The sequence below is a fragment of the Nycticebus coucang genome, chromosome 10 (genome assembly GCF_027406575.1).
Source record: "Nycticebus coucang isolate mNycCou1 chromosome 10, mNycCou1.pri, whole genome shotgun sequence".
Lineage (NCBI taxonomy): Eukaryota > Metazoa > Chordata > Mammalia > Primates > Lorisidae > Nycticebus > Nycticebus coucang.
The window spans coordinates 113,398,656-113,451,634 of NC_069789.1; the positions used below are offsets into that span (position 1 = coordinate 113,398,656).

Sequence of the window (52,979 nt, forward strand, 5' to 3'; positions counted from 1 at the left end):
CATCTCTGAATACTACCAGAAACTCTATGCTCAGAAATTTGACAATGTGAAGGAAATGGCTCAATATTTGGAATCACACCCTCTCCCTAGACTTAGCCAGGAAGAAATAGAGCTCCTGAACAGACCAATTTTAAGCACTGAGTTTAAAGAAACAATAAAAAATCTTCCAACCAAAAACGCCCTGGTCCAGATGGCTTCACACCAGAATTCTATCAAACCTTCAAGGAAGAGCTTATTCCTGTATTGCAGAAATTATTCCAAAAAATTGAGGAAGAAGTAATTTTCCCCAACACATTCTATGAAGCAAACATCACCCTGATACCAAAACCAGGAAAAGACCCAAACAAAAAGGAGAATTTCAGACCAATCTCACTCATGAATATAGATGCAAAAATTCTCAACAAAATTCTAGCCAATAGATTACAGCTTATCATCAAAAAAGTCATACATCATGATCAAGTAGGTTTCATCCCAGGGATGCAAGGCTGGTTTAACATACTCTATCCACCATATTAACAGAGGCAAAAATAAAGATCATATGATCCTCTCAATACATGCAGAAAAAGCATTTGATAAAATCCAGCATCCTTTTCTAATTAGAACACTGAAGAGTATAGGCATAGGTGGCACATTTCTGAAACTGATTGAAGCTATATATAACAAACCCACAGCTAATATTTTACTAAATGGAGTAAAATTGAAAGCTTTCCCTCTTAGAACTGGAACCAGACAAGGTTGTCCTCTGTCACCTTTACTATTCAACATAGTGCTGGAAGTTCTAGCCAATACAACTAGGCAAGACAAGGAAATAAAGGGAATCCAAATGGGAGCAGAGGAGGTCAAACTCTCCCTCTTTGCTGATGACGTGATCTTATACTTTCAGAATCCCAAAGACTCAACCACAAGACTCCTAGAAGTCATCATTACTCCTAGAAGTAATGTTTCAGGATATAAAATCAGCATCCACAAGTCAATAGCCTTTGTATACGCCAATAACAGTGAAGATGAGAAGCTAATTAAGGACACAACTCCCTTCACCATAGTTTCAAAGAAAATGAAATACCTAGGAATATACCTAATGAAGAAGCTGAAGGACCTCTATAAAGAAAATTATGAAATCCTCAGAAAGAAAATAGCAGAGGATTTTAGCAAATGGAAGAACACACCATGCTCATGGATGGGTAGAATCAACATTGTTAAAATGTCTATACTTCCCAAAGCAATCTACGTATTCAATGCCATTCCTATCAAAATACCAACATCGTACTTTCAAGATCTGGAAAAAATGATTCTGTGTTTTGTATGGAACCAGAAAAAAAACCATATAGCCAAGGCAGTTCTTAGTAATAAAAATAAAGCTGGGGGCATCAGCATACCAGATTGTAGTCTGTACTACAAAGCCATAGTGGTCAAGACAGCATGGTACTGGCACAAAAATAGAGACATAGACCCTTGGAATCAAATAGAAAATCAAGAAATGAAACTAACATCTTACAACCACCTAATCTTCGATAAACTAAACAAGAACGTATCTTGGGGGAAAGACTCCCTATTCAATAAATGGTGTTGGGAGAACTGGATATCCACATGTAAAAGACTGAAACTGGACCCACACCTTTCCCCACTCACAAAAATTGATTCAAGATGGATAAAGGACTTAAATTTAAGGCATGAAACAATAAAAATCCTCAAAGAAAGCATAGGGAATACACTGGAAGATATTGGCCTGGGGAAAGACTTCATGAAGAAGACTGCCATGGCAATTGCAACAACAACAAAAATAAACAAATGGGACTTCATTAAACTGAAAAGCTTCTGTACAGCCAAGGAGACAACAACCAAAGCAAAGAGACAACCTACACAATGGGAAAGGATATTTGCATATTTTGAATCAGACAAAAGCTTGATAACTAGGATCTATAGAGAACTCAAATTAGTCCACATGAAAAAAGCCAACAATCCCATATATCAATGGGCAAGATACATGAATAGAACCTTCTCTAAAGAAGACAGATGAATGGCTAACAAACGTATGAAAAAGTGTTCATCATCCCTATCTATCAGAGAAATGCAAATCAAAACCACCCTGAGATACCATCTAACCCCAGCGAGAATGGCCCACATCACAAAATCTCAAAACTGCAGATGCTGGCGTGGATGTGGAGAGAAAGGAACACTTTTACATTGCTGGTGGGACTGCAAACTAGTACAACCTTTCTGGAAGGAAGTATGGAGAAACCTCAAAGCACTCAAGCTAGACCTCCCATTTGATCCTGCAATCCCATTACTGGGCATCTACCCAGAAGCTCAAAAATCCTTGTATCATAAGGACACTTGTACTAGACTGTTTATTGCAGCTCAATTTACAATCGCCAAAATGTGGAAACAGCCTAAATGCCCACCAACCCAGGAATGAATTAACAAGCTGTGGTATATGTATACCATGGAATACTATTCAGCTATTTAAAAAAATGGAGACTTTACATCCTTCATATTAACCTGGATGGAAGTGGAAGACATTATTCTTAGTAAAGCATCACAAGAATGGAGAAGCCTGAATCCTATGTACTCAATTTTGATATGAGGACAATTAATGACAATTAAGGTCGTGGGGGGGGGGGAAGCAGAGAGAGGGAAGGAGGGAGAGGGGTGGGGCCTTGGTGTGTGTAACACCTTCTGGGGTAAGACATGATTGCAAGAGGGACTTTACCTAACAAATGCAATCAGTGTAACCTCACTTATTGTACCCTCAATGAATCCCCAACAACAACAACAAAAAAAAAAAAAAAATGGAAAAAAAAAAAGAATGGAAGACAAAGTATCCAATGTACTCAGTCCTACTATGAAACTAATTTATGGCTTTCATATGAAAGGTATAACCCAATTATCACCTAGGAATATGTGGACAGGGGAGATGGATGGGAGGGGAGGGAGGGGGATCGGCAGAGGAAGGGTGATTGGTGGGACTACACCTACAGTGCATCTTACAAGGGTACATGTAAAACTTACTAAATGTAGAATATAAATGTCTTAACACAATAACTAAGAAAATGCCAGGAAGGCTATGTTAACCAGTGTGATGAAAATATGTCAAATGGTATATAAAACCAGTGTATGGTGCCCCATGATTGCATTAATGTACACAGCTATGATTTAATAATAAATAAATATTTTAAAAAAGAATAGATTTGCTTTTGCTTTAAATCAAGTCTCTACTCCACACGGGCTTCTCCACATGCCAGGTATATTCACATGATGCTATTGCTCTGTCTTGTAAATGTGATATTAAGTGTAGATTCCCAGACAAATAGGATCATGTGCTATTTATTAAAGAATCTTGGGCGAGGACCAGGAGGTTTCCTGTGTCGTGAAAAATTAACCTTTCACAACATGAGGTCCTTAACTACTAGGAGGTGATCTCAGGTCTGTTCAAATGTCATGCCCTCAAGGAATGTCTTTGCCTTGAAAATTGGCTCCTAGACAGTCTAACAGTGTGGCTTAGGCTGGGGGCTTTGGTCCACACAGCGACAGACCAGCCTGTAGAGAAGCTGGAGACTAAAACTTGGCCAGGAAGGTATACTACGTATGCCACTGGAGCTGCAAGAAACACTCTGGGAGCCAAGGCTTTGGTGAGTTTTCCTGGTGAATAACATCTGGAATACTCTCACATTAATGCTGGGAAAGTAACACACTAGGACATCACCCAGAGATGACAACTGGAACCTCAACATTTGGTACTTTTCTTGGCCTCTGCCCTATAAAGTCCATCCCTTCTCTGATTTTAATCTGTATCCTTTCTGTATAATAACATACTGAAATGAGTACAGTGAGTTCTCTTTGCCCTTCTGGAGAATTATTGGAACTAGCTTGGTTTGGGGAAGCTCCAAACCGGTGGCTGTTGTCAGAATCCTCCTTGGTCTTGTGTAAGTGGTGTCCTTCTATGTTTCTAAAAACCCTGACAGTGGGAAGGGACAGTGCACCTTGATCAAACTTTCATTTTTGTCTTGCAAAATCCAAAAACTTGATTTTGACCGCTAAATTTTATATTTCCTCGTTAATTACATAACCAATAAGTGTTCCTTATTTCTATTAGCAAAAAATGCAGATAAGTCTGGTAACCATTCAGTGGTGTTGCACTGAGAAGGCAGCATGAGCTTATACAGTAGTTTAGAGAATGACTCTGCCAGTTTCACCATCTGATGCTGATGCTTTTATTTGTGAGAAACCATTATAAATAACTTTCTTCTAGAAATAATGTTCCGTTTAGACTTCTGTCATTGCTAGGGTCCATACTGGCAAAGTGCTTACTCCTACCATATTTTCATATCATTTCCAAATTATTTGTATTTAATTGCACTGACTAGTCCAATGACACTGACTACCTATTATTGATATCATGTTCTTCCTTTCACCTCGTTAGATGTCCTTCTCAGGAACTGTCATTCTGTTTATTGGCTGAATACTTGACAATGGTACAGCTAAGGGATCTGAACATTAAGAATTAACTTGATTTTGGATAGAAGTCTGGAGAGTGGGGACTCCAGTGAGACACACATACCCATCTGCAAGTCCATCATGGACCTGAATATTTCCTGCTCCTTCCACATGAGACCCTATGTGCCTTTCGGGATCATGAAGAAGCAAGACATTCCCAAACACTTCAACAGTTATTTTGAAGGTACTCACAAGAAACTTCTAATTGATTTTGCTAATTAGAAATTGTGAGAAAAGTTTTCAGGATTGTTCTTGGGTCCCCAAGCCTGCACTGTCATTGCCACAAAAGGTGAAACGATAATTATATTTCTGAGGGGAGATGAGGTCACGTAATCACAAACCTTTATTTCAAGGTCCAGCTGCCTCCTTCCCTCATTTACTGGCTTTCGTGTCCTTCACACAGGGCCCATCACCCTGACGAAGGGAAGAAGTCAGGTGAGTCTCTTCTATTTCAATGTGAGGTGCACAGCCTATAAGAAAAGGAAGTCTTTTCCTTTTCCTTTAAAATACAAAAGATGAAATCTATAGAAAATGAATTCTTGTGCAATATATAAATTCAAATTATAAGAAAATGTATCTGGAGTGTGGTATTGATGTTAGAATTTCGCTTAACTAGAAGAGTTAAATGGAAGTGCCTATGCCCTGAAAAGGGATTCCTTTAGGGTAGAAACAGAGTGGCAAAGCTAGACAAGGAGGAGGAATAATTCCTTAGTCATGAGCTAAGTGTGTAAATAGAGATGGGTCCTAGACCCTATTCCAGTCCCTGACGGCTTCTAGTATAATTTAATGAAATACTCACTGAGGATAATTGTTACTGAACCATTCATTTTGAAAGTGCTTAAAGATTGTAGTAATGAAATAAATATGATATTCTCATTACCTTACATGAATCACAAAAATCTGTAGTATTATCATAGATGTGTTTATAATGCATCCATGCTTATAATAAAGATTAGAATAGGCCTATAAAAATTAGTTCTGTGCATAAATCAAGATCTAAATTTGTTTCTGGAATGTAAAATAGTTTTCAGTTAAAAGGGTTTATGATCTGCTTAATGAACAAAGCAAATGTGTCTCTGCTGAAACAGTAGTGGTGAGTTTGTATTTCCTCTTGCAGTTAGGAACACATTTGAGGGAAATGTAACTTTAGAATTATGAATATTAGGCAACATTTGTCAGGATATATCTTTTGTCAGTTCTTCTAGTTAAATGAAATTCTAACATCAATACCACACACAAGATACATTTTCTTATAATGTGAATTTATATATTGCACAAGAATTCATTTTCTACAGATTTCATCTTTTATATTTTAATATTCTTTACAAATCTACTTTGCTACTCACAGTTACACTTACCCTAGGCATTATAAGCCTGATATAGATAAGCCTGATATTAGTAACAACTTTGCTTTATTCTACCCTAGTATATCACATATTGCTGTTTCATATTTCAAAAGCTAAGAACAAATATTTATCCATAATTGCTAAATAATTTCTTTGGTAGACACCACCATTTTCTTTTCTCTATTATTTTTTTGGAGACAGAGTCTCATTTTGCCACCATTGGTAGAGTGCCATGGCATCATAGCTCACAGCAACCTCAAACTCTTGGGCTCAAGCTAGTCTCTTGCCTCAGCCTTCCAAGTAGCTGGGACTACAGGCACTGGCCACAACACCCAGCTGTTTTTAAAGACGCAATCTCACTCTGGCTCAGGCTGCTCTCCAACCTGGGAGCTCAGGCAATCCACTTGCCTCTGCCTCCCAGAGGGCTAGGATTACAGGTGTGAGCCACCATGCCCGGCCTGGCACCACCATATTTTTATTCTTGTAATAACAGCTAGTGAATCTTTCTGCTGCCAAACTAAAACTGAGTCAGTCTTTCATTCATTAAATCCAGCTTGGACACGGGGCAATTTCTTATAGGGTTAAACTGTAGTAACACACGGCACTTTATTAGGATCTGTGAGGTTTTGTTCATATTTGATATTGGCTTATATAGTAAAATTTTGCAGCAAAATGAAAACTTAGTTACAACAAAATTTATAGGATAAATTACCAATAAAGTAAAACAAAGGGGCAAGTTATAAAAACAAACAAAATATAGGTGTGGATTATTTGAAAACATAACTGATGTAACTTGTTAGTTCTTTATTTAGAATATTGGATTTCATTAGAGTGATGGATTTACTCAAATATTTTGGGTTTTATTTTTATTTTATTTTATTTTATTTTAGGCAGAGTCTCAACTCAGTCTTCCTGGGTTTGATGCCATGGCATCACAGTTCACAGCAACCTCAAACTTTTGGGGTCAAGAGATCCTCTTGCCTCAGCCTCCTTAGTAACTGGGACTACAGGAACCCACCACAATTCCCTGCTATATTTAGAGACAGGGTCTCACTCTTGCTCAGGCTGATCTTGAACTCCTGTGCTCAAGCAATGCACCTGCCTCAGCCTCCCGGAATGCTAGGATTACAGGCATGAGCCACCATGCCTGGCCTCTACTTACTCAAATATTTTGGGGGGGTTGTTTGTTTGTTTTGTTTTGTTTTGTTGATACAGAGTCTCACTATGTCCAACCTTGGTAGAATGCCAAGGCGTCACAGCTCACAGCAACCTCAAACTCTTGGGTTTAAGTGATTCTCTTGCCTCAGCCTCCCAAGTAGCTGGGACTACAGGCACCTGCCACAACGCCCATCTGTGTTTTTTATTGCAGTTGTCATTGTTGTTTAGCTGGCCCCAGCCAGGTTCTAACCCTCCAGCCTTGGTGCATGTGGCTGATGCTATAACCACTGTGCTACAGGCACCAGGCCTACTCAAATATTTTGGATGTGAATTTTATTTCTCTCCTCACAGAGATATTGGGGTATGCCCGCAGGCATCATCTCTGTCTTGAGTGTCTCCAGCCATCCTGATAAGCTCCTAGAACTCCAGGTGGGTAGAACTGAAAATAAAAGCTCTGAAATGTATTAAGGTTTTCATTTGCCTCAGCCAGATCCTGTAATGTCAGTAAGGATAATTTTTTCCACATATGTGGTTGTCAAATGGAGCAGAAAACTATGAGGAAGGAAAACAAATTTAGGATAATGCTCTACTGAATTTCATGAAAATATTACAACTCACAATATGCAGCACTGTTCTTATTCCCTGGTGCTTAGAGTTTGGTCTCATGAACTGTACCTGTGGCTATGTTAAATTTCATCCTGTACAGGCACAAGCAACAGGTTAAACACATTCAAAGGAACAAACTTTTCCCCAGTCACTATTTCAACTTTATTTTTGTGGTGAAATGTAGTGTTTTAATTAAAGAAATGTGCACAAGTTGGGCAGCACCTGTGGCTCAAAGGAGTAGGGCGCTGGCCCCATATGCCAGAGGTGGCAGGTTCAAACCCAGCCCCAGCCAAAAAAAAAAAGAAGAAGAAAGAAAAGAAATGTACACAAGTGATAAGTGCATAGCTCAGTAAAATTTCTGAAACAAAATACACTTCTGTGTGCAACACCTAGCTCAAGAAACAGTATTGGCTGGGTGCAGTAACTCATGCCTGTAATCCTAGCACTCTGAGAGGTGGAGGCAGGAGAATCGCATTATGTCAGGAATTCGAGATCCGCCTTAGCAAAAGTGAAACCTAGATTCTACAAAAAATAGAAAAATTAGCTGGACACACTTGTAGTCCCAGCTACTAAGGAGGGCTGAGGCAGGAAAATTGTTTGAGTCCAGGAGTTTGAAGTTGCAGTGAGCTATGATGGCTCCACTGCACTCCAGCTGTAGCCTGGTTGACAGAGCTAGACTTTGTCTCAAAAAAAAAAAAAAAAAAAAGGAAAACAATCCCCCACCCCAGGATATTATCAGCCCCCTAGAAGTCTCTCATGTTCCCTCTCTGTCACTGCCCCCAAGAGTATGGTTCTGTTGGGCATATTTATAGGAGTAGATTGTTAGGACATATGCTTACTTCCATTCTAACATTCAAGACGTTGAATGTTAGATCATGTTTGCCTAGTTTGTAATTTATTTATTGAGACAGAGTCTCACTTAGCTGCCCTGTGGTTGAGTGCCATGGTGTTATTGCTCACATCAACCTCAAACTCTTGGGCTCAAGCAGTTCTCTTGCCTCAGCCTCCCAAGTAGCTGGGATTACAGGCACCCCCCACAATGCCTGGCTCTTTTTAGAGACAGGGTCTCACTCTTGCTGAGGCTGGTCTTGAACTTCTGAGCTCAAGAAATCTGCCTGCTTGATTGGCCTCCCAGAGTGCTAAGATTATAGGCATACTGGTTTGTACTTTTAATAAATGTAATTATATAGTAAGAATTATTTTACGTTTCCCTTTTTCCAGTCTACATAATGTTCATGAATGTATTGTTGGTATTCATTAGCTTTGCTGTATAGGCTTACATTATGTGACTATCAAACAATTAATTGAGTCGTTCTACTGTTAATTGGTTCATATGTTGTCTGAAGTTTGACCTCGTTATGACTAGTGCTGGTATATAAATTCTGGAATGTATATAGGACAGTAAACTCCCATTATCTGGAACCCCAGCAACTGGCACTCAAGCAACTTGCATTCGACCTGGCCAAACAAAATCAGAGTTTAAACCTGGTACTGTGGGGTCAGTAAACCAATGCTTCCTGCATCACACGTGCAGCTCCCATGTGTGCTGTGTAACAGTTTTAAATGTTAATGTGTGTGACATGAAGTTAAAAAAATATGGTAGTAACATTGAGAAGTGTACTGACTGCCATTTAACTAAAATTGTACTGTACACTGCATTTACAAACCTGTGTAATAATCAGGAAAACTGTTACAGTAAGTGAAGTCCTTTATTTGTCTTGGTTTGCTTTTCATTAGTGTATTTCAAAATTAATATCAAGTCAAGGCAGTGTTCGTAGCTCAGTGGGTAGGGCACCAGCCACATACACCGAGGCTAGCAGGTTTGAACTCAGCCTGGACCAGCTAAAACAGCAATGACAACTGCAACAAATAAAAAATAAAATAGCCGGGCATTGTGGCGGGTGCCTGTAGTCCCAGCTACTTGGGAGGCTGAGGCAAGAGAATTGCTTAGGCCTAAGAGTTTGAGGTTGCTGTGAGCTGTGATGCCACAGCACTCTATCCAGGGTGACAGCTTGAGACTCTGTCAAGTCAAGTCAATATAGAGTTTATGGTATGGTATGGTATGGTATGATATAGTACAGGGTATAAAATTAGGCCAATTTTTAATAGCAACTCTCACTGGAAAGTACATATTTCCAGAAGTTACCAATACCTTCACTTTGTGGGGCAAAGGCAAGTAGACTGCTTGAACTTAGGAGTTTGCGATTAGCCTGAGTAAGATTGAGACCCCATCACTAAAAAAATAATGGGGGGTTATGATGAGCATCTGTAATCCTAGCTACTTGGGAGGATGAGGCAAGATAATTGCTTGAGCCCAAGGCTTTTTTTTTGTTTTTTTTGTTTTTTGAGACAGTCTCACTATGTTGCCTTCAGTAGAGTGCCTTAGTGTCACAGATCACAGCAACCTCAAACTCTTGGGCTTAAGCAATTCTCTTGCCTCAGCCTCCCCAGTAGCTGGGACTACAGGTGCCCACCACAACACCCAGCTATTTTTTTGTTATAGTTGTCATTGTGGTTTAGCTGGCCTAGGCCGGGTTCAAACCCACCACCCTTGATGTATGTGGCTGGCACTGTAACCTATGTGCTACAGATGCCGAGCCGAGCCCAAGAGTTTGAGGTTGCTGTAAGCTATGACGCCATGGCACTCTACTCAGGGCACCAGAGTGAGACTGTGTCTCAAAAAAAAGAAACGTTACCAATCGTCATGGGTGCAAGATGACAGGAAGATTATTGTATTTTCTACCATTTTTATTTTAGATTTCAAGTTGTGGTACAAGGATAGCAGGTAGTAGAGTTATTTAAATTTTCATGGTTACTAGGACATTGAACATTTTTTCCAGATTTATTATTCATTGAATGACATATGTTTTTTGAAGTTTCTGTTGGAATGTTGTGCCTGTATTTTATTCTATTGTGTGATCAGTGTTCCTCGTGCTGCATACATCTGTCTCTTTTTCTTCCACCTCTAGAGACTGTGTGTGCACATCTTTTAATGAGAGCCAGCTCTTAATTTAATGATCCAATTTGTCACTTCATTCAAATAGTTAATGTGGTATTTTGCCGTTTAAGAAACATTTTATTATTCGAAGGCCACAAAAATATTCCTTTTATAAAAATTTTGTTATTTATCAGGAAAATTTAAATCAACAATCCATCCAGAATTGATTTGTTGTATGGTACAGATAGTGACAGAAGTGTTTTTATTTTCTTCTAATTAGCAAAATCAGTTTATTCTGAAAACGTTGGATTGTGCTATTTCCTTTCACTTTTTATTGCTTCCCCCAGATTAACACCACTTATCATTAGTGCTGACTTCCATGAAATATACCGGGAATCCTCTGCATCTCTATGTGCATCTTGGTATCTTTGGCAATGAATCACACAATGAAAATTAATCTTGATGTCAAAAATTTTCAATGAAGCTTTTTGCTCATAGGAATGATTGTTGCCACAATTTAAAGGAAAATATGCCAAATGATAGAATAGCTTCCAGAGATTTGGCAATGGGAATAATTTTCTTATCACAGAGTACCCTTGGAATCCTGGGCAATTTCTCTCTTCTGTACCATTATCTCTCCCTTTCCAACACTAAAGGCAGGCTGAAGTCCACAGATTTGATTCTCAAGCACCTGATTATAGCCAATTCCTTGGTCATTCTCTCTACAGGAGTTCCGCAGACATTGGCAGTTTTGGGGTTGAAACATTTCTTCGATGATTTTGGATGCAAGCTTCTTTTGTATGTTCAGAGAGTGGGAAGGGGTATGTCCATTGGCACTACCTGCCTCTTGAGTGTCTTCCAGACCATCATGATCAGCCCCATTAACTCCAGGTGGAAGGATCTTAAAATAAAATCCCCAAAGTACATTGGCTACATCATTCACTACTGCTGGATTCTGTATATTGTGGCAAATTTCATTTTTCCTGTGTATGCAGTTGTCAAATGGAACAGTAAGAACATCACACAGAAAAGAGATTTTGGATACTGTTCTAGTATAGGTCATGACAAAATAGTAGACTTACTATATTTCTCATTATCTGTATTTCCTGAAGTTTTGTTTTCTGTGCTCACAATCTTGTCTAGTGGCTCCCTCATTTTCATTCTGTACAGGCACAAGCAACGGGTTCAACACCTTCACAGAACTAACATGTCCTATAAACGTTCTCCTGAGTGGAGAGCCACCAAAAGCATCCTTGTCCTCGTGAGCACTTTTGTGTCTTTTCACACCCTCTCCTCCATCTTTTATGCTTGTATTGGTGTGTTTTATAATCTCAGTTGGTGGTCAGTGAATTCTGGTGCCCTAATGTCTGTGTGTTTTCCCACTGTCAGCTCCTTTGTTCTCATGAGTCGTGACTCTACCGTATTCAGACTCTGCTTTTTCTGGGTGAGAAATAGAAAATTCTCTAATCTAATTTAAAAAATGTAAACTATGTTTTCACCCAAAGATTATTACTTTAGCTCTCATCATCCTAGAAATGTTAATACAGAAATTTATGGCAAAGGCACATGTTTTTCTTAGGCAAACCCTAATGGATATTGGGGTCCTCAGCTGGTTAATTATGGTATCTGCATGGGAAGGTAAGTAAAGCAGGCTGCCCTTATCCTGATGCATAGTACCTTGGTTATAGTATTGTTTTTCTTTTACATAGAGTCTCACTCCGTCACCCTGGGTAGGGTGTCATAGCATCATTATAGCCCACAGCAACCTCAAACTCCTGGGCTCAAATGATCCTCTTGCCTTAGCCTCCCAAGTAGCTGTGACTACAGGCACCCACCATGCTGCCCAACTAGTTGTATTTTTTTTTTTTTTTATTTTCAGTAGAGACAGGGTCTCACTCTTGCTCAGGCTGGTCTCAAACTCCTGAGCTCAGGAGAGGCACCCACTTCAGCCTCCCAGAGTGCTAGAATTACAGGTAAGAGCCACTGAGCCTGGCTGGTTATATGTAGCCTTAATCAAATGTTTCTTAATGCAAATTAAATGAATGTGATTCTGGTTTCTCTGAACTAGGAAACAGATTTCCTTTCCTTATCTTATTGCATGAAGACTTCCATTACATTGTTAGAAAAGAGTGGTGGTAATGGACATCCATGCCACTGAACTGTATACTTTAAGAGTTAATTTTATGGTAGATGAATTACATGCCAATAAAACAAAATCATCTAATAGCTGTACATTGAACTGAAAAAGAATTCCGATCTTCAGACCCTGTCCTATAAGGCCTTGGAGATCTGAGTTCTAGTACCCATAGCAATAACAGAGGCATAAGGTACGGATTATTATGGCAATGATAATGAAAGAAGAGAGACTGGAGAGAATTCTAAGGTAAAATGAACTTACCGTTTTCTTCAGTTCTTAGTATTAATTAATTGTATGGGGTATTAAAATCTCTACCTGGTTAAACCTTACTGGATTTCAGTTCCTCATGTTGTATTGTCCTAGTTCTTTTGTTGAACTAAAGATATAAAGGGATCTTTATTCATCTTTACAGAGCACTACTATGTGCCTGTTATTGTCCTGGGTGTGTTCTCATGTCACACATTTTTTTTTTTTTTTTGAGACAGATTCTCCCTTTGACGCCCTTGGTAAAGTGCCACGGCATCCTAGCTCACGGCAACCTCAAACTCCTGGGATCAAGTGATTCTCTTGCCTCAGCTTCCCAAGTACCTGGGACTACAGGCACCCACCACAACACATCTGATTTTTTTTTTTTAAGAGATAGGGGTCTCGTTCTTGCTCAGGCTGGTCTCGAATTTGTGGGCTCAGGCAATCCACCCGCTTTAGCTTCCCAGAATGCTAAGATTACAGGCATGAGCAACCTCACCCAGCCATGTCACACAAATTTCCAAACTACTTTTCATTTATGTTTTCTCCAAATTTTTCCATGTAGTAATACAGGAAAATGTAAATTAATTATATAAAGAGAGCTAAAATCTGTGAAAGAAAAAAAAATAATGCTTTGAGTAGAATGAAAACCACCAATTGTTTTTGAACAACACAGAAGACTTCTGTCATCAATATGTAGGGGTCTCTCCCCACCCACCAAATAAGCAATCACATCTTCAGTGGACGCTAGCTGGGTGTCCAGCAATTCAATTCCAATAAAATCTACCTACAGACAGGATTCAGGTCCCACAGGTTGAGGGTTCAATTCCCCAAGATGGCTCTCCACTTTTGATGCCATTTGTAAGCCCCAGGTTGTTTCCCTGAGCTTATGACCCCATACTTAGGTTTAATTAATTTTTTAGAGCAGCTCACACAACTCAGGGAAACACTTACTTACATTGGCCTGTTTATTATAAAGGTTATTACAAAGCATACATATAACAAAATGCATACAGCAAGTCATGTGGGAAGGGATGTGAAGCATGCATCCTTCTCCAGGCATGCAATCTTCAGGCCCTCAACTTGTTCAACTATCCAGAAACTCTCCACGCTAAGTCCTTTGGGTTTTTATGGAGTCTTCATTATGCAGGCATGATTGATTAAACCATTGCCTATTGATGATTAACTTCCCTTTCAGAAGGGGGTGTGGCTGAATGTTTCAACTCTCTATTCATACCTTGGTTTTTCTAATGACCACCTCCCATCCTAAAGCCACCCAAGGGCTGACAGTCACCATTCAACTCATCAGCACAAAAAAGGACATCAATTTGAAGATTCTAAGTATCTTAGGAGTTGTGTGCCAGGAAATGGAGTCAAGGATCAAATATATATTATATAATATCACAGACAGTAAGAAAGAATTTCTAAAAAAGAAAGAATTTCCAATGATAGAAAGGGGAAATTTACTATAGTTGAAAAGAATTAGGTAATGTGTAGGCCAGGTGTGGTGGTTCACACCTGTAATTATGGCACTCTAGGAGGCTGAGGAAGGTGGATTGCTTGAGTTCAGGAGTTCAAGACCAGCCTGAGCAAGAGCAACATCCCATTTCTACTAAAAATAGAAAAACTGAGAGAAGAGGATTGCTTGAGCCCAAGAGCTTGAGGTGGCTGTAAGCTATGATGCCACAGTACTCTACTCTGTCTCAAAAAAAAAAAAAAGAAAGAAAGAAAAAGAAAAAAAATCAGGTAATGTGTAGTACTGCTATCACAAATTGGTATTTTATATAGCCTTTGAAAATTTGGTTTTCTAGTAAAATTACTGAATCATGCTTATTGCCTAATAAACAGTTTCATACATCATAAAACTAGTGTAAAAATTCTTACACAATTATTTAAACAGTTTTTCAGGAGCACTTTAAATAATTACATTTTGCAAAGTGTCAATCTTAAAAAAAGCTGAAACACACAATATAATTGAAAAAGCTAATTGGGGCTAAAGTGAGGACAGCTGTCTGGAAGACTCACACCCAAGTACCTTGGATATGAACTCTGGTTGATCTTAGTTACAAGAAAGTTTATAAAGACAATAAGAAGGATAGGAATCAGGCTAATAAAAAGTTTTTGGTCAGAATTCTCATTGGCTACACATCTTTAAGCTACAGAATGCGGTTCTAGTACCTCATGCAGCATTGTTAGGTTGATTTATAGCTACCATGGCACTAGCAAGCAGTTTCAAGAGATAAATGCTCAAAAGAGGGGAAGTAGGATGCGATTGCTGACTTATTTCAATCTCTCTCTCTGGGCCTGCTAATTTAAAAGGATTCACATTCCTCAGATAAAACTTCTTTCCTTTTTTCAAAGAGTCCTGTGTAGACAGCAGGAAAAAACATGAAAAGTTATAAACAACAGTCAAGCTGACAATAAAATAAAAGATGCAACTTTCTCAGTAGCAACACAGAAAATAAAATACTTAGGAATATATTTAACTGAGATAGCGTAAGACCTCTATAGGGATAGCTATGAAACACTGAGGAAGGAAATTAGGGAGGATGCAAACACATGAAAAAACGTATCACAGTCTTGGATCAGCAGAATCAACACTGTTAAAATGTCCATACTATCCAAAGTGGTTTACACATTCCGTGTAATCTCCATGAAAATACTAACATCATTTTTTGTAGATCTAGAAAAAATAATTTTATGCCTCACAGGGAACCAGAAAAGAACCCTAATAGCCAAAGCAACCTTAAGCAAAAAAAAAAAAAAAAAAAAAAAATCTGAAAGATTATCTTCCCAGACTTTAGGCTATACCACAGGTAACCAATACAACATACTACTGCCACAAAGAGAGACAGATCAAGGGAACAGAAAAGAGAACCAAGTATAAAACCATACTCATACTGCCATCTGATCTTTGACAAAGCAGACAGAAATATAAATTGGGGGAAAGAATCCCTATTGAATAAAGGGTTCTGGGAAAATTAGATAGCTACATGTGGAAGATTGAAACAGGATCCCTGTCTCTTACCACTCCCTAAAATCAATTCAAGATGAATAACAGACTTAAATCTAAGGCACGAAACCCTTATAATTCTGGAAGAAAATGTTGGAAAAAATCTTCTAGATATTGACTAATCCAAATAATTTATGAAGAACACCCCAATAGAAATCACAGGAATAACAAAAATTAAAAAGGACTTGATTAAACCAAAAAAACTCCTAGTTTTTTTTTAAATGTGGATTTACAGCTGGGTTCAGTGGCTCACATCTGTAATCCTGGCACTCTGGAAGGATGAGGTGGGAGGATCCCTTGAGCTCAGGAATTTAAGACCCCATCTGTACTAAAAATAGTAAAATTAGCTGTGCATTGTAGTGGGTGCCTGTAGTCCCAACTAAGTAAGACAATGAGCCCAAAAGTTTGAGGTTGCTGTGAGTTAGACTGATGCCATGACACTCTAGCCTGGGCAACAGAGTGAGACTCTGTGTCAAAAAAAAAAAAAGTGGATTTGCCGCTCCTTAAATCACAGTAAATTTAGGTGTTGAGGTTAGAGTATATTCTTGGAAGAACTAATTTAATTGATCTGAATTAAAATCGAAAAGAATGTAAGTTGTTGGGGCAGGTAGGGTCATGGGTAAGATCAGAGCAGGACCAGTGAGCAGGGCACTGCATATGCAAAAGAGGAAGATATGCGAGGCCTCACAAGCAGAACATCCTAGAGCAGGCATCCTCAAACTTTTTAAACAGGGGGCCAATTCACTGTCCCTCAGATCGTTGGAGGGCCGGACTATAGTTTAAAAAAAAACAACTATGAACAAATTCCTATGCACACTGCACATATCTTATTTTGAAGTAAAAAACAAAATGGGAACAAATACAATTCACACCACCAGGTAGTTTGAGGACCCCTGTCCTAGAGGGACTTAGAAAAAATATATATTATTAGAGGATATTAAATTGTTTGTAATAGCTCTGTCCCTTTCACTCTTACAATATCTTTAAAAAAAGATAAAAAGAAAAAAGGTCACATGGACCAACTGAAATTTTTCTGTGAAAGTAGATACTTTTGGCAATAATTAGAGGGGACTTGGGTTTTAAATCTGTGCTTATGTAAGGCAAGGTGTAATTTTATGGTGAAGGGTTGAGAACACGGGAGATTTTGATGGTATAAACCCCTAGGAATTAGCACAAATTTCTGAGAACTCTTCAGTATTTCAAGGCTGTGGAAGTGATGTGGTAAAAACAAGATCTTCAAAGGGTGAAGCTTGACCTAGCTGGGTTATGCATAGAATGAGTGTTCCCAAAGAGTATCTTTTATATGACAAAAGAAAAGAGATGAAATAAAGAGATGCCTAGAAGAGGAGAGCAATTGTGTGGGGCCTGCAGGTTTGGAATCTGCTGTATCAGATAGTACAGGGAGTGTAATATAATTTTTGTGTGTGCTGATCTGACCTAGCTTTGAGGCCCTAGCTAGCTTTAAGCCAGATAGTTTTCCTTCTAAAGGAACCAATTAATTCCATGCCTCTAGCCATATGTGAGCCTTGTGGCATTCTTACTTGCCCTAATACCATCCCCATCTCCTCAGTTCCAAGGTAGCCTTGAAAGAAAGCCATCTTTTAACTATAGAAACAGTGAAAGTCTACACTCTAGCAGCCACTTGGGATAGGAATGGCTTTGAAACATCCCCAAAGCCCCTATCCCAAGAATTTTCACATTTAACCTATCTGACAACTTTGTAAATATCTCTATTCTCATAGTTTGTCTCTATTCGACTTGACTCAGAGATTGATCTTTATAAACATTCCTATCGATAGAGCATTTGTCAAAAACAAGACTTTATCAGGTGCATTTTGAGGATTATAATGGCCTATGGGATGCATATAATGTGAGCAAGAGGTAAACCTAGGGCTTACATTAGTGTTCTCAAGATCCTCTGATTCCTCAGAGTGAGTGAGTGAATTTCAAGCTCGGGGTTGGGATAGGAGGAAAGGAGCAGAAGAGTAAGAAATGATCTGGGTAAAAACGCAAATGGCTGCTTAGAAATGGCTGGCAAAGACCTCTTGATGAGGTGGTTCAGACGCAAAAGACTGTGGGTAATCATAGGTTGTTTTTATTTTTCGCACATATATACAAAGGCATTCACAATTTCCAAAAAACAAAAAAAGGGAAAAAAAACTCAAATGTCCATCAATTGGTGAATTATTCAAGACATTTTGGAATACCCATACAGTGTAATACTAAGCAGCAAAAGGAACAGACTATTAATACATAAAAACTGATGAATTTCAAAACAGTTATGCTATGTGAGGAGAGCCAGATAAAAGAGTACATATTGTTCTCTTCTAGTCATAAAATGCAGACTAATCTATGGTAACAGAGGGCAGTTCAGTGGCTGCCTAGGATTCATGTTTTATAATCCTGGCAGGATGAGAGACATGGTGGGGATGAGGCTGGAAAGATAGGTCGCAAAGTCCACTTTTTCTGTTCACTTTGTGATTGCTGCATTCCCCATACCATCTCACGTTTCCATACCTTTTTTTTCTTCTAAACGCATTGGCTCTGCCAGTTCAACTCCTAGGTCTCCACAAAACTTTTCTTCTGCTGTAGAAACTCAGGACTTCCACTAAGGTGGCCACACCCATTTAACAAGACTACCTAGCTAGAACACCGCCCACTTATTATAAATTATGTACATATTTTGCCAGTTTGCTTAAGTTTTCATAGGGCCTCTAAAACCTTTCTCACTTAGAATAGTGTTTTTGTTTGTTTTTTTCAGACAGTCTCAATCTGTCGCCCTGGGTAGTGCCATGGCGTAATAGCTCACAGCAACCTCAATCTCTTGGACTCAAGCAATCTTGTTGCCTCAACTTCCAAAGTAATGGCACTACAGGCACCTGCCACAACGCCCTGGATAGTTTTTCTATTTTTAGTAGAGAAGGGGTCTCGCTTGCTTAGGCTGGTTTAGAACATGTGAGCGTCGGCGATCCACCTACCTGTGTCTCCCAGAGGGCTAGGATTACAGATGGGCGCCACTGGCTAGAACAGTGATTGAAGTGCCCGGGAGGTTATTTTAATTTCCTGCGGAGCTAAGACGTTGCAGCCGTTCTGGCCACTAAGAATGTGTGTCGCGCCTATGGTAGTGATAGGCTCCTGTCTTTGAAAACTAAGAAGGCGACCACGTTATTCTGTTCCCTGTAGGTTCACAGTACTTCACCCCCACGTCGGGTTTGCCCTGTGAGAACTCAAACAAGCATTTCATTTCCGCCAGGGAATAGACTTGCAATGTATTAATTTAAAATATGCTGAATTGACCGTTCCAGCAGTCTCTCGCAGGTCACAGGCGCCAAAGCAGCATCGGCGCCTTTTGTATACCTCTGGTATTCAAACACTGCGGCTCCCACAGTGTCAAGGCGACGCCGGCGCGGGAGTATTACGTCATAAGGAAAAGCCGGAAGCCAGAATTATGTTCTCATAGAACCGCGGTGCACCTTGTTCGGAGAGTTACTGGAGAGCAGCTAGCTGGACGTGGAGACCTTAGGTGGAAGAAGTTTAGTGAAGAAAGTTCAGAATTTAAGAGCTAACGTTCAAGAGTGTCATGTCAGTGTGTGGATCAGTCCGTGGAAAAGACGGAGGGAAAGTGCGATCTGAGGGTGTCTACGTAGGTTTTTGCTAGTGCGAGGCGATGGAGGTAGCTCGGGGTGGGTGTTGTTTTGCAGGGGGAGCGTGTAGGAGTCTGTAGTGGGATTTCTGTGCGACCGAGAAGCGTCCTGAAGTCAGGGATTAGGGTCTTTGCAGGTTATTCCGTCTGTAGGACTCAGTGATTGAGAACTAGCGGGACGGTGGTTGTCAACGAATGCAGTGTCTGTTTCGGATTCTGGGTAATTGGGGGTTAGTGATCCAGGAGACATTAGGAGAGGTCAGTTAGTGCATGTGTGTGTACCTAGGCCAAGTTTTCGTATGGTGTAGAAATGTTTGAAAGCTGAAGACTTGGAGTAGGAGCCCTGGCTGGTGGGGTGTGTGTGTGTGTGTATTTTGAGCTCAGACGTAGGCTGCTGGAGCAGAGTTGATGAACGTTAACATTCCCTAAAAGGTTCAGGTTCCTCTTCCGTGACAAATTTTCTAAGCCTGTTTGGCTCCCCACAATAACCCGTCCTCTTAAACTCACAGAAATTAAAGGGTCTTTTTTTTTTTGTGGGAGAGAAAAAAAGGGCTAAATAATTAAGTAAATCTAAAATTAATACATTTTCTATTTTAGAGTTTGCTTTTATCTTTTCTCTTGCATGTTAACTGCATATTTTTAATGGCTGTTTCCTTTTAGGTTTTTTAAAGGCTGCAATTTTCCTAGCATTTATGTTTTTGAATCGTATTTATACTTCATATTCTTTCTTTCCATTCTCCTCTTTTATTCAGTGTGTTCATTGTTCCTCATATTGCAGTGTGTATACTATGTATAAACATTTTAACGTGTATATATAAAGACTTTTAAAGAGGTACGAGAGTACCTTTATTTATTTTACTTATTTTTGAGAAAGAGTCTCACTCCATTGCCCTGGCTAGAGTGTTGTGGCTGTATATAGCTCACAGCAACCTCAAACTCCTGAGCTTAAGCCATCTTCCTGCCTCAGCTTGCCAAATAGCTAGGACTACAGGTATCTGCCACAACACCTGGCTAGTTGTTCTGTTTTAGTAGAGATGCAGTCTCAACTCTTGCTTAGGCTGGTCTCCAACTCCTGAGCTCATGCAATCTACCTGCCTCAGCCTCCCAGAGTGATAGGATTACAGGCATGAGCCACTGCACCCAGCTGAAGGTAACATAATTTAAAGGAAAAATTTCAATTCCACCAGTCACATGGTCTCATTTCTAAAATTACTACTACTGAGGCATAATGTTGTACTCATTCTCCTTTGCCACATCTCCTTTCACATTCATGCTACTTTCATGCTTCACAGAAGAAAAGCATTCCTCCTGTACATTGAAGGTCTTCTGTGTCATTGGCTTGAAGGAACCAAATAAAGAGACAGAAATATTCAGGATCATGCATTAAGGTGAATGAACAGTAAGAGGGAATGTACCTCTGAAAGTTATTATGCTCTTCAGCTCACAGGTCCTGGCTACCCGAGGGAGAGGCAAGAAATAAATGAAGAAAGAAGAGGTTCCAGGACCTAGATGTCATCATTCCTGGGGATACCCTTGACCAGTGACTGAGTTTCTGACCAGAGATGTTGGGTATATCCAGAAGAGACAAAGATAGAGTAGCAGTTGCTGGTCATATCCCACAACAGAAGAAAATGAGCAGTGCCCAGGTGACTTCTGTGTGTTATATTCTCTGTTATTTTTTAATGGATTTGTAGAGGCCCATAAAAAAATCAGTTCAGGGTGGTGCCTGTGGTTTAAAGGGGTAGGGCGTCGGCCCCATATGCCGGAGGTGGCGGGTTCAAACCCAGCCCTGACCAAAAACTGCAAAAAAAGAAATCAGTTTAAAGTATAGAGAGAAATAAACTTTGAATATAAATCTAACATCATGGCACAGTAGGATCAGGAATATAATGCTTATATGACTCCTACTAATAACTGATATTGGAACATAATGACTGGAGAATCTGTTGGATTATATTAGCTGTTAGCTTGTGTCTAATATCTCTGTAAGCCAACATAAGGGTCATGCTGAGCTAGATGATATACAATGACTGTGAAGAGAAATCAGATTTCTCAGGGAATGTCTATATTTCCTGGCATTTAGGTCTCAAAAAAATTTTGATAGTCTTCCCAGGGATGATATGATAGACGTAGTTTTGAACTAGCCTGCTAATAAAGGCAGTAGATTTCTTACTGCTACTTATTACAAGGTTCCTCAGAGACTCCTATGAGAATAGACTAAGTAAAAACTGGACACAATTTTTCAGGGGACAAAAGAAAGGATGCTCAAAGGACTCAGCCTTGTATGTGCCTGAGCATAGCTAGGAATAAAACCTAAATAACATAGAAAAATGGAAGGATTGCATGGCTTTCAACTGTCCTGAAGAGGTGGATGAGCTGACATTTAGGTACAAATTTGGCATTATGGAGCTGGCAAGGACTTGAGTTGTTGGGTGCCATGTCATTTGCTTTATAACTTAACCTTATCTCAGAAAATACAGAATTCTTCCCCATTTTCAAATCTAATTCTTATCTGTTTTCCTTTTATTGCTTTTTTTTGTAATTACAGAAATTATTCAGGGATACTTTTTTCTTTTTTTTTTGAGACAGTCTCACTATGTCACCTTCAGTAGAGGGCTGTGGTATCACACACAGCTCACAGTAACTTCAAACTCTTGGGCTCAAGCGATTCTCTTGCCTCAGCCTCCCAAGCAGATGGGACTACAGGCACCCGCCACAACACCCAGCTATTTTTTGTTGCAGTTGTCATTGTTGTTTAGCTGGCTTGGGCCGGGTTTGAACCCGCCACCTTCAGTGTATGTGGCTGGCGCTGTACCCACTGTGCTAGGGATGCCAAGCCTCAGGGTTACATTTTAAAGGAAAGTAATTCTGATGATACATACACTAGCAAGAAAAGGAAGTTATCTCTTTAGACCTTCCTTCCTAATCTCTTATATATACACTATATATATATATATATATATAGTGTATACTGTACACTGTATATAGTAGTTTATACTTGCTGTCACTGAACTGTGTGTGCATCTACATATGTACGTGTATTTACAAATGTATGTAAATTTGTGTACATACTTTGTACCACTTTATCTCTGCTTCATTTTTCAGTTTTTTTAATGTATATTCCAATTCCTTATTTATCTTATCAGTATATCTAATATGATAAACCCTTCTGTTAACATAAATACATCTATCACATGTATATATTTTCAAGAATAATTTTTTTCCCAGTTTAACTACTATTTTTTAGTTGTTTCTTGTGCTCCTTATATATTTCCATTTTTTAACCCATTGCAAATACTTATGCAATATCCAGTGATTCTAGCATCTGGAGTTTGTTCCTGTGTTATGCTGGCATTACCTGAGAAGGACTGCAGTGAATGTAGAAATCTATACCATGTACATAGTATCTGAATGACATTTGCATGTACTTTCTTGACTGATCAGTAGATACTGAAATTAAAAATTATACATAAAACTTGGTTTTACTGAGAGGATTTGATATAAAACCTTATATTTTGTTGAGGGAATGGGGCACTGCACAATTATAGAATATTTGGAGATTGAGTCTATAACAATGTATTAAAAATACAGTAGGTTTATAGATACATGCAGTTTTTATGATTAATAAGAGCAGACAAATTTTTTCACATTCCTTCCATGTCAATAAAAGAGAAACACTTCATATTAAGCAGGACATGTTTTTACAGGAATTGTTGACCCTGGAGGATGTAGTTGTGGAGTTCACCTGGCAGGAGTGGAAGCTCCTGGGCCCTGCTTAGAAGGACCTATACTGGGACGTGATTATGGAGAATTACAGCAACCTGGTGTCAGTCGGTGAGGAGAGTTGACCCATATTACTCAGAGGGCACCCAGACAATGGCCTTTGCTTTCTGAACCATTCGGAAGTCACTGCTATGCTCTAAAGAGCAGATTTGTAGTGTGTCCTCTGGCTCCTGATAAAAAGATATACAGTCACCTCTTGGTATCTGTGGGAAACTGGTTCTAGGACTTTCCATAGCTGCCAAATCCACAGATACTCAAGTCCTGATATAAAATGATGCAGTATTTGCATATAACTTACACACATCCTTTTGTGTACTTTAAATTATCTCTAAGTTGATACTTAATAAATGTAAATGCTATGAAAATAGTTGTTATATTTTTTATTTGTATCACTTTGTATTTTAGTATTGTTATTTGTTATTTGGGTTTTATCAAATATTTTCAAACTGCAATTAAAACTTGCAGAAAGGAAGGGCTGACTATAACATACCCTCTCCTGAGAGAAAAGCCTCTACATTTCAGATGTGAAAACCATTTTGTTCCTTGAGTGTAACATTCTTCCATGTTGCATACACCAGCCCACTTCATGGTGTCTTAACTCTTCTATCATTTCCTGTAAATAGGTTATCAAGCCAGCAGACCAGATGCACTGTCCAGGTTGGAACAAGGAGAACAACCTTGGACAACAGAAGATGAAATGTATAGTCGCATCTGTCCAGGTAAGTGGGAACTAGAAAGATGCATGACTGTAGAAGTCCCATTAGTGTCAGTCACAGAAGGCTGCATGAGCGTCTGGGGATAGGAACAGTAACTCTATGTACCTCTCTCCCCATAGCAGAACTTTTCTTTTAGGTGTTTAGAGGGAAATAGGTCTATTTTTTTCTTTCCTGAGATCTGATCTCTGGTTATGTTATCTTACATCTTGATTTTGGTTTGTTTGCCTAGTTTTCTTCTTCCTTAGATTCTATAATCTTCCCCTTTATATCCTGTGACAGTGTCTCTGCCCTTTCATTCCACTTCCCTGGCTATGAAATTCCACCTTCTAGGCCTTGGTCCACAGAGAGACCTTTGTATTAATCACTGTCTTCTCACTATTGCAATTTTCTCCTCTATTAAGAAAGACAGGGCATTGTGGCAGGCACCTGTTGCTGTGAGCTGTGATGCCATGGCACTCTACCAAGGGTGAGAAAGTGAGACTCTATCTCAATTAAAAAAAAAGAAAGATAGAAAGAAATACTGGGGTGGCGCCGGTGGCTCAAGGAATAGGATGCCAGCCCCATATACCAGAGGTGGCAGGTTCAAACTCAGCCCCGGCCAAAAACTGCAATAAATAAATAAGAATATCTAATTTACCTATATATTATAAGCAAGAAAAATGAAACAGAGAAACAATATACTTTAAAAAAAAAAAAAAAGAAAGAAATACTGATTTCTTTTCCTAACATCCAGTCTCACCTTGTATATTATGCCCTCATCTGATCTCTACTACGCATTCATCAGGCTCCTGAGCTTCTCTATTCACCCCACCCCTGGTTCCTCAATGATTCCATTTTCTCTGCTATTTTCCTAATCATTGTAATTCTCTGTGTCCAGAAAACTTGTCACCTTTTCTGTCTTATTTTAAGGTTATAGTCTCCTTTAGTGCCATACACCACCTGTCCTATTCATTTTGGTGTTAGATGCCTTGTACCTATGGATTTCTATTCTTAAAAGTGTCTGCTGTTTCAGTTCACTGTTAATGTTGAAGGAGTGTTTTACATCCTACATCAATTCCAGTCAAAACTAGGTCATAAATTATGTTTGCTTCAGAGAACTTCCTTTGTACATTTGATATTTCTGATTTTCTTTCATCCTAGACATTAACATTGTATTCATTTCCCTGAATTGTTTTTCTCACTATATATTTGGCTTTTTAAACAGCTTTATTGAGATAATTTACATACCATACAATTTGCCAATTTAAAATTTACAATTCATTGCATTATAGCATGTGAACGGTTAAATAACCATCACCACAATCAGTTTTGGAAGCAGTCGGTTTGTGTCTGTTATCTCGGACAGCCAATACAAGAGAGCCATGTTGAGCTGTAATCATATGACTATGAGGAGAAAGCGGACAGATTCTTCAAGGGATGTTGATATTTCCTGGCTGTAGGTCTCTAAAAAAATGTGAGGCCAGGTGTGGTGGCTCAACACTATAATCTTAGCATTCTGGGAGGCGGAGGTAGGTGGATTGTTTAATAGTTTTCTCTACCTCTCACCATGTCTACTGCTCCTTGAAACCACAGTTAACCATCTCCAACTCTCTTCTTTTTTAATTCCTTCTTGTTTATTCCGTTTTCTCTAACTAGAATTTGACATTGGTAAAGTAAGACATATCTCGTATATTCCAAATAAGTGCAGAGTACCTTGTTCATGGGAACCACTCAATAAATATTTGTGGAAAGAATAAATAATTTTGGATCAGTTGTGTCTTCCACCTTTGTGGTTTGTTATCTCCCCAAGTTTTATGAAATAGTGTTCCTCCAGGGAGATACACCTGCGGTGCATCTTCCAAGGGTATATGTGAAACTTAGTAAATGTGGAATGTAAATGTCTTAGCACAGTAACTAAGAAAATGCCAGGAAGGCTATGTTAACCAGTGTGATGGAAATGTGTCAAAGGGTCTATGAACCAGTGTATGGTGCCCCATGATCACATTAATGTACACAGCTATGATTTAATAAAAAAAAAACTCATCAAACTGTAAAAAAAAAGAAATAGCGTTCCTCCAAACCTATTATTTGTTTGTAATAATAACTTGCTGTATTTTACTATGTCTGCATATTTTATAAGGTCTGATTTAGTAATAGAAAGCCATCAAATCTATGCAGATTGTCAAACTAAACTTATTTGTGCACAAACTACTTTTACTTTGCGACAGAGTCTCACTTTGTTGCCCTCAGTAGAGTGCTGTGGCGTCATAGCTCACAGCAACCTCCAACTCTTCAGCTCAAGCAATTCTCTTGCCTCAGCTTCCCAAGTAAGTGGGACTACAGGTACCCACCACAATACTGGGCTATTTTCAGAGGTGGGGTCTTGCTCTTGCTCATGTTGGTGTCAAACCTGTGAGCTCAGGCAGTCCACCCACCTCAGCCTCTCAGAGTGCTAGGAATTTTTTTTTTTTTTTTTGAAAGAGTCTCACTATGCCACCCTCAGCAAAGTGCCGTACCGTCATAGCTCACAGCAACCTCAAATTCTTGGGCTTATGCGATTCCCTTGCTCAGCCTCCCAAGTAGCTGGGGCTATAGGCACCCACCATAATGCCTGGCTGTTTTTTTGTTGCAGTTGTCATTGTTGTTTAGCTGGCCCAGGCCAGGTTCTAACTCGCCAGCCTGGTGTATGTGGCTGGCGCCATAACCACTGTGCTACGGGCACCAAGTTCCAGAGTGCTAGGATTACAGGCATTAGCCACCATGCCTGGCCCTGGTTTTTTTATATTATTATGTTTTTAAGCTAAGTGTAAGCAATAAGGAACATTTATACATGGAGTTGCCAGGAATTGCTTTGTATACTGTTATCATACTGTTGTCACTAAGGGGCTTTTTGTGTGTGTGAGAGGCTCACTCTGTCACTCTAGATAGAGTGCCATGGCATCACTGTAGCTCAGAACAACCTCAAACTCGGGCTTTAGCAGTCTTCCTGCATCAGTCTCCTGAGTAGCCGGGACAATAGGCACCCACCATGATGGCTAGCTAGCTTTCTATTTTTGGTAGAGATAGGGTCTTACCCTTGCTCAGACTGGTCTGGAACTCCTGAGCTCAAGCAATAGTCCTGCCTTAGCCTCTCAGAGTGCTAGATTACTAGTATGAGCCACTGTGCCTGGCCTAAAAGGCATTATTTTATTGTATTTTATTTACTTTTTCTGAGACAGAGTTTCAAGTTGTTGCCTTGGTTAGAGTGCTGTAGTGTCATAGCACACAGCAACCTCCAACCTATTGGCTCAAGTGATCCTGTTACTTCAGTTGTCCTATTTTTAGTAGAGACTGGGGTTTTGCTTTTGCTTACGCTGGTTTTGAACTCGTGAGTTCAAGCAATCCACCCACCTCAGCCTCCCAGAGTGCTAGGATAATAGATGTGAGCCACTTCTCCTGGCCTAAAAGCCATTTTTTTTTTTTTTTTAAGACAGAGTCTCAAGCTGTCACCCTGGGTACAATGCTGTTGTGTTACAGCTTACAGCAACCTTAAACTCTTGGGCTCAAGTGACTCTCTTGCCTTAGCCTCCCAAGTAGGTGGGACTACAGGCACCCATCACAATGCCCAGCTATCTTTTTTGTTGTTGTTGCAGTTGTCATTATTGTTTTAGCTGGCCCAGGTTGGGTTCAAACCCACCAGCCTCAGTGTATGTGGTCAGCACCCTACACACTGAGCTACAGGCACCACCCTAAAGGCCATTTATTTAAAAAAGGTATTTTTTTAAAAGAGGTTTTATCCCCAAAACAAGATTATGAAAGGATTCATTTTTCTCTTCTTTCCTAGAAAACAACAAGGTTGATGATCATTTGCAGGGTCACCTGGAAAATCAAAGACTATTAAAGGCTATGGAGCAATACTACGAACACAATGCATTTGGAAATATTGTACCTCAAAGCAAAAGTCATTTTTCTTTTAGGGAAAATCATGTTACGTTTGAGTCATATATAAAAACTTTGAAATCAAATTTAAGTTTAGTTGACCAGAACAAAAGCTATGAAATTAACAATTCTACTAAATTCAATGAACATGGGAAAACATTTTTTCAAGGTAAGTATGAAGAACTTCATTCTGTTAAATTTTCTGTAAGTACAAAACCTAATAGAATTAAATCCCAAGTCAATAAGCATCAGAGAAGTCATGACATAGAGAAAACTCATGTATGCAGTGAATGTGGAAAAGCCTTTGTCAAGAAGTCTCAGCTCACTGATCATGAGAGAGTTCATACAGGAGAAAAACCTTACGGATGTAGTATGTGTGCAAAAGTATTCTCCAGAAAGTCCAGGCTCAATGAACATCAGAGAATTCACAAAAGGGAGAAATCCTTTATATGCAATGAATGTAGAAAAGTATTTACCATGAAAAGCCATCTGATTGAACATCAGCGAACTCATACTGGAGAGAAACCCTATGTATGCGATGAATGTGGAAAAGGTTTCCCAGGCAAGCGAAATCTCATTGTACATCAGCAAAATCATACTGGAGAGAAATCTTATGTATGCAGTGATTGTGGAAAAGGCTTCACTGGGAAGCGCATGCTTATCATACATCAGCGAACTCATACAGGAGAGAAACCCTACATCTGGTAGTGAATGTGGGAAAGGCTTCACCACAAAGCACTATGTCATCATACATCAACGAAATCATACAGGAGAGAAACCATATATATGCATTGAATGTGGAAAAGGCTTCATTGTGAAGAGCCGTATGATCGAACATCAGTGAACTCATACAGGAGAGAAACCCTATGTATGCAGTGAATGTGGAAAAGGCTTTCCTAGCAAGAGTAATCTCATTGTACATCAGAGAAATCATACAACAGAGAAATCGTATCTATGTAGTGAATGTGGAAAAGGCTTCACGGTAAAGACCATGCTTATTAGACATAAGCGAATTCATACTGGAGAGAAACCTTACATATGCACTGAGTGTGGGAAAGGCTTCCCCTTGAAGAGTCGGCTGATTGTACATCAGCGAGCTCATACTGGAGAAAAACCTTACAGATGCACTGAATGTGGGAAAGGTTTCACCATAAATAGTGGACTGGTATTACATCAGCGAACTCTTACTAGAGAGAAACCTTATAAATGCCGTGAATGTGGAAAAGGTTTTGCCTTTAAGAGCAATCTTGTTGTACACCAGCGAACTCATACTGGAGAGAAACCCTTTCTGTGCAAAGAATGTGGAAAAGGCTTCACCATGAAACGATATCTCATTGTACATCAGGAAATGCATACAAGAAAGAAATCTTATATATGTGGTGAATGTGGAAGAGGTTCATGGAAACAGCTCATTTTACATAAGCAAATTCATACTGGAGAGAAGCCTTATGCATGCAATGAATGTGGTAAAGGCTTCACTGTGAAAAGCCATCTAATAGTTCATCAACGAACTCATACAGGAGAGAAACCCTTTATATGCAGCAAATGTGGAAAAGCCTTCTCCTCAAAAAGAAATCTCTTTGCACATCAGCGAACTCATATTGGAAACAAACCCTAACCATGCAATGAACATGGTCACTGCCTTCAGGAAGAAAATATACCTCTGTACATCAGAGATTTCATATAGGGTAGATTTCCTTTACATATAACAAATTGAATTTCATCTGGTCTCATTATCCACCAGAATAAATGCAGTCAATGATGGAAATCCTTCCACATAAATTCAAGCTCTGACTTTGTTGAGGCGCCCAATCCAGAGACTATGGATTCAGTGATTGGGGGTAATCTTTCTCATCTGTCAGCATTTATTAAAATTCTGACATTCTGATTGTGTATGAGGTACATAATCCTTTGCAGAGAATCTGAAGCTGTTACATACAAGTGAACGTATTCGGGAGCAAACCATGTTTGTAATAAGTACTGTGAACTTATTAAATATGCTTCTAGTGTATATGAAGAGAGTGTAAAGCAGTCCATTGCTAGATTTTTCACCCTTGGGGATTATAGAACTTGCATAAGACTAAATTTTAATAAATTCAGAGACTGCACTAGTGCCTTCAGTGATCAGTTACTTCAAATTGTGTGTTAAACATGTCAGAAAAAAACTTGACACTCCACCTCAAAAAAGGCTTGACAGAATAATTGTATGTCTTGAAAAGTTTATGCTGAATTAAATCTTATAAATAGGGACACTATGAGAGCCTATCAAAAGAAAGACCCTATCTCATCAGTGAGCTTATACTACCAGTGGCATAACGATCACAGGAAAGCCTTTGCCCAGAAATAAAACCTTGATAGTTTACAGATATTCCACACTAGAGAAAAAAATTTAAGATAGCAATGAATATGGTAGGATTTCAGTGATATATTTTGTCTCATCATCCATCATTACTTTATATAGAAATAAAACTCATGAGCACACTAAATGTAAGTAAATTTAGCAAAGTATCAGAATTCATGAAGTATATAAGTCTTAGCAAATGATGTATATTTGAGGGCTTTCTATCATAAATCTAAACTCAGCATATACCTGATATCCATTTCAGATAGGGATACTCTGCACCACATTCTCATTGATTCCATAATTTTAAAGTGGTCTGTTTCCCTCACTGATACAGTTACATAACAACACAAGAATTTTATTTTATTTTATTTTTTTGAGACAGAGTCTCACTATGTCACCCTCAGTAGAGTGCTCTAGTGTCACAGCTCATAGCAACCTCAAACTCTTGGGCTTAAGCGATTTCTCTTTCCTTAGCCCCACCAGTAGCTGGGACTACAGGTGCCCGCCACAACACCCAGCTATTTTTCAGTTGTAGTTATTGTTTGGCAGGCCCCCCTGAGTTCATACCTGCCAGCTCCGGTGCATGTGGCTGGTGCCCTAGCCACTGAGCTACAGGCGCCAAGCCAAGGCAGGAGTTTTAGAGTGCCTACCTTGTATCATTACATGATTAGTTCTTGCATATTTTAGTCTCCTAAATTTCTACTGATGTACTTAAACAAGGAATACATTAAATTTATATATGTAATTCAGCATATTTGTATGTGTTTATTCAAGTTCAAGTTTATAAGTAGCATTGAGTGGTTTACAAAATGTAATTTTCTAAAATTTGTTTTGAAATATTTAGATTCGTAAGTCTGAAGGAAACACAGAAAACAATTTATAAGGCATACAAAAAGTTCTTGAGTATCCTTTACTCCACTTCTTTAGTGTTACCTTACATAACCAAAATAGAAAATCAAAACCAATGAAATGACATTAGTACAATACTGTTAATAAAACTACGCCCCTTATTGGGACTTCACTAGTTTGTGCATGTACTTATTGGTGTATTTTATTTATTTTGGGGTGGAGTTTTATTTATTTTGGGGGTATAAACCTATACATGTAAAATTTATATGCAGAATTGTGACAACAGAAAAAAAACAATCCCTTACTGCTCCTTTATAGTCACACCCTTTCCCCAATCTGACCCATGGAAATCATTGAACCCAACACTATTCAAAAAGGGCGGTGCCTGTGGCTCAAAGGAGTAGGGTGCCGGCCCCAGCTGCCGGAGGTGGTGGGTTCAAGCCCAGCCCCTGCCAAAAACTGCAAAAAATATAAAATAAAAATAAAATAATAAAAAAAATTTGAAGCAAAAGGTATGTTACCTTTGAGACAGGCTTTTATTCACTCAGCAAATTGTTCTTAATACTCCTGCAGATTATTATGTGTACACACATACAGTTTTATTTTTCATTGCTGAGTTAGTATTCTTTTGGTGGATGTACCATAGTTCATGCATTCACTGTTGATGGCCATTTGTGTTGTTCCCAGTGTTGTTTAAATAAGGATGCTATAAACATTTGTGTACCAAATTATGTGTCATAAGTTTCCATTTTTCTGGGAAAGATACCTAGGAACGTGATTACTGGTTCATATGGTACGTTTGTGTTTAACTTTCTAAGAACTGCCAAACTATTTCCCAGATTGGCTGTAGTAATTTGCATTTCTGCCATCAATGTCTGCACACTCCATATGTTTCATGTCCTTTTTAGCATGTAGCACTGTCAGTATATTTTAGCTTTCCTGTTAAGCTGTGGTGACTTAGATTTTCCTAAGGGAAAATGATGTTCAACATCTCTGCATCCATTGAGAACTGTATCGGGCGAAGCTAATTTTTACTACATTTTAACATATGACATTTTAATTTGGGAACTATTTAAAGTATGAAATTGCATTCTCATAATTTCATGTTCTCAAATGCCCCACAGTGGTCATTTTTTTCCCTTCCCCTTCTAGAGACAACTCTGTAGCAAGTCACACGTAAGCGTCAGCATTTAATGGGGCATCTCCTATTCCTGTCTTAGCCCTTCCAGTTGCAGTCTGATATTCTAACCTCCGAAAGCTTCATCCACTCCACACACCTCCGTCTCGTCCGGTCCCGAAACCTCAAATTTCCAATGACCACTACTTTTGTCAACTCCAATAGGTTCCTACTCAGCTACGTCTCGGCTTCGGAACACCTTGTTTGCTAATCATCCAAAGCCTTGCCAGGTCTGTGCGTCTTTTCTGCCGTACGGCCATCTGTCTTCCACCAAGGTGGCGGCGCCCATGCTGCTCTCGCTAAAGCTACATCCTCAGCGATGATAGGCACAAGGGGCGCCGCCAACTTTCTTCCCCTCACCCCAGCCGGCTGAAGAGAACGCTGCCGTACTGTGCTGGCCTAGGATGGACACCGGCGAAACTTATGGGAATTAGTATAGCGCTGTTTAGTGTCCCTTCCACTAGGGAGGAAAGGCATTGAGGCGGCCAGGAATGCTTACGATTTGTTCCTACAGGCATTATGGCCCCTCCCTTCAGAAACGGAGATGGGCGTGGCCATGTGACCTCATAGAGCGACGCCCACGGTGAGAAATCCCGCCAAGCTCTGTGGGCCCTTGTCCGCCTCAGTCACCGCCCCTGAGTGTCTCTATGGTCAGCAAAGGAGGACGTCCGAATAGGAAGTGGTTTAGGGCGTGCATTCGGTGTACTTCTGCTGCCAGTGGTGTCTGGATAGGGTCGGAATCAGGTGAGTTGGATTCTGGGCGTGGATTCATGGCCTGTGGGGGGAGTGAAACTTGGTCATACGTGGGAAGGGTCGCAGTTGGGGTTTTATTTGAACGCAGTCACTGAGGAAGCTGGACGTTAGTGATGGGCCTGTGGTTGTCAGTGGAGTCTGGAGAAATCATTGAAAAAACCCGACTCTGTGGTTCGAGGTCTGTGTGAATCGCTCGGTTTATGGGACTCCGTGGTTGAGAACTGGGGTGAAAAGTTTATATCCGTGAAGTTGGGGGCTTGTTCGCGATTGGGTTCGCGATTTAATATGGGGTTCGGTGTTAGAGAAGCCTGGGTTAAGGAGAGTCCACGTTGTTTTCGTGCACGTGTTTGTGATGTATAAGCCTTTTAGTATGTGGTGCAGTCAATAAAGTCGCTCGGTGGGGGGTTGTCAGTGTTTGAAGAGGCCCAGGGCCTCTGGAGAGTTCAGGTTCAGAACAGGACAGACGGGAAGGGTTCATTCATATCTAATGTACTCTGTCAAATTCATGTCCATGCTCATGTTCCTTGCCAAAATCCTTACCAAAGTTTTTTGTCTCCCGACATCACTCTTTTTTTTTTTTTTGTGGAGACAGAGTCTCACTTTACCGCCCTCGGGTAGAGTGCCATGACGTCACACGGCTCACAGCAACCTCTAACTCTTGGGTTTACGCGATTCTCTTGCCTAAGCCTCCTGAGCAGCTGGGACTACAGGCGCCCGCCACAACGCCCGGCTATTTTTTGGTTGCAGTTTGGCCGGGGCTGGGTTTGAACCCGCCACCCTCGATATGGGGCCCGCGCCCTACACACTGAGCCACAGGCGCCGCCCCTGACATCACTCTTACTGTCACATCAAATTCATACATATACACACAGAGAGAGACGTGAAAAATGGGGAGATATCTATGACATTAAAATTATTGATGACATTTCCTCATAAGTTATTGTAGAGTCAGCAGTGATGATGTCACATCTTTCATTCCTATTGGGTAATTTGTCTTCTTTTTTGCTTGATTATCCTCATTAATGGTTATCAATATTATTGATCTTTTCAAATAATCACCTTTTATTCCACTGATTTTTTGTTGTTGTTGGGGATTCATTGAGGGTACAATAAACCAGGTTTCACTGATTGCATTTGTTAGGCAAAGTCCCTCTTGCAATCGTGTCTTGCCCCCAAAAGGTGTGGTACATACCAATGCCCCAACCCCCTCCCTTCTTCATTCTCTCTGCTCTTCCTTTCCCCACCCCTCCTTCTTTCTCTCTCTCGTCTCCCCTTCCCCCACCCCCACACCCACCGTATCCTTAATTGTAATTAATTGTCCTCATATCAAAATTGAGTACATAGGATTCATGCTTCTCCATTCTTGTGATGCTTTACTAAGAATAATGTCTTCCACTTCCATCCAGGTTAATACAAAGAATGTAAAGTCTCCATTTTTTTAAATAGCTGAATAGTATTCCATGGTGTACATATACCACAGCTTGTTAATCCATTCCTGGGTTGGTGGGCATTTAGGCTGTTTCCACATTTTGGCGATTGTAAATTGAGCTGCAATAAACAGTCTAGTGCAAGTGTCCTTATGATACAAGGATTTTTGAGCTTCTGGGTAGATGCCCAGTAATGGGATTGCAGGATCAAATGGGAGGTCTAGCTTGAATTCTTTGAGATTTCTCCATACTTCCTTCCAAAAGGGTTGTACTACTTTGCAGTTCCACCAGCAGTGTAAAAGTGTTCCCTTCTCTCCACATCCACGCCAGCATCTGCAGTTTTGAGATTTTGTGATGTGGGCCATTCTCGCTGGGGTTAGATGGTATCTCAGGGTGGTTTTGATTTGCAGTTCTCTAATAATTAGGGATGATGAGTATGTTTTCATATGTTTGTTAGCCATTCATTTGTCTTCTTTACAGAAGTTTCTATTCATCTCCCTTGCCTATTGATTATGGGATTATTGGCTTTTTTCATGTGGATGAATTTGAGTTCTCTATAGATCCTAGTTATCAAGCTTTTGTCTGATTCAAAATATGCAAATATCCTTTCCCATTCTGTAGGTTGTCTATTTGCTTTGGTTGTTGTCTCCTTAGCTGTACAGAAGCTTTTCAGTTTAATGAAGTCCCATTTGTTTATTTTTTTTTATTTTTATTTTTTTTGTAGAGACAGAGTCTCACTTTATGGCCCTCGGTAGAGTGCCGTGGCCTCACACAGCTCACAGCAATCTCCAACTCCTGGGCTTAAGCGATTCTCTTGCCTCAGCCTCCCGAGTAGCTGGGACTACAGGCGCCCACCACAACGCCTGGCTATTTTTTGGTTGCAGTTTTGGCCGGGGCTGGGTTTGAACCCGCCACCCTCGGTATATGGGGCCGGCGCCTTACCGACTGAGCCACAGGCGCCGCCCCATTTGTTTATTTTTGTTGTTGTTGCAATTGCCATAGCAGTCTTCTTCATGAAGTCTTTCCCCAGGCCAATATCTTCCAGTGTATTTCCTATGCTTTCTTTGAGGATTTTTTATTGTTTCATGCCTTACATTTAAGTCCTTTATCCACCTTGAATCAATTTTTATGAGTGGAGAAAGGTGTGGGTCCAGTTTCAGTCTTTTACATGTGGATATCCAGTTCTCCCATCACTGACTTTAAAAAATTTTTTTTTGCTTTTTACTTTTTTGGTTTCTACTTTATCTTTGTTACTCTCTCTGGTCAACTTGCTTTCAAGTTGTGTTCAAGTCAATCCTTTTTCTAGTTTTTAAGTAAGAGTATTAATTTGAAATTTTGTTTTTCTTTTCTGAGAGAGGCCTTTTTTTCTGACATAAAGCTGTAAGTTTCCTTTAAATACTACTTTGATATCCAGCCAGTGTTTATGTTGTTTTTGTTTCCAGTCAGTTCAAGGTGTGTCCAGTTTCCCATATGATTTTATTTTTAAATGTGGTTATTCATAAATATTCTGTTTATAAATGATTGGGTATTTCCTAAATTTCAATCTGAAGTTGAATTTGTAATTCAGTTATTGTGATGGGAAGATATATTTTGAATTTATTGACACTTGTGTTACATCCTCGCATATAGTCTTTCCTAGAGAATGTTCCACATTCCCTTGAGAAGACTGTATATTTTTGCTGCTGAGTGGAGTGTTAAACCTGAGTTAAGTTGATTGATCATGTTATTCAAGTTTTTTGTATCCTCGCTGATTTTTTGTTTGTTTTCTCTATTATTGAGAATGGGGTATTGGGCGGTGCCCATAGCACAGTGGTTACTGCGCCAACCACATGCACTGAGGATGGCAGGTTTGAACCCAGCCGGGGCCAGCTAAACATTATTGTCAACTGCAACCAAAAAATAGCCAGGCATTGTGGCAGGCGCCTGTAGTCCCAACTACTTAGGAGGCTGAGACAAGAGAATTACTTGAGCCCAAAGAGTTTGAGGTTGCTGTGAGCCCTGACACCACAGCACTCTACCAAAGGTGACATAGTGAGACTCTGTCTCAAAAAAAAAAAAAAAAAAAGAGAGTGGGCTATTGACTGACGTCTTCAACTATTATTGTTAGATTGTTGGTTTCTCTCTAATTCTCTCATTTTTGCTTCATCTGTTTTATAGTTCTGTTTTTAGGTTTTTAGATTTAAAATTTGTCATTTGGCCTCATACATGCACCTTTTTATTATTGCCAACCACTTGGTGAAAGCTTAAGTGAGGAACAATAATGGTTGTTGTGGTCAGAGTTTTTATTGAGTATCATTTAACATATACAAAATTGACTACCTGTGTGGCTAACCTCAGTCTCTGCCCCTCCAGAGGTTGGACTAATTATCATATGGTCTAACGCACCCCACCATAAATTACATTATTAGCATAAACTATCTTGCATGGCCCTAACCACTCAGGTAAGCAAAGACACTCTTATCAAGCAAGTAATTACAAGGGTTCATGCAGGGGTCCTCAAACTATGGCCTGCAGGCCACATGAGGCGGTGTGATTGTATGTGTTCCCGTTTTGTTTTTTTACTTCAAAATAAGATATGTGCAGTGTGCATACGAATTTGTTCATAGTTTTTTTTTTTTTTTAAATATAGTCCGGCCCTCCAACAGTCTGAGGGACAGTGAACTGGCCCCTGTTTAAAATGTTTGAGGACCCCTGGCACAGGAACTGAGGACAAAGGCCAAACCTCTCTTGGGTAAAGTTAATCCTTTAGTGCACTGTGTGAAGTAAGATAATTCTTGTGATTTGCTTAGTACTTTGGTGTTGAAACTGAAGTATGTATACATTTGTTCATTTATTTTTGAGACGGAGTCTCACATTTACTTTTGAGACAGAGTCTCACTCTGTTGCCATAGCTAGAGTGCCATGGCATCATAGCTCATAGCAACCTCAAATTCTTAGGCTCAAGCGATCCTCCTGCCTCAGCCCCCCAAGTAGCTGGGACTACAGGCACTTGCCACAATGCCTGCCTCACACATGCTTTTTAAATATATAATGTCCAGATCCTTACAACCTTCCACATGTTCTCTTAATTTGATCTGCCTGAGAATTTACCTGTCTCTCAGGGACTATCCTATTCTGGTTCTACTTTCCCACTTCCTCTTTAATAGTCATGTTACTTTCACTTCACAAACAAAAGGCACACATTTAGAACCTTGTTTTATTGTCCAGGGTGTGAAAGCTTCTGAGACACTAAGTAAAGTAACTTTTAGAAATATTAGGGTCCTGGATAGGCCTGCAGAGGCTCACACCCATATTCCTGGCACTCTGGGAGGCAGAGGTGGGTAGATCACTTGAGCTCAGGAGTTCTAGACCAGACTGAGCAAGAACGAGACTCTGTCTCTACTGAAAGTAGAAAAACTAGCCAGATCTCATGGTGGGTGCCTGTAGTCCCAGCTAATGGGGAAGCTGGGGCAGGAGGATCATTTGAGCCCAGGAGTTTGAGGTTGCTCTGAGCACTCTACACAGGGCGACAGAGTGAGATTCTGTCTCAAAAAAAAAAAAAAAAAGAAAGAAAAGTTCTGGTGCAAAAATTTTTGACTAATAGCCAGGCATTGTGGCAGATGCCTGTAGTCCCAGCCACTTGGGAGGCTGAGGTAAGGGAATCACGTAAGCCCAGGAGTTGGAGGTTGCTGTGAGCTGTGTGACGCCACTGCCCTCTACCGAGGGTGATAAAGTGAGACTGTCTCTACAAAAAAAACAGGAAAAAACAAACAAAAAGGAAATATTAGGGTCCTTTATTTAAGGTCAGTGCACAGCAGCAATAGCACTGTCTGGACTAAAAACACAGTTCACTGTTGCTAAAGGTGGTGACAAAATGTAGAATGTACAATTAATGTCATTCTGCTCTTTAGCCCACAGGTCCTGGCCCCCAGAAGTAAGAGAAATCAAGTGAAGAAATGAAGGAAGGAGAAATTTGCTGGCTTTGAATATCATCATTTCTGGGGATAACTATAGCTGAATGCTAAGACTTCTGACTATAAGAACTTCATGGCAAATACAGAAGAGACAAAAAAAGTATAGTCCATATTGCTCACAGAAGAAAATGATCGAGGCCCAGGTGGTTTGGTTTTGTTATGTTTTCCTGGGTTTTGGTTTGTTTTGAGACAGCCTCAAGCTATCACCCTGGGTAAAGTGCTATGATGTCACAATTCACAGCAACCTCCAACTCCTGGGCTTAAGTGATTCTCTTGCCTCAGGCTCCTGAGTAGCTGGGACTACAGGCGCCCACCACAACGCCTGGCTGTTTTTTTGGTTGTAATTGTCATTGTTTGGCAAGCCTGGGTGGCTGGTACCTTAGCAGCTTGAGCTACAGGCACCACCCATTTTCCTTGTTTTTTAATGGATTTGTAGAGGTCTAAAAAAATCAGTTCAAGGAAAAGAAGTAAAATTGAGATAACTATTCTGAGAAGATTCTGCTTTTGAAAGCAGGGGTTGAGGTTCGTTCTGACTTTGGTAGATTCAGTAAGTTTTCTTGATGAAGTTCAAGACTCTGACTCATCTACGAATCATACACTAAATTGACTAGATTCAGCCCAATTTCACCACATTTATCTTGAAAGTTACTGAAGATATCTATGCCCCATGCCGTTTGCAAGAATTTGCAAAGCAAGTAACTTTTTGTAGCAAAGAAAATCTTCTCTTGTGACCTGAATGAAGTATAAAACCTGTGCCAACTCAGTAGTAGCATTTGATTCATCCAAAGTGATTGAATAATATGTACTTTCCTTTTGAAGCATTGCATGAAGTCGTTCTGTTAAGTTGAAGGCTAATTCAGTTATGGTTCTGCTTGAAAGAGACAGTTGTTTGTACTTTGAAATGTTATCAGGGTCTAAATATCCTACAATTTCTTTCTTTCATAATCTCTACATCATTGAATGGCTTCCCTTTTTCCCCTGAGAATATGAGCTCCTTTATAAGTTGCTTCAGTGGCATTATTTCCAGGTCTTATTACTGCTTGAAAGAATTGTTTTTGCTTTGGCTTTTCATTTTCTACTTTCTGTAATACACCATTTGTGCCTCTCTCTACTTTAGAATATTTGTTGTCCTTATGAATGTTATAATGCTGATGAGCCTTGAATTTCTTTAATATAGATACTGAAGTGTCACAAAGCAAACAAATCACCGTATCTTTAGCAGAAACAAGATAATATTGCAATTCCCAATCTTCATTAAAAAATCTTTTTTTTTCTTTTTTTCTTTTTTTTTTTTTATTTAATTGAGACACTTTGTCTCCCTTGGTAAAGCGCTGTATCATCACAGCTCACAGCAACCTCAAACTCTTGGGCTCAAGCTATTCTCTTGCCTCAGCCTCCCTAGTAGCTGGGACTACAGGTGCAGGTGCTTGCCACAGTGCCTGGCTTCTTTTTTTTTTTTTTTTTTTTTTTTTTTTTTTTTTCTGTTTAGGAGGCCTGGGCTGGGTTTGAACCTACCAGCCCCGGAGCATGTAGCTAGTGCCCTAACCACTGAGCTACCGGTGCCCAGCCAAAACTTGTTTTGTTTTTTTTTGAGACAGAATCTCACTATGATGCCCTTTGTAGAGTGCAGTGGCATCCCAGCTCACAGTAACCTCTAACTCTTGGGCGTAAGAGATTCTTTTTGCCTCAGCCTCACAAGTAGCTGGGACTACAGGCACCCGCCACAATGCCTGTTTTTGTTGCAGTTGTCGTTGTTTAGCTGGCCCAGGCCGGGATTGAACCCACCTGTCTCAATGTATGTGGCCAGCACCCTACCCACTGAGCTACAGGTGCTGACCAACATCTGTTCTTTTCCTTCATAGTTCTGTTGGTCTTTTTGACACGATGGGCTTTTAAGCAGACAGGATTAAAAAATACTGTTAAGCTGTGCATCTATTTACAAATTTCACTTCAGGAAGAAACACAGTGCACTGTTGTCAAAAGGTGATAATAGACTGACATACTCAACTCCCATAAACTCTTCTCAATCAGCCTCTTGTGATAGTGGCGCCAGTCAGATGGGGAAAGCTAGAACTAAATCATGAGTGTAGTAGCCGTCAGATTAGCTCTTATGGTTTACTAAAGTTCTAATTGTGCTGGTCAATCTGGGAGGATTATTTTTGTTGAAACTTATTTATTCTTTGGTATTTTAAATATGTCCATTAAAAAAATAAAAATATAAAAGATGGACAAAAATGTATTAGTAAAAGTAAAAGGTTTTATTCTGTAAAATTTGGATTTAGTCAAAAAGCCACACTTAAGGACTTAAGGCCACAGGTTCCCCACCCCAGTCAAGTGCTAATTGTAAATATATCATATTTCCGAGTTCTAACAAGTTATCAAACTTGGGGGGATAGGTAGTGGTAATACTATATTTGTAGCCAGCTGGTTGGAGTTGACAGTGGGCCTGGGGAGCCTTAAGCTTGCAGCTGGTGTCTGAAGTGAGGGCAGTTTTATGTACCACTAGGCATTTGAACTGTGAAATTCAGCCTAACTCTAGGTAGTTGGTCTCAGAAGACATTGGAGCTAGAGCCTAAAATTATTAGGGAGTAAGCCTGCTACTGGATTTCCTTCCAGTAATAAATTCTTCTGGATTGTGAGTGAGGTAGGAATTTAACTTTTTTTAAAGAGCTTTTAGCCTTGAATTTTATTATCTCTAATATAAATGTTATAATCCATAGTTTGTTTACATTTATTTTTTCCTGGTATATTTTTACTTTTTTTTTTTGTTGGGGATTCATTGAGGGTACAAGAAACCAGGTTATACTGATTGCATTTGTTAAGTAAAGTCCCTCTTACAATTGTGTCTTGTCCCCAAGAGGTGTGTCACACATTGGTAGGAATTTAAATTTACTGGTTCACCTATTGAGTAGATATCTCACATGAAATATTGTAGAATGAGATAAGCTGACTAGGCTTGAGCACTTGCACCCTCTCATGAGCCCACTTCTTTTCTATGCAGCATCCCTCATAATAATACAGGAACAGATTATCTCACCAATATTTTCTTCTACTTCACACCCTGCAGTTCCCTGAAAAGTTAATGGCAGTTTAGTTGACAAGCAGCTGGCCTATAATGTTGATGTTGTCAGGCTATCTTTCAATCCCCAAAGGCCTTAATGTCTGGCTTTTTTTGACATGAGAATCAAACTTTTGGAGATCATATTCCATACTTTTGTGGATTCTATTATTGGAAAGTCAGCTATCATTAAATTTTGTCACTTCTTTGTAGGTAATATCTTTCTTTTTTCTCTGGTTATCTCTTTGCATTTGGAGTATGTCATACCAATTGTGACTTTCTGCTTATAATTTGTTGGGATTTCTATACCTGAAATTTGAGGTGTTTAATCAGTCTTGAAACTTTTTAGCCATTGCTTCTCCATTACTCTATTTTATCTCTCTTTCTCTCACTTTCTCTCTCTCTCTCCCTTTTTTTTTTTTTTTTTTTTTTTTGAGACAGAGTCTAGCTGTATCACCCTTGGTAGAGTGCTCTGGTGTCACAGCTCACAGCAACCTCAAACCCTTGGGCTTAAGAGATTCTCTTGCCTCAGCCTCCCAAGTAGCTGGGACTACAGGTGCCCACAATAACACCTGGTTATTTTTTGTTCCAGTAGTCATTGTTGGTTAGCTGGTCCGGGCCAGGTTCAAACCTGCCACCCTCGGTGTATGTGGCTGGCACCGTAACCACTGTGCTACAGGTGCCGAGCCTTATCTCTCTTTTTTAAAGGATTCTTTTTTTATCTATTTTTCTTTCAGAAACTACAAGTAAGATTTTTTGACTCTATTTTATATTTATTAACCTCTTTTTTATGATTTCTTCTCTTTTTTTCTCTATACTGTATTTTCTGCAATTTTTGCAATTATATATGTATTCCAGTTCATCACTAATCTCTGTAGTAAATCTACTATGCTGTTAACTGTTCATTAATATATATGTGTATATATATATGTATGCAGTAGAACTGTAAGTTGACCACCCAAGGGACTATAACAAACTGGTCAACACATGGAGATGGTGAACAAAACTAGGCCTGATGTACTGACACATACATGTGGAGGATGTCCAGTCTATGAAAGTTAGGTCAACTTGAGGTCATTGTAGAAAGGTGGTTAACTATGGAGATTCTACTGTATATGTTTTTTATATTAGAATTTTTTTAACCCACATCTTTCTCATTAGTTTAAATAATCTTTTGTTCTTTAGACTATGCTATGTGTTATATTCTTTTACATTTATTTAAAAGCTCAATTTTATGAATTTGGGATATTGAGTGTGTTCATCATTGATTCTCTGTTGGCCATGAGATCATGGTAATGTAGGAATGTTTTATGTTTTTGGATGTCATTTATATATGTTTAGCATTTAGATACACATGCTAAAAATGTATAGATATAAAGATAAGATTTTGCCCCTGTTGAAAAAGGAATATAGGGACAGGCTACATGGTGAAAAATCACAAAAATTTCACTCATAATTCTTTTATATTAATAATGGGAATTTATATCATATTAAATAAGATTTTGTTATTATAGGAATCTCTGACACTGGAGGATGTGGCTGTGGAATTCACCTGGGAGGAGTGGCAGCTTCTGGGCCCTACTCAGAAGGACCTGTATCGGGATGTAATGTTGGAGAACTATAACCATTTGGTGTCATTGGGTAAGGAAAGTTCCCCCTTGTCACACTGTCCTTTTCTCACCTAATGAAAGCTTTATAGTCACTGTAGTGTTGTGAAGTGTTAGATTTTCAGTTCCATTTGTGGCCCCAAATAAAGCAGTCTAATCTCTTCTATTCTGAAGGAGAATTTTCACTTTGCATATAAAAGATTGTTTTGTTCATCGAATGTATTATTTTTCACTCTTGATATACTATACCCCAATTCAGTGTGTCTGTATCATCCATCTTTTCCCATGAACAGGGTATCAAGCTAGCAAACCAGATGCATTCTCCAAGTTGGCACAAGGAGAAGAACCATGGATAATTGAAGATAAAATCCAAAAAACAAACTCTCTAGGTGAGTTAGTGAGAACCAGCAAGAGCACTGACTGTGGAAGTCCTGTTCTAATATGTAGAAGGTGTCACAGCTCTAAAGCATGTAAAGATACCTATCTAGCTCCTCCACATATTTCTTTTGCCATATGAGAACTTTAAAAAGATTTTTTTAATGTCATCGAACATAATTCTCTTACTTTTATTTTTTTTCAGCAACACAAGCCTGAGGAGAAACATAATTCTTTTGATGTTTTTCCCTCAATCACTTAAAAATGTTAAAAACCATTCTCAACTGGTAGACCATTCAAACACAAGAGGTGGACAGTCTTGGGCTGCAATGCCAGAGTTTGCCTCCAGACTGACCCCTGATCTAAAGAAGCATTTCTGAAACAAGCAGCATCAGTCCCACCTGGGAACTTGTCAGAAATGCAAATTTCCAGCTCCTCCCCAGACCTGCTAAATCAAAACTCTGGGGTGGGGCCCTGTAACCTGTATTTTAACAAGCCCTCCAGAGGATTCTGATGCCCAATTTGAGAACCAATGATCTAAATTTATGATTCTTAACCTTGGCAGCCCATCAAAACTCCCTAGGGGAGCCTTTTTATTGTTTCAGGTTAATTTGAGGGTACAAAGAATTAGGTTACAAATGTTTGCATTGGTTATGTAAAGTCCCTCTTATAATTGTGTCCCGCACCCAAGAGATGTGCCATACACCCTAACATTGTGCCCATTAAGTGGGAGCACACCCATCCTCCTCCTCTCTCCCTACTCCTTTGTTCCCCGCCCCCCACCTTGGATTGATTTGAGTTTTTCTCTTATGTGGGCGTTTATTAGATTGTCTACTGGCTTCATGTTAGTATCGAGTACATTGGATTCTTGCTTCCTCATTCTTGTGATACTTTACTAAGAAGAATGTGTTTCAACTCTATCCATGTTAATACAAAATATATAAAGTGTCTATCTTTTTTAATGTCTGAATAGGTAGTCCATGGTATGCATATACCATAGTTTGTTAATCCATCCTTGCTTAGTGGGCATTTAGATTGCCTTTACATTTTTTTTATTATTATTTTATTTTTGTTGTTGTTTATACATTTTGGCTATTGTAAATTGAGCTGTGATAAACAATCGAGTGCAAATGTCTGTAGGGAATCAGCCCCACACAACTCGTGGGTATCTCCTATGTTCAGGGAAGCCAAGAAAATGAAAGAAATAAAGACAATAGAGACAAAGTAGGATTTAAAAAGAGTGGACTCAGGGGACCAACAACACTTATGTGAGAGACTGCAAAGGCCCCGTGTTCTGGGTTAACTCAGTATTTATTACATATATTTTATTTAAATCAAAAATGAATAATCATGGAGGAAAGTAAAAAATTGTCTTATACATCATCTTTTACTACTTTAACTTAGCTACTTTTTAACTATTTCAGTTAAGTTGTTTTTTTAAATACTTTTATGTTATTTCTAAGCTAAAGAATTGGAATGTGGTTAATGAAACAAAAATGAAGTTTAGAAGTAGGATGCAAGAGCAAATAGCAAGTTTTGACCACATATATAGTTTTCACAGGAGGCAATTAAATCTCTAGGTCTTTGGGGTCAGATTGGCTAATGTCAGACCCATCTTGGGAGTGGGGGAGAAAGAAACATTTTTTGATCTAACCCTAAGAGATTGTCTCTCTTATCAAGGAGCCAGTTGTCCCTGCTGTTCTGAGCATATTTCGCAAGGCTCATTTAGCCCTCAGAGAACTTTGTACAGGCTCTCTGTGGGGGAAGGGCTAGGGTTCTGTAAGACATTTCTTGTCTCTTTTATCTAAGGCCTGTGTTGTTGTGTCCAACAGACTTTTAGGGCCCTCAATATGCATTGTGGTCTCCCTGTGTGCATATTTTTTTGAGATATTTACATCTTTTTTTTTTTTTTTTAAAGACAGAGTCTCACTTTGTCGCCCTGGGTAGAGTGTTGTGGCGTCACAGCTCACAGCAACCTCCAGCTCTTGGGCTTAGGCGATTCTCTTGCCTCAGCCTCCTTGAATAGCTGGGACTACAGGCATCCACCACAATGCCCAGCTATTTTTTTGTTGCAGTTTGGCAGGGGCCAGGTTGGAACCTACCACCCTCGGTATATGGGGCCCGTGCCCTACTCACTGAGGCATAGGTGCTGCCCGAGATATTTACATTTTTTATCAGGCTTATTTCACAGTCCACATTTTTTAATTGTTAAAAATATTTCGTAAATTTCTACATGTTAAACATGGACATAAATGGTTTTTGTTTGTTTGTTTTTTGAGACAGTGCCTTAAGCTGTTGCCCTGGGTGGAGTGCTGTGGTGTCATAGCTCACAGCAATTCCTGGGCTTAAGCGATTCTCTCGCCTCAGTCTCCCAAGTAGCTGGGACTACAGACACCCGCCACAATGCCCAACTATTTTTTTTTGTTTTGTTTTGTTTTTGGGTTGTAGTTATCATTATTGTTTGGCAAGCCCAGGCTGGATTTGAACTACCAGCTCTGGTGTATGTGGCTGGCGCCTTAGCCGCGTGAGCTACCATTGCTGAGCCAACATAAATATTTTAAGAGGATGGCTTTGTCTTTTTCTACTCCTCAGTGAGTTCTCTCACAATTTGATTGACAAATGTCCTTATGATAAAGTGACTTTTTTTCATCTGGGTAGATGCCTAGTAATGGGATTGCAGGATCAAGAACTTTTTAAAAAGATGTTTAGTATTAAATATAGCTTTTGTCTCTTCTTGGATCTGGTCCTTATTTATTTCACCTTACATCTTTATAGTCTTCTTTTATACTGGGATCATATAGTTAACAACAAAGAGCTAGCCCTCACCAATTCATCTTGTCAGCATTTTCATTCCAAACCATTCTCATGAAAGATTTTGTTGTTTTATTCCTTCTTAGGAATCAGTAAAGTTGATGGTCATCTGCAAGCATATTCTCTAAACCAAAGATTTATAAAGAGCACGCAACAATGCAGTGAACATAATGCATTCAGAAATACTGTTCATCTGAGCAAAACCCATTGGCCTCTAGTGCAAAATCATGATACATTTGACTTATGTAGAAAAACTCTGAAATCATGTTTAAGTTTAGTCAACCAAAAGGGAATACATGAAATAAATAACTCTGTTGAGTTTAGTGAAGATGAGAAAACTCTTCTACGTGTTAAACATGAACATACTTGTACTAATAGTCAATTCCCTAAAATTGAAAAATCTACCAATACTAAATTCCAAGTCTTGAAGCATCAGAAGACTCAAAAAATTGAGAAACTCCATGCATGCACTGAATTTGAACAGACCCTCTTCAGGAAATCTCAGCCTATTTACCATGAGAACATTCATACAAGAGAGGATCCTAGAAGTGGTCAATGTCAGAAGTCATCCAGAAGTTTCATGGTCACTAAACACCCTAAAATTCATACAAGAGATAAAACCTATGTACCTAAAGAACACGGAAAAGGCTCTACTGTGAAAAGCAGTCTCCTTGTACATGAGCAAACCCATACAGAAGAGAAATCCTATATATGCAGTCAGTGTGGAAAGAGCTTTATGATGAAGCGCTACCTAATTGCTCATCAGCGAACTCATAGTGGAGAGAAACCTTATGTGTGTAATGAATGTGGAAAAGGCTTCACAGTGAAAAGCAATCTCATTGTACATCAGCGAACTCATACAGGGGAGAAACCTTATATATGTAGTGAATGTGGAAAAGACTTCACCATGAAGCGCTATCTTGTTGTTCATCAGCGAACTCACACAGGAGAGAAACCCTACCTATGCAGTGAATGTGGAAAAGGCTTTACAGTGAAGAGCAATCTCATTGTCCATCAACGATCTCATACTGGAGAGAAGTCTTATATATGCGGTGTATGTGGAAAAGGCTTCACAGTGAAACGCACTCTTGTTATACATCAGCGGACTCATACAGGAGAGAAATCTTATATGTGCAACGATTGTGGAAAAGGCTTCACCACAAAGCGCACTCTCATTATACATCAGCGAACTCATACAGGAGAAAAACCCTATGAATGCAGTCAATGTGGTAAAGCCTTCAGCCAGAAAATATGCCTCATACAACACGAACGATGTCATACAGGAAAGACTCCCTTTGTATGTACTGAGTGTGGAAAATCCTATTCCCACAAATATGGTCTCATTACCCACCAGAGAATTCACACAGGAGAGAAACCTTATGAGTGCAATGCATGTGGAAAAGCCTTCACCACAAAGTCGGTACTCAATGTACACCAAAGAACTCATACAGGAGAGAGACCATATGGATGCAGTGATTGTAAGAAAGCCTTTTCCCATTTATCAAACCTTGTTAAACACAAGAAAATGCACATAAGAGAAATGGGTAGAATCAGCCAAGTTGAAAATTCTTCTAACAGCGAGTCACAGATTATTACTTACAAGTGAACTTAAGCAAAACAAAAATCCTATTAATGCATTGACTTTGGAAATGCCTTTTGTGGCAACTCAGAATTTATCAAACGTGAGTTTATTTCTAGCAGATGGAATATAATCGTGGCACTACCTGTTGTCAGATATGTGCCAGGAGATGAAAGAAGCTGCCCAGATGATACACCTGATGAATACAGTAGTGCCTTTAGTGATCTTTTACCTCACATTTTCTGTTAATAAAAACACATTGGATAAACTGTAATGCATTCAATGTGCAAATGCCTTGAGCAGTAATTTCTAGCTCCTTTGTCTGCAAAGTGTTTACTGAGACAAATTCTGCTAATGTACAGACTAGGAAAGCCTTCTGGGGAAAAGAGACTTTTATCATCAGGGTTCATCAGAAATCGTCTGGTGAGCTCATTGTTGATTGAAATGTGGGGACTGTGACAAAGCCTTTACCCAGAAATAAGACTCATTGTCAGGGCGGTGCCTGTGGCTCAAGGAGTAGGGCACTGGTCCCATATGCCAGAGGTGGTGGGTTCAAACCCAGCCCCGGCCAAAAACCAAAAAAAAAAAAAAAAAAAAAAAAAGACTCATTGTCAGTTTACATTGGAGAGTGACTTTAAGAAGACAGTATTTATGGCAGGATTTTGGTGATACATTCTGCCTCATCATTTTTCAGGAAATCCAATAGAAAGTGAAACTGCTCTGTACATGCTGAATGTGGAGCACTTTTAGTAAAATATCAAAAAGCTTATGAAGGAATGAAGTCCACTGAAAATGATGAATGTTTGAGTGCTTTTTGTTTTAAGTCTAAGTTCATTATACATCTGATAATGTATCTGGTGTGCATTTTCAGACCAGATAGCTTCAACCTCATTTCTATTTGCCTTGTCAGTGATTCCATCATTTTTAAAAGTTGTCTGTTCTGGGGCGGCACCTGTGGCTCAAAGGAATAGGGCGCTGGCCCCATATACCGGAAGTGGTGGGTTCAAACCCGGCCCAGGCCAAAAACTGAAAAAAAAAAGTTGCCTGTTCTAATCATTGATTATTGTTATGTATAATGATAGTGTAATAAGAAATACATTTAAGGGCACAGACACGGTGGCTCACGCCTGTAATTTTAGCACACTGGGAGGCCGAGGCAGATGGATTGCTTGAGCTCAAGAATTCAAGAGCAGCCTGAGCAAGAGCGAGACCCTGTCCCTAAAAAAAATAGCTGAAGTGGCCGCACCTGTAGTCCTAGCTACTTGGGAGGCTGAGTCAAGTGAATCGCTTGAGCCCAGGAGTTGGGGTTGCTGTGAGCTATGACGCCACGGCACTACCCAGGGCTACAGAGTGAATCTCCGTCTCAAAAAAAAAAAAAAGAAAAGAAATATATTTAGTCTTTGGTTCCAGGCACACAACCACTAAAACCCTTAACATTTTATGAGTGTTGAAGTTGTGTTTTTGTTATTCACAGAAAGTCCCTTATCAGTGAGTAGTACAGACTTGAGTACCAGCTTGTTCATGCCTTTACCCATGATGAAAGAGATTTGTGTTGTTCCCCTGGTTTTAACTATTATAAAGATACTATTGAAATCTGTGTATGAGGCTTCATGTGAGCATAAATTTCTATTTCTGTAGTATAACAATTCTAGTATATGATTGTTCAGACGGAATGGTAAGCTGTGTTTAGCTTTTTAAGAAACTACCAAATCTTTTCCCTACCAGCAGAGTGTGTGATATATCTGTTCTACATTCTTGCCTGCACTTGGTATCTTTAGTCTATTTTAGCCATTCTAGCAACACATGAGAGTATCAGTTGCTCTTCATCCTCACCACAACTTGGTATTGACATTATACTTTATATTAGCCATTCTATTAGGTATGTAATAGTGTCAGCTCCTGAACTTAACTTACATTTCTCATTAGGCTAATGATGTTGAATACTTTTTTATTATTTACCATATGTGTACTATCTTTGTTTTTCCTCCTCCTTTTTAACTTTCTTCCTGGGAATCCCGTTACACATTTGTTGATATGTTTGATATCCTACAGATTTTTGAGAGTATTCATTTCCCCCCACCAATACTTTTTTTTTTTTTTTTTTTTGTAGAGACAGAGTCTCACTTTATCGCCCTCGGTAGAGTGCCGTGGCCTCACACAGCTCACAGCAACCTCCAACTCCTGGGCCTAAGCGATTCTTTTGCCTCAGCCTCCCAAGTAGCTGGGACTACAGGCGCCCGCCACAATGCCTGGCTATTTTTTGGTTGCAGTTTGGCCGGGGCCGGGTTTGAACCTGCCACCCTCTGTATATGGGGCCGGCGCCGCCCCAATACTTTCCTTTATACTGGACATTTCCGTAACTTAGTTCAACTAAAGAAAAAAACAAAAATTGCTTTGTCTGCTGCCAAATACCCAGAGAAAACAACACACTGTTCAACTCACTGAGAATTATAAAAATGAGGAATTTGCCAGCCCCTGGTATCTGTTACCAAATGTAATTCTCAAGAACCTTTATTTGGCTTTTTATACATGGAGGATTTTGAATTGCATGTGTTTACATTTAAAAAAAATTTATATTCATACTGCATACACTTTTTCTGCAATTCTGATTTTTTTTAAGTTTAACAAAATCAGACTTTTCTTCGTTTATATTGAAATTTCCTCCATTCTTTTTAAGTCTGCATACTGTTCCTGTTCATAAAAAGACATTCAGTAATTTAACAAATTACCCTCTGATATACCTTCATGCTAGTATCACATTTCACTGCATTACAAATTCCCTAAAATTTAATATCTAAAGGTAATAGGCATTTATTCTTTCAGTTGTGTGAGTTTTGTTTTTTGTTTTTTGTGTTTTTTTTTTTTTTTAGAGACAGAGTCTCATTTTGTTGCCCTCGGTAGAGCCCTGTGGCATCACAGCTCACAGCAACCTCCAGCTCTTGGGCTTAGGCAATTCTCTTGCCTCAGCCTCCCAAGTAGCTGGGACTATAGGCGCCCATGACAATGCCCGGCTATTTTTTGTTGCAGTTTGGCGGGGGGATGGGTTTGAACCTGCCACCCTCCGTATATGTGGCCTGTACCCTCCTTAATGAGCCAGAGGTGCCACCCTTAGTTGTGTGAGTTAAGATCTCAATTTTAACTGGGACTGCATGGTTTAAATAGCTTTTTTCACATAACTGGGCCTCCACTGGAATGGATGAGGCTTTTATTTACATAATCTCTCATCCTGTATTACAGCTTGTTCTGAGAGTTCCAAGAGACAAATAGAGCAAGCCTCAGTGAGCAAGGTTATTTCTTTTTTTATTTTTAAAATTTTTTTTTTTTTTTTTTTTTTTTTGGCCAGGGCTAGGTTTGAACCCGCCACCTCCGGCATATGGGACCGGCACCCTACTCCTTGAGCCACAGGTGCCGCCCGAGCAAGGTTATTTCTTACCTCTGTGTTTTGGTCACATTGATCCGAAGCACTATGAGAGACTAGTGTCCAAAGATGTGAATACAGAAATGCAAGAATAAATTAGGCAATTATCACAAAATTATTTCCTTATTGTTAAATTTATGCCATAAATATCCTTGTACATATTTGTTCTCCCAAAGGTAAGTTTTACTGAATCAATACTTAAAATTCATGGCTTAAAGAGAATAAAATGTTTAAACTGGGTAAAAACAGTACTACAAAAATACTGATTTATCCTCTAGACTCAATACAGCATTGAATAACTTAAAATTACAACAAGAATAATATCTTAATTCGCAAAACTATATTGTCAACAACTTATCTACTATGCAGGTGAGAAAAAGAAGGCTTAGAGAGGTTTAACAGAATCCTTACCCCTGTCTTCACCATTTAGATATTTAGTCATTATGAATATTAAGGGTTAAAACATACTTCACATTTACATTTTGTTTGTATATTATTAAAACTGGTATTTTTAATTTTATTTATTTATTTATTTTGAGACAGAGCCTCAAGCTGTCACCCTGGGTAGAGTGCTATGGCATCACAGCTTACAGCAACCTCCAACTCCTGGGCCCAAGGGATTGTCTTGCCTCAGCCTATCAAGTAGCTGGTACTATAGGTGCCCATCACAACGCCTGGCTATTTTTGGGTTGTAGTTGTCGTGTTTGGCAAGCCAGGGCTGGATTTGAACCGGCCAGCTCTTGCTGTATGTGGCTGGTGCCTTAGCTGCTTGAGCTACAGGGGCCCAGCCAAGACTGATATTTTTAAAACTGGACACTAGAGATTTTAAAAAATAAGTGTTCATGTGCAGTGCCTGTAGCTCAGAGAGTAGGGCACTGGCCTCATATAGCGAGGGTGGCAGGTTCAAACCCGGCCCGGCCAAACTGCAACAAAAAAATAGCCAGGAGTTGTGGCAGCGCCTGTAGTCCCAGCTACTCGGGAGGCTGAGGCAAGAGAATCGCCTAAGCCCAAGAGCTGAAGGTTGCTGTGAGCTGTGATGCCACAGCCTCTATGGAGGGTGACAAAATGAGACCGTCTCTAAAAAAAAAAAAAGTGTTCATTTAGCTATTTTTAAAGATTTTGGAGCGATTTTAATCATCTTTTTCTTATTCCTTTCAAGTTCTCTTTATAGCAAATGACTACAAATATGCAGAAAAAGTGCATCTCACATATTGATGGTGGGAATAGAAAACGGTTCAGCGACTCTGAAAACAGTTTGACAATTTCCCCTCTCTATTGATTAACTGATAGCTTATCAGACACATTCACACAGGCATTTCCTTTCCTCCCCTCTTCCCCCCTATTCTAATACAGTTACATGAGAGGTTGGTTATATCCATGTTTACAGTTTACCATTACTATTACTATTGACTTGGTAGTCATTATTCGCAGTCGACACAGCTAAGATAGCATGGTCACTTTTTTTACACAACCTTTTGTTCCCTCTGAAGTTATCCTGAGTCTTTGGCTCTACCTGGGTACAAGGGAAGAGTCCAGTCTGTGCCGTAGGTTCTGTCCTTGCATTAGGTCGCAACTTTCCTGACGCCTTTTTTTTTTTTTTTTTTTTTAGACAGAGTCTCAAGCTGTCGCCCTGGGTAGAGTACTGAGGTGT

The 52,979-nt window shown here is 39.5% G+C and overlaps 2 protein-coding genes across 6 annotated transcripts; both read left to right on the plus strand.

Annotated features, from left to right (window-relative positions):
• Positions 1-19,605: 19,605 nt before the first annotated feature.
• Positions 19,606-30,445, plus strand: LOC128596555 (zinc finger protein 432-like). Its single transcript, XM_053606135.1, is given in 5 exon segments — positions 19,606-19,621; positions 23,988-24,083; positions 25,544-25,588; positions 27,883-28,682; positions 28,684-30,445. Coding segments are annotated over 5 exon segments (1,869 nt in total). The 3' UTR covers positions 29,596-30,445.
• ZNF614 (zinc finger protein 614) lies at positions 20,389-48,444 on the plus strand. 5 transcript variants are annotated; one of them, XM_053604568.1, is made up of 9 exons: positions 20,389-20,731; positions 21,022-21,227; positions 23,289-23,415; positions 23,988-24,083; positions 37,157-37,258; positions 38,418-38,623; positions 43,053-43,179; positions 43,439-43,534; positions 46,418-48,444. In XM_053604568.1, exons 6-9 carry the CDS (start codon positions 38,525-38,527, stop codon positions 47,935-47,937), a joined length of 1,842 nt encoding a protein of 613 aa, XP_053460543.1. In that variant the 5' UTR covers positions 20,389-20,731; positions 21,022-21,227; positions 23,289-23,415; positions 23,988-24,083; positions 37,157-37,258; positions 38,418-38,524; the 3' UTR covers positions 47,938-48,444. The 5 variants fall into 5 exon arrangements, with proteins under 5 accessions (XP_053460543.1, XP_053460544.1, XP_053460547.1 ...); XM_053604569.1 differs by lacking the exons at positions 20,389-20,731; positions 21,022-21,227; positions 23,289-23,415; positions 23,988-24,083; positions 37,157-37,258 and adding an exon at positions 32,926-33,091; XM_053604570.1 differs by lacking the exons at positions 20,389-20,731; positions 21,022-21,227; positions 23,289-23,415; positions 23,988-24,083; positions 37,157-37,258 and adding an exon at positions 37,988-38,159.
• Positions 48,445-52,979: the final 4,535 nt, after the last annotated feature.

Excerpts from the sequence above, each read along its gene's own strand:
- ZNF614 (XM_053604568.1), top strand. The coding sequence starts at position 38,525 with ATGCTAAGACTTCTGACTATAAGAACTTCATGGCAAATACAGAAGAGA. Across the intron at positions 38,624-43,052 it reads AGAAAATGATCGAGGCCCAG|GAATCTCTGACACTGGAGGA; the intron begins GTGGTTTGGTTT and ends TTGTTATTATAG. Across the intron at positions 43,180-43,438 it reads TAACCATTTGGTGTCATTGG|GGTATCAAGCTAGCAAACCA; the intron begins GTAAGGAAAGTT and ends TCCCATGAACAG.